Genomic DNA, 72089 nt, shown 5'->3' with positions numbered 1-72089 from the left:
CCCGATGTTTACCATGGTTACCAGCGTAAAAGTAAAAAAAAAAAAAAACGTACATACTCACATTCCGGTGTCCTTCAGGTCCCTTGCTGTCTGCTTCCCGCTCTGACTGAGTGCCGCCGTAAAGTGAAAGCAGATCACAGCGGTGACGTCACCGCTGTGCTCTGCTCCGGCCGGCAGTCAGTCAGAGCGGGAAGCAGACAGCAAGGGACCTGAAGGACACCGGAATGTGAGTATGTACGTTTTTTTTTTTTTTACTTTTACGCTGGTAACCACGGTAAACATTGGGTTACTAAGCGCGGCCCTGCGCTTAGTAACCCGATATTTACCCTGGTTACAAGCGAACGCATCGCTGGATCGCTGTCACACACACCGATCCAGCGATGACAGCGGGAGATCCAGCGACGAAAGAAAGTTCCAAACGATCTGCTAAGACGTACGATTCTCAGCAGGGTCCCTGATCGCTGCTGCGTGTCAGACACAGCGATATCGTATGGATATCGCTGGAACGTCACGGATCGTACCGTCGTAGCGACAAAAGTGTCACTGTGTGACAGTACCATAACAAAGCTGCATAGATATCAATGCTAGGCAGGCATGCAGTGTCTGTCTCAGACTTCAGTGCATATAGCAAGAGGGTCCATTCCAGTTCTGTCTGCTGCTGCTGCCTATTACAGATATTTGTAGACATAGCCCTAGGTATCAGTGGACAGGAATAATTTTTGGGGGATCTTAATCCTGATTATTTTCTTTAAAAGCAATCTAGAGAACACCATTTTTCTTCTCCATTTGCTTGCTGGCACTGCAGAATACAGCCAAAACCTTTCCATGATACAGCACTAAAAATTCAGCTATTTTAAACTGGGGTTTGTCCGTCCCATGGATCACATATCAATGCGCTCAAAATTGTGCCATTTCAGGCCTCTAATTAAATTTTTTGCAGGGTCTTAGCCAGGTTATTGACACCAGTTTGCTGAAAAAAAAATAGTTAACTACAGGCTAGATATTTTGAACTGGGGTTTGTCTGTCCCACTGATCACATATGGATGCGCTCAAAATTGTGGCACTGCAGGTCGTAGGGCATCTAGAAAATAGCGACTACAATATTGTACAGTTTCCCTTGTCTTTCGTCTGGGGACTTGTCAGGGAATCACAAAAACACTGAACTTTTGGATGGCAAAGTTTGACCAGCTTAGAGATGCCCTTACTCTGGTTGACTGGGACAATGTCCTCAAAAATAAGAATACAGATAATAAATGGGAAATGTTTAAGAACATCCTAAATAGGCACTGTTTATACCTTGTGGGAATAAAAGGACAAGAAATAGGAAAACCCAATGTGGCTAAACAAAGAAGTAAGAGGGGCAATTAACAGTAAAAAGAAAGCATTTAAACTACTAAAGCAGGATGGCACCGTTGAAGCTCTAAAAAACTATAGGGAGAAAAATACTTTATCTAAGGCTGGTTTCACACTTGTGTTTTGATCTGCAGCATTTTTAAAAAAAACGCATGTGGTGAAAAAACGCATGTAAACGCGGCAAAACGCCATGTTTTTAGACGCATGCGTTTTTGCATGCAGAAAAAAAATGCGGCGTTTTGCCACGTTTACATGCATTTTTTCATGCGTTTTAAACGCATGTTGAGAAGTGTGTGACAGCTGCCAATCATCAAAATCAACTAGAACCCACTATAAATAGAAAGAGCTAGGGTTAGGGTTAGGGTTATGGATAGGGTTAGGGTTAGGATCCCTAGGGTTAGGGTTAGGGGTAGCTAACCCTAACCCTAACCATGACAAGCCACCATCCACCATCAAGGTGATAAAGGGATTCAAACCCTAACCCTAACCCTAACCCTAACCCTGACAAGCCACCCCCCACCATCAAGGTGATAAAGGGATCCAAACCCTAACCCTACCCCTAACCCTAACCTATCCTAAGGGATCCATAGGAATTGGCTATTATGTTGACCTGGTGACCAGGACATTCTTCTAATAAAAAGCTTTATTCAATGTGGACACCCCAAGATATACGATATTGCTATAGAGTACTAAAAATATAAACTCGTAGAGTATGGACTGTCATATAGGATTAGGGTTAGGGGTAGGGTTAGGGTTAGGGTTAGGGGTAGGGCAAGGGTTTGGATCCCTTTATCACCTTGATGGTGGGGGGTGGCTTGTCAGGGTTAGGGTTAGGGGTAGGGTTAGGGTTAGGGGTAGGGTTAGGGTTAGGGTTTTCTTGTTTTTTCTTGTGTTTAGGGTTAGGGTTAGGGTTTTCTTGTTTTTTCTTGTGTTTTGTGTTTTTCTATAAAAACGCATGCGTTTTTAACGCAAGCAAACGCATGTGCTTAAAAACGCATGTGTTTATATAGACAGCAATGCATTTTTTTGCTGCGAATAAACGCATGCGTTTTTTGCGGCAAAAAAACGCTGCTAGAAATTACTACAGGTTGCATTTCTGCAAATGAACGCACGCGTCAAAAAACGCATGCGTTGCCGAAACCATGTCAAAACGCATGCTAAAAAAAGCATGCGTTTTTAATGTTAAGTATAGGAAAAAAAAACGCATGCGTTTTTTAGCGCTAAAACGCTTCGGATCAAAACACAAGTGTGAAACCAGCCTAAAAAACGAATTATAGCTGCCAAAAAGGAAACAGAGAAGCACATTGTTAAGGAAAGTAAAACTAATCCCAAACTGTTCTTCAACTATATTAATAGTAAAAAAAATCAAAAGTGAAAGTGTAGGCCCCTTAAAAAATTGTGAGGAAAGAATGGTTGAAGATGACGAGGAAAAAGCTAATATATTAAACCCCGTCTTCTCCACGGTATTCATGGTGAAAAATAAAATACAAGGTGAAATGCCAAAAGACAAAGAAAACCCTATATTAAGAGTCACCAATCTAACCCAAGAAGAGGTACGAAACCGGCTAAATAATATTAAAATAGATAAATCTCCGGGTCTGGATGACATACACCCACGAGTACTAAGAGAACTAAGTAATGTAATAGACAAACCATTATTTCTTATATTTAGGGACTCTAGCGACGGGGTTTGTTCCGCAGGACTGGCACATAGCAAATGTCGTACCAATATTCAAAAAGGGCTCTAAAAGTGAACCTGGAAATAATAGGCAAGTACCGTATTTTCCGGCGTATAAGACGACTTTTTAACCCCTAAAAATTGTCCCAAAAGTCGAGGGTCGTCTTATACGCCGGGTACGGCGTGTGCAGGGAGCGATCCTGGATGTTCCCAGGGTCTGAAGGAGAGGAAACTCTCCTTCAGGCCCTGGGATCCATATTCATGTAAAAAATAAAGAATAAAAATAAAAAATATGGATATACTCACCCCTCCGAGAAGCCTGGCTGTCACCGCTGCAAGCGTCTGCCTCCTTTCCTAAGAATTGCAGAGCGTGAAAGACCTTCGATGACGTCACGGTCAGGTGACTGGTCACATGAGCGGTCACGGACCAATCACAAGACCGTGATGTCATCGAAGGTCCTTCACGCTCTGCAATTCTTGGGAAAGGAGGCAGACGCTTGCAGCGGTGACAGCCAGGCTTCTCGGAGGGGTGAGTATATCCATATTTTTTATTTTTATTCTTTATTTTTTACATGAATATGGATCCCAGGGCCTGAAGGAGAGTCTCCTCTCCTTCAGACCCTGGGAACCACACACCGTATATGATGACTGGGCGTATAAGATGACCCCCGTCTTATACAGCAGGCGTATCCCAAATTCCATATTTTATATGGAAAAGTTGGGGGTCATCTTATACGCCCAGTCATCTTATACACCAGAAAATACGGTAAGTCTAACTTCTATTGATGATAAAATATTTGAAGGGTTTCTGAGGGATGTTGTTCTGGATTATCTCAATGAGAATAACTCCATATCAGCATGGGTTTATGAGGAATTGCTCCTGTCAAACCAATCTAATCAGTTTTTATGAAGAAGTAAGCTATAGATTAGACAAAGGTGAGTCATTGGATGTGGTATATCTAGATTTCTGAAAAGATTTTGATGCCGTTCCACACAAGAGATTGGTACACAAAATGAGAATGCTGATGCTAGTGGAAAATGTGTGTAAATAGGTAAGTAACTGGCTTAGTGATAGAAAGCAGAGGGTGGTTATAAATGGTATATTCTCTAACTGGGTCACTGTGACCAGTGGGGTACCACAGGGGTCGGTGTTGGGACCTATTCTCCAACATATTTCATAACAATCTGGTAGAAGGTTTACACAGTAAAATATTGATATTTGCAGATGATACAAACTATGTAAAGCAGTTAATACAAGAGAAGATAGTATTCTGCTACAGATGGATCTGGATAAGTTGGAAACTTGGGCCGTGAGGAGGCAGATGCGGTTTAACAATGATAAATGTAAGGTTATACACATGGGAAGAAGGAATCAATATCACCATTACACACTGAACGGGAAACCACTGGGTAAATCTGACATGGAGAAGAACTTGGGGATCCTTGTTAGGCCGGCGTCACACTAGCGTTTTAAACGGCCGAGTCCAATGCGATAAAAAATCGCATTGCACTCGGACCAATGTTAACATATGGGACAGCTCCCAGCAATACTCTGGGCTCACTCGCACCCATATAAGACTATGGGTGCGAGTGAGACAGCGCACACCACTCGGATATCATCTGAGTGATGTGCGTTATAAGTGGACCCCAGCAATGGAGGAGATGGAGAAATTCTTTTCTCCGCCTCCTCCGCAGCTGTGCTCCAATCCTCCCTGTGCGAGAGAATCGGAGCACAGACGCATGACACTCAGCTCCTGCTCTGCTGCGAGCAGGAGCCGAGTGTCATTAGCATATCGCATCCGATTCTCTTTCATCGGATGCAATACGCAAGTGTGATGCCGGCCTTAATGATAAACTTACCTGGGGAAGCCAGTGCCAGGCAGCGGCCGCCAAGGCAAACATAATCATGGGATGCATTAAAAGATGTCTGGATACACATTATGTGAGCCTTATACTGCCTCTGTAAAAATCCCTGGTTAGACGGCACATGGAGTACTGTGTACAGTTTTGGGCACTGATGCTCAGGAAGGATATAATGGAACTAGAGTGAGTACAAGGGAGTGCAATAAAATTAAGAAAGAGGATTGGCGAACCACAATACCCAGAGAGATTAGCAAAATTAGGTTTATTTAGTCTAGAAAAAAGACGACTGACGGGCTATCTAATAACCAAGTATAAGTATGTATATAAGGGGATAATATAAATATCTCTCCGAGGATCTGTTTATACCAAGGAAGGTGACGGTCAAAAGGGGCATTCTTTGCGTCTGGAGGAGAGAAGGTTTTTCCACCAACATAGAAGAGGATTCTTTATTGTTATGGCAGTGAGAATCTAGAATTCCTTGTCTGAGGAGGTGGTGATGGGGAACTCAGTCGAGGGGTTTAAGAGAGGCCTGGATGTCTTCCTGGAGCGTAACAATATTGTATCTTACATTTATTAGGTTCTTTAAAAGGACATAGATCTGGGGATTTATTCTGATGGAATATGGGCTGAACTGGATGGACAAATGTATTTTTTCGGCCTTGCTAACTATGTTACTACAGTATGTTACTATGTCTCCATTTAAATTTTGTTGCAGTGGCTTAACCAAGTTATTGACACAAGTTTGCTGGAAAAAAAATAGTTACCTACAGGCCAGATATTTTGAACTGGGGGTTTGTCTGTCCCACGGATCACATATCAGTGCGCTCAAAATTTGGCATTTCAGGCCTCCATTTAAATTTTTTGCAGTGTCTAAGCCAAGTTATTGACACCAGGAAACCACAGCACACCACTATTGAACCCAGAGCAGTGTCAAAACAACTGTTGGTTAGCAGATAATGTTTCCAGTCACTTTGCCACCACAACCACCACCCTGTCTTCCACACGGTCAAGTCTCAGTAGCCGTGAGTCTGGACCGCATATTTCTCACCCTGATCCTCCTTCCTCCCACCATGTCCAGTGCCCGGAGACAACTGATCCCACACTTGGACACTCCGAAGAGTTGTTCACTTTTCCATTTATAGATTTGGGTCTTTCGCCCAGTCCACTTGAAGCGGGGCAAGAGGAGATAGCATAAAGCGATGCCCAAATATTTGAGCAGCTACGGTCACATGAAGGCGACGGTGGGAAAGTGTTACAAAAGGAGGACGATGATGAGATACAATTGCCAGAAAGTCAAGAGGAGGACCAGGGTGCGAAAGTGGTAGACCAGGTGGTGGATGATATAGTAACTGACCCAAGCTGGCAGGAAGACATGCAGAGTAGAGGACCGCACCAAACAGGTTGAGGGAGGCGTAGCACCCCAACAGGCAGGAAGAAGCAGCGTGGTGGCCGCAGACAGAAGGCGGGCAACCGTTCCCATATCACCAACTGTTGTGAAATTGGATTTTGGGCTCCCCCGGTGGCCACTGGTGGAATTGAACTGGTGTGCATCATCCTCTCTGTTCACCTGTTTCCATCAGGATGTGGGAGTCGCTATTTAGCCTTGCTCCTCTGTCACTTCCATGCCGGTCAACATTGTAATCAGAAGCCTTTCTGTGCATGTTCCTGCTGCTAGACAACTCCCAGCTAAGTTGGACTTAGTCCTTGTTTGTTTTTGCATTTTGTTCCAGTTCACAGCTGTAGTTTCGTTTCTGTGTCTGGAAAGCTCTTGTGATCTGAAATTGCCACTCTGATGTTATGAGTTAATACTAGAGTCTTAAAGTAATTTCAGGATGGTATTTTGATAGGGTTTTCAGCTGACCATGAAAGTGCCCTTTCTGTCTTCCTGCTATCTAGTAAGCGGACCTCAATTTTGCTAAACCTATTTTCATACTACGTTTGTCATTTCATCTAAAATCACCGCCAATATTTGTGGGGGCCTCTGTCTGCCTTTCGGGGAAATTTCTCTAGAGGTGAGCCAGGACTATATTTTCCTCTGCCAGGATTAGTTAGTCCTCCGGCCGGCGCTGGGCGTCTAGGGATAAAACGCAGGCTACGCTACCCGGCTACTGTTAGTTGTGCGGCAGGTTTAGTTCATGGTCAGTTTAGTTTCCATCCTTCCAAGAGCTAGTTCGTATGTTTGCTGGGCTATGTTCTCTTGCCATTGAGAACCATAACAGTTTGACCGGCCTAAAGGGTTAAATTAATTGACAGAGAAAGGAGAGAAAAGAGAAGTCTGCTGAAGATTTTTTTTTTTTTTTCTCAGTTCTGAGTGTGCTTGTAATTGAATCTCTTGCAAGTCTGCCTATATTGCAGCCTTTCTCTCTCTCTCTCCTTCTAATCCTGGAATGGCTCTGTGTTCACCTGTTTAAAATGGATATTCAGAGTTTAGCTGCAGGTTTGAATAATCTCACCACGAAAGTTCAAAACTTACAAGATTTTGTTGTTCATGTTCCTATATCTGAACCTAGAATTCCTTTGCCTGAATTTTTCTCGGGGAATAGATCTTGCTTTCAAAATTTCAAAAATAATTGCAAGTTGTTTTTGTCCCTGAAATCTCGCTCTGCTGGAGATCCTGCTCAGCAGGTCAGGATTGTGATTTCTTTGCTCCGGGGCGACCCTCAGGATTGGGCTTTTGCATTGGCTCCAGGGGATCCTGCGCTGCTCAATGTGGATGCGTTTTTTCTGGCCTTGGGGTTGCTTTATGAGGAACCTCAGTTAGAACTTCAGGCGGAAAAGGCCTTGATGTCCCTATCTCAGGGGCAAGACGAAGCTGAAATATACTGCCAGAAATTCCGTAAATGGGCTGTGCTTACTCAGTGGAATGAGTGCGCCCTGGCGGCGAATTTCAGAGAGGGTCTCTCTGATGCCATTAAGGATGTTATGGTGGGGTTCCCTGTGCCTGCGGGTCTGAATGAGTCCATGACAATGGCTATCCAGATCGATAGGCGTCTGCGGGAGCGCAAACCTGTGCACCATTTGGCGGTGTCTACTGAGAAGACGCCAGAGAATATGCAATGTGATAGAATTCTGTCCAGAAGTGAACGGCAGAATTTTAGATGAAAAAATGGGTTGTGCTTCTATTGCGGTGATTCAACTCATGTTATATCAGCATGCTCTAAGCGTACTAAGAAGCTTGATAAGTCTGTTTCAATTGGCACTTTACAGTCTAAGTTTATTCTATCTGTGACCCTGATTTGTTCTTTATCATCTATTACCGCGGATGCCTATGTCGACTCTGGCGCCGCTTTGAGTCTTATGGATTGGTCCTTTGCCAAACGCTGTGGGTATGATTTGGAGCCTCTTGAAACTCCTATACCCCTGAAGGGGATTGACTCCACCCCATTGGCTAGCAATAAACCACAATACTGGACACAAGTAACTATGCGGATTAATCCGGATCACCAGGAGATTATTCGCTTTCTTGTGCTGTATAACCTACATGATGTGTTGGTGCTTGGATTGCCATGGCTGCAATCTCATAACCCAGTCCTTGACTGGAAAGCTATGTCTGTGTTAAGCTGGGGATGTAAGGGGACGCATGGGGACGTACCTGTGGTTTCCATTTCATCATCTATTCCCTCTGAGATTCCTGAATTCTTGACTGAATATCGTGACGTTTTTGAAGAACCTAAGCTTGGTTCATTACCTCCGCACCGGGAGTGCGATTGTGCCATAGATTTGATTCCGGGTAGTAAATACCCTAAGGGTCGTTTATTTAATCTGTCTGTGCCTGAACATGCTGCTATGCGAGAATATATAAAGGAGTCCTTGGAAAAGGGACATATTCGTCCTTCGTCATCTCCCTTAGGAGCCGGTTTTTTCTTTGTGGCTAAGAAAGATGGCTCTTTGAGGCCGTGCATTGATTATCGGCTTTTGAATAAAATCACGGTTAAATATCAATATCCGTTGCCACTGCTGACTGATTTGTTTGCTCGCATAAAGGGGGCCAAGTGGTTCTCTAAGATAGATCTTCGTGGGGCATATAATTTGGTGCGAATTAAGCAGGGGGATGAGTGGAAAACCGCATTTAATACGCCCGAGGGCCACTTTGAGTATTTGGTGATGCCTTTTGGTCTTTCAAATGCCCCTTCAGTCTTTCAGTCCTTTATGCATGACATTTTCCGTGATTATTTGGATAAATTTATGATTGTGTATCTGGATGATATTTTGATTTTTTCGGATGACTGGGACTCTCATGTCCAGCAGGTCAGGAGGGTTTTTCAGGTTTTGCGGTCTAATTCCTTGTGTGTGAAGGGTTCTAAGTGCGTTTTTGGGGTTCAAAAGATTTCCTTTTTGGGATATATTTTTTCCCCCTCTTCCATCGAGATGGATCCTGTCAAGGTTCAGGCTATTTGTGATTGGACGCAACCCTCTTCTCTTAAGAGTCTTCAGAAATTTTTGGGCTTTGCTAACTTTTATCGTCGATTTATTGCTGGTTTTTCTGATGTTGTTAAACCATTGACTGATTTGACTAAGAAGGGTGCTGATGTTGCTGATTGGTCCCCTGCTGCTGTGGAGGCCTTTCGGGAGCTTAAGCGCCGCTTTTCTTCCGCCCCTGTGTTGCGTCAGCCTGATGTTGCTCTTCCTTTTCAGGTTGAGGTCGACGCTTCTGAAATCGGAGCTGGGGCGGTTTTGTCGCAGAGAAGTTCCGATTGCTCCGTGATGAGACCTTGTGCTTTTTTCTCGCGTAAATTTTCGCCCGCCGAGCGGAATTATGATGTTGGGAATCGGGAGCTTTTGGCCATGAAGTGGGCTTTTGAGGAGTGGCGTCATTGGCTTGAGGGGGCTAGACATCAGGTGGTGGTATTGACTGACCACAAAAATCTAATTTATCTTGAGTCCGCCAGACGCCTGAATCCTAGACAGGCGCGCTGGTCGTTGTTTTTCTCTCGGTTTAATTTTGTGGTGTCCTACCTGCCGGGTTCTAAGAATGTTAAGGCGGATGCCCTTTCTAGGAGTTTTGAGCCTAACTCCCCTGGTAATTCTGAACCTACAGGTATCCTTAAGGATGGAGTGATATTGTCTGCCGTTTCTCCAGACCTGCGGCGGGCCTTGCAGGAGTTTCAGGCGGATAGACCTGATCGTTGCCCACCTGGTAGACTGTTTGTTCCTGATGATTGGACCAGTAAAGTCATTTCTGAGGTTCATTCTTCTGCGTTGGCAGGTCATCCTGGAATCTTTGGTACCAGGGATTTGGTGGCAAGGTCCTTCTGGTGGCCTTCCCTGTCTCGAGATGTGCGAGGCTTCGTGCAGTCTTGTGACGTTTGTGCTCGGGCCAAGCCTTGTTGTTCTCGGGCTAGTGGATTGTTGTTGCCCTTGCCTATCCCGAAGAGGCCCTGGATGCACATCTCGATGGATTTTATTTCGGATCTTCCTGTTTCTCAGAAGATGTCTGTCATCTGGGTGGTGTGTGATCGTTTCTCTAAGATGGTCCATTTGGTTCCCCTGCCTAAGTTGCCTTCTTCTTCCGAGTTGGTTCCTCTGTTTTTTCAAAATGTGGTCCGTTTGCATGGTATTCCGGAGAATATCGTTTCTGACAGAGGTACCCAATTCGTGTCTAGATTTTGGCGAGCATTCTGTGCTAGGATGGGCATAGATTTGTCTTTCTCGTCTGCTTTCCATCCTCAGACTAATGGCCAGACCGAGCGGACGAATCAGACCTTGGAGACATATTTGAGGTGTTTTGTGTCTGCAGATCAGGATGATTGGGTTGCTTTTTTGCCTTTAGCGGAGTTTGCCCTCAATAATCGGGCCAGTTCTGCCACCTTGGTGTCTCCCTTTTTCTGTAATTCGGGGTTTCATCCTCGATTTTCTTCTGGTCAGGTGGAATCTTCGGATTGTCCTGGAGTGGATGCTGTGGTGGAGAGGTTGCATCAGATTTGGGGGCAGGTAGTGGACAATTTGAAGTTGTCCCAGGAGAAGACTCAGCTTTTTGCCAACCGCCGGCGTCGGGTTGGTCCTCGGCTTTGTGTTGGGGACTTGGTGTGGTTGTCTTCTCGTTTTGTCCCTATGAGGGTTTCTTCTCCCAAGTTTAAGCCTCGGTTCATCGGCCCGTACAAGATATTGGAGATTCTTAACCCTGTGTCCTTCCGTTTGGACCTCCCTGCATCTTTTTCTATTCATAATGTTTTTCATCGGTCATTATTGCGCAGGTATGAGGTACCGGTTGTGCCTTCCGTTGAACCTCCTGCTCCGGTGTTGGTTGAGGGCGAGTTGGAGTACGTTGTGGAAAAAATCTTGGACTCCCGTGTTTCCAGACGGAAACTCCAGTATCTGGTCAAATGGAAGGGATACGGTCAGGAGGATAATTCTTGGGTGACTGCCTCTGATGTTCATGCCTCCGATTTGGTCCGTGCCTTTCATAGGGCTCATCCTGATCGCCCTGGTGGTTCTGGTGAGGGTTCGGTGCCCCCTCCTTGAGGGGGGGGTACTGTTGTGAAATTGGATTTTGGGCTCCCCCGGTGGCCACTGGTGGAATTGAACTGGTGTGCATCATCCTCTCTGTTCACCTGTTTCCATCAGGATGTGGGAGTCGCTATTTAGCCTTGCTCCTCTGTCACTTCCATGCCGGTCAACATTGTAATCAGAAGCCTTTCTGTGCATGTTCCTGCTGCTAGACAACTCCCAGCTAAGTTGGACTTAGTCCTTGTTTGTTTTTGCATTTTGTTCCAGTTCACAGCTGTAGTTTCGTTTCTGTGTCTGGAAAGCTCTTGTGATCTGAAATTGCCACTCTGATGTTATGAGTTAATACTAGAGTCTTAAAGTAATTTCAGGATGGTATTTTGATAGGGTTTTCAGCTGACCATGAAAGTGCCCTTTCTGTCTTCCTGCTATCTAGTAAGCGGACCTCAATTTTGCTAAACCTATTTTCATACTACGTTTGTCATTTCATCTAAAATCACCGCCAATATTTGTGGGGGCCTCTATCTGCCTTTCGGGGAAATTTCTCTAGAGGTGAGCCAGGACTATATTTTCCTCTGCCAGGATTAGTTAGTCCTCCGGCCGGCGCTGGGCGTCTAGGGATAAAACGCAGGCTACGCTACCCGGCTACTGTTAGTTGTGCGGCAGGTTTAGTTCATGGTCAGTTTAGTTTCCATCCTTCCAAGAGCTAGTTCGTATGTTTGCTGGGCTATGTTCTCTTGCCATTGAGAACCATAACAACCAACACGACGGAAGTCGCCAGTACAACTGTTAGGTCTTCACGAGTCTGTTTTTTTTTTAAAGACTGCGGATATCCCCAAAAAGGTTATTTGCACCACCTGCCAGGCCAGCATCAGCAGGGGTAGCAAAACTACCAGCCTGATCACCACCAGCATCATCAGGAACATGGCAGCAAAGCACCTGACTTTGTGGGCCGAACCCCAGGGTCCAGGAACAGTGTCTGCGGGTGACACAACTGCTTCTTTTGCTGTTGTGCATGCAAGCCAATCCCCTGTTAATGGTGCATGCGAAGATGCCTCCTGTCTTGCACCTGTCATTGCACACAGTCAAATAGCACATCAGCAAGCACGTCCATGTCCTTGTCCCAGAACAGTTGTCCATACCCCAGTCCTTGGAATGCAAGTGCAAATATGCAACCAATGCCCCACAGGCCACACTAGTATATTCACACATTTCATGACTGCTTGCAATCGAAATATTGCCTTTTAGGCTGGCGGAGTTGGAAGCTTTCCACAACCTGATGGTCAAGGCTGTCACTCGGTACTCGGTCCCCAGCCAACACTATTTCTATGGGTGTGCCATCCCCGCATTACACAAACATGTGTCCCATAACATTAGCTGTGCCCTCAATAATGCAGCTACTGGGAAAGTCCACCTAACCACGAACACATAGACAAGTGCTTGTTTGCATGGACGGTACATCTCGCTGATGGCACACTGGGTTAACATAGTGGAAGCCGGGGCACAGTTGGACCTTGGGATGGAACACGTCCTGCCGATGCTGAAGAATGTGGACCCTATGTTAATCAGGGTTTCCCCCACAATCTACAGCTCCTGCACCTATTCCTTCTCCTCCTCCTCTTCTGCCTCCATCTCCAAAATGACCACATCAGTCAGAAGTTGGAAGCACTGCAGCACTGCCTCAGCCATGCGGCAACAGGCTGGGCTGAAGATAATATGCTTAGGTGACAAACCTCAAAATTCTGAAGAGTTGTGGACAGCTCTGAAAGAGCAGGTAGATCAGTGGCTTACACCGCTAAACCTACAGCCAGGCATGGTCATGTGAAACAATGACTGGAACCTGGTGGCGCTCTGAGGCAAGCTCACACATGTACCATGCCTGGCCCATGAGCGTAGCCTCGTGTTTCAGCGTGTCATCAAAACCTACCCAGAGCTGCCAGATCTGTATGTCAAAGTAGACCGCCTGTGTGCCCATTTTAGAAAGTCAGCTACAGCTTCCGCAGCCCTTGCCATGCTTCAATTATGTTTGCAGCTTCCTGCTCACTGACTGGTGTGTGATGTCTCCACATCTTGGAACTCTACAAGTCAGATGTTGGAAAGGATTTGTGAGCAGAAGAGGGCATTTGTTGACTACCAGCATAAACAAGACCGTCTGTATTCATTTCAGACTCCACACATAAAACCTCAGGAGTTGATATGGATGTTAGACATATGTACCATCCTCCAAAACTTTGAGGATGCCACCAGGATGGTGAGCGGTGATGACGCCATAATTAGCGTAACCATCCCACTTCTCTGTGTTCTGAAACACTCTCTGCTCACAATCAAAGAGGAGGCATTGCAGGCAAAGCACAATGAGACTGAGCAACGAACCATCCAGGGTGATTACAGACAGCCCAGCCTCATCTCATCCCAATGTGGATTGGGTGTCAATGAGTGAGAGTAGGAGGAGGAAGAACAGGAACTATTCATGCGCTATAGCCGTTTCTACCTGCACAACTGTCATACTGTCTGTTCAGCATGGATAACCGGAGGACAGGAAGAAGGGGGAGGAGTGCTTGATCAGATGTCCTCTTGGTGAGGACATGGAAGTCTTGCCTGTTAGCAGTCTGGCACACATGGCTAAGTTTATGTTACGCTTCCTTTCCCGTGACTCTCGCGTTCTCCAAAGGTCTAATATAAGAGTAAAAAAACAATAATAAGTCCCAAAATTGAACTCATAAACACAATATAAACCAACAGCCCACAGCCAGCTCTACCTCCAACAACTTGAGTTAGTTACATGTCCAGGCATGTATGGCCAAATCAGCTTAGAGTTGGTACTTTGCAGAGTATACATCTCCAGTTTACACATGCAACAATGAGGAGAAGATTTGATGTAAGCCAAACTCTGGATTATATCAGATGATAATGAATCAGAGGACACACAGCAGCAAACTGATACAGATGAACAGGTTTCTGAGGAGGAAGATGATGTGGAGTATCAACCGGAAGAAACAGACAGTTCTGATCAGTCTGATGAGGAGGTCACTGGTGCTGAAGCTACTCCCGCTGAAAGATTCAAATTCAAAAGTGGCAAGATCAGTTGGAGCTCAGTACCTCCAGATGTACATGGCAGGGCAGATGCTGCAAATGTCATAAAAATGACCCCTGGGATCACAAGGTTTGCTGTGACAAGAGTAAGTGACATCAAGGCATGTTTTGATCTGTTTATGCCATTGTCAATAAAATAAGTCATTATTGCTATGACAAACCTTGAAGGAAAAAAAGTCCACGGCAACATGTGGAATGACCTTCATGATGATGTCCTGGATGCCTACATTGGTGTTCTTCTCCTTGCTGGAGTGTACAAATCCTGCAATGAGGCCACTGATAGTCTCTGGGACGCATCGACAGGCAGGAATATTTTCCGGGCAACAATGTCACTTCAAAAGGTTCAAATGATATCAAGAGTCAGGTTTGACAACAGAGACACCAGAACAAAATCTGACAAACTTGCTCCCATCAGGGATGTTTGGGAGAAATGGGTGCAGCTCCTTCCACTGATGTTCAACCCAGGGCCAGAGGAGACAGTAGACGAACATTTTCTCCCTTTCCGCGGAAAATGCCCCTTCCGGCAATACATGCCAAGTAAGCCAGGCAAATATGGCATAAAAATCTGGGCAGCTTGTGATGCAAAAACTAGCTATGCATGGAATCTACAGATTTACACAGGCAAGTCTGCAAGCGGCATCCCTGAAAAAAAACAAGGAAAACGTGTAGTCCTCGATATGACTACTGGACTGCAGGGTCACAACTAGTGTTGAGTATTCCGATACCGCAAGTATCGGGTATCGGCCGATACTTGCGGGTATCGGAATTCCGATACCGAGATCCGATACTTTTGTGGTATCGGGTATCGGTATCGAAACAACATTAATGTGTAAAAGAAAGAATTAAAATAAAAAATATTGCTATACTCACCTCTCCGACGCAGCCTGCACCTTACCGAGGGAACCGGCAGCGTTCTTTGCTTAAAATGCGCGCTTTTCCTTCCTTCCGTGACGTCACGGCTTCTGATTGGTCGCGCGCCGCCCATGTGGCCGCGACGCGACCAATCACAGCAAGCCGTGACGTAATTTTAGGTCCTTCAGTATTTTAAAATTACGTTCCGGCGTTGTGATTGGTCGCGTCGCGGTCACATGGGCGACGCGACCAATCACAAGCCGTGACGTCACGGGAGGCTGGACACGCGCGCATTTTAAAATGCGCGCGTCTCCTGCCTCCCGTGACGTCACGGCTTGTGATTGGTCGCGTCGCCCATGTGACCGCGACGCGACCAATCACAACGCCGGAACGAAATTTTAAAATACTGAAGGACCTAAAATTACGTCACGGCTTGCTGTGATTGGTCGCGTCGCGGCCACATGGGCGGCGCGCGACCAATCACAAGCCGTGACATCACGTAAGGAAGTTAAAGCGCGAATTTTAAGCAAACAACGCTGCCGGTTCCCTCGGTAAGGTGCAGGCTGCGTCGGAGAGGTGAGTATAGGAATATTTTTTATTTTAATTCTTTATTTTACACATTAATATGGTTCCCAGGGCCTGAAGGAGAGTTTCCTCTCCTTCAGACCCTGGGAACCATCAGGAATACCGTCCGATACATGAGTCCCATTGACTTGTATTGGTATCGGGTATCGGTATCAGATTAGATCCGATACTTTGCCGGTATCGGCCGATACTTTCCGATACCGATACTTTCAAGTATCGGACGGTATCGCTCAACACTAGTCACAACATTACTTGTTACAATTTTTTTTACCAGCTATGACATTGGACAAGAACTTCTCAGGAGGAAAATCACCATTCTGGGCACAGTGAAAAAAAACAAACCTGAGCTGCCCGCTGAATTGTTGCAGATGAAGGACAGGGCTCCACTTTCCTCAAAGTTTGGTTTTACAGGCACCACCACTGCTGTTTCATACTGCCCCAAAAAACGACGGAATGCGGTACTGATGTCCACACTTCACAAAGATGCAGCTGTGTCATCAGGAAGTGACAAAAAGCCCAGAATCATCCTGGACTATAACAAAAACAAAGGAGGAGTGGACAACCTGGACAAGCTGACTGCCACCTACACTTGCCAGCGAATGACTAGGAGATGGCCAATGGTTGTATTTTACAACATCCTTGATGTGTCAGCATGCAATTCATTTGTGTTGTGGACCCACATTCACCAAGGATGGAATTCAAAGAAAAAAAACAAGCGGAGGATGTTTCTTGAGGAACTAGGAAGATCCCTTGTCAAGGCGCACATTGACCAAAGGGAACGAGTGCCCCGAGACCCAGCCGCTGCAGCCTTGGTCCGACAACTCCAGAGCTCAGCAAGTGCTTCGTCCACACCCACAGCAACACAAAGAGCATCATCACCAGCATCCTCCTCAACCAGGCCTGCCTCAACATCAACAACAACAGCCACAACCCCAGTGAGACCACCTGATTCTAAAAGAAAGAGGTGTCACGTCTGCCCTAGCAATAAGGACAGAAAGACAAACACATCGTGCTTCACCTGCAAAAAATACCTCTGCAAAGAACACACAAAAAGTGTCACTTTTTGCCACACATGCATCTAAATACTAATGCATCTAAAAACTAGTACTTGATTTCTGTTGATTTGATTTGCTTGATTGATTGTTGTTTGTTTGTTTGACCTAGAAAAGCTACCTTTTATTATTATTGCTATTAATGTTAATAGAATTTTCATCTTTTATTTGTATTAAAGTTCTATAAAAAAAAAAAATCAGTTTTTTGCCTTTTTCATAAAGTAGTTAGATATGGGTCAAAATTGACCCGTAACACCATAGATGTTACTAGAGTTAATAATATAAAATATATATATATGTATATTTTTTTACATTTAAGAAATGTGTTCTAAAACCCTTCAGTAATATCAGGTAATATAACAAACTTTTTAAAGTTTATATTATTCTCTTGAGGTTCATTTGACAATATTTTTATATTGAAAATGAAGGGTATGCTCTCAAATGAAAGGCCCAGGGGGCCACAACAAAAATATTGAAATCAATCCTTCCATGGATGAGAAACCCTAGCAAGGTAACTAAGAGGTAAGAAACAAATTGGATCATAAATAACTGTTTTTAGAGTATGCTAGGGGTGATTTAAGACACGGGTCAAAACCGACCCGTTAACATAAGAAAGAGTAACAGAAAGCTAACACTAGAGGAAGGATATATATATATATATATATATATATATATATATATATATATATATATATATATATATATAGATATATATATAGATATATATATATATATATATATATATATATATATGTATATATATATATATAAATATATATATATATATATATATATATATATATATATATATATATATATATATATGTATATATATATATATATATATATATATATATATATATATATATATATATATATATATATATATATATATATATATATATATATATATATATATATATATACATCCACACACACATTGTACCTTTTGGACTATAATACACACCCCAAATTTAGAGGAGAAAAATAGAACTTTCAATGTTAAAATAGGGGTCAAAATTTAGGTTACTAGTGAAATGGTGGTGATGGAGCAGGGACACAAAAGGCAGGAGCAATGTTGCTGCTGCAGGAAGCTGGCAGCAGTAATAGTGGGGCAATGCGGCATGTTGTCTTGGAGTAGGGGCTGTCCCGGTGGTGCTAGACTGAAGCCATTGCTCTCCTGGCAGTGGGCTTCAGGAAAATATCAGTGCTGTGAGCTAGGAGCAAAGTTCCTGCTTCGCACATTGATCCTGCGGTGGGTAACAGAAAAATGTTGCCAGAGGCAGCGCATGTGCAGATTGGAATCTCGGCTCATCATTGAGCCCAGATCTTAATCTGTGCATGCACCTACATCATTGTAATTTTCATGAAGCCCACCGTTGGGAGATGAGTGGCTCCTTCCTTGCACTGCCACCACATTCCGGAAACCAACTGTTGGGACATCATTGGCTTCTGCTCGCACTGCTGGGACACCCCCTTCTCCCAGCCTAGGGCTCACAGCATTGCAGCAGCGACACTGCCTCCTGTGACCCTGTTCCATCGTTGACACTGCCCCTCTCCTCGGTATGCTACATTTGGACTGTAAGACGCACCCCTATTTTCCTATCAAGTCTGGAGGAAAAAAGGTATGTCTTATAGTCCAAAAAACATGGTAAAAATGCATATATACATACAGGTGCTTCTCACAAAATTAGAATATCATCAAAAAATTAATTTATTTCAGTTCTTCAATACAATAAGTGAAACTCATATATTATATAGAGTCGCTTGTTGTGAATTCTGCTCTTGGGTTCCCTCCGGTGGTTGTTGGAAGTAATGCAGTTGTCCCTGGGTTGCAATCCTGGGCAGGTGTTCCTGCTGATTGCAGCTCTGACTGGGATATTTACAGTTAGGCCCATATATATTTGGACAGAGACAACATTTTTCTCATTTTGGTTATAGACATTACCACAATGAAGTTTAAACAAAACAATTCAGATGCAGTTGAAGTTCAGACTTTCAGCTTTCATTTAAGGGTATCCACATTAAAATTGGATGAAGGGTTTAGAAGTTTCAGCTTCTTAACATGTGCCACCCTGTTTTTAAAGGGACCAAAAGTAATTGGACAGATTCAATAATTTTAAATAAAATGTTCATGTTTAGTACTTGGTTGAAAACCCTTTGTTGGCATTGACTGCCTGAAGTCTTGAACTCATGGACATCACCAGATGCTGTGTTTCCTCCTTTTTGATGCTCTGCCAGGCCTTCACTGCGGTGGTTTTCAGTTGCTGTTTGTTTGTGGGCCTTTCTGTCTGAAGTTTAGTCTTTAAGTGAAATGCAAGCTCAATTGGGTTGAGATCAGGTGACTGACTTGGCCATTCAGGAATATTCCACTTCTTTGCTTTAATAAACTCCTGGGTTGCTTTGGCTTTATGTTTTGGGTCATTGTCCATCTGTAGTATGAAACGACGACCAATCAGTTTGGCTGCATTTGGCTGGATCTGAGCACACATTATGGCTCTGAATACCTCAGAATTCATTCGGCTGCTTCTGTCCTGTGTCACATCATCAATAAACACTAGTGACCCAGTGCCATTGGCAGCCATGCATGCCCAAGCCATCACACTGCCTCCGCCGTGTTTTACAGATGATGTGGTATGCTTTGGATCATGAGCTGTACCACGCCTTCGCCATACTTTTCTCTTTCCATCATTCTGGTAGAGGTTGATCTTGGTTTCATCTGTCCAAAGAATGTTCTTCTAGAACTGTGCTGGCTTTTTTAGATGTTTTTTAGCAAAGTCCAGTCTAGCCTTTTTATTCTTGATGCTTATGAGTGGCTTGCACCGTGCAGTGAACCCTCTGTATTTACTTTCATGCAGTCTTCTCTTTATGGTAGATTTGGATATTGATACGCCGACCTCCTGGAGAGTGTTGGTCACTTGGTTGGCTGTTGTGAAGGGGTTTCTCTTCACCATGGAGATTATTCTGCGATCATCCACCACTGTTGTCTTCCGTGGGTGCCCAGGTCTTTTTGCATTGATGAGTTCACCAGTGCTTTCTTTCTTTCTCAGGATGTACCAAACTGTATATTTTGCCACTCCTAATATTGTAGCAATTTCTCGGATGGGTTTTTTCTGTTTTCGCAGCTTAAGGATGGCTTGTTTCACCTGCATGGAGAGCTCCTTTGACCGCATGTTTACTTCACAGCAAAACCTTCCAAATGCAAGCACCACACTTCAAATCAACCCCAGACCTTTTTTCTGCTTAATTGAGAATGACATAACGAAGGGATTGCCCACACCTGTCCATGAAATAGCCTTGGAGTCAATTGTCCAATTACTTTTGGTCCCTTTAAAAACAGGGTGGCACATGTTAAGGAGCTGAAACTCCTAAACCCTTCATCCAATTTTAATGTGGATACCCTCAAATGAAAGCTGAAAGTCTGAACTTCAACTGCATCTGAATTGTTTTGTTTAAAATTCATTGTGGTAATGTCTATAACCAAAATAAGAAAAATGTTGTCTCTGTCCAAATATATATGGACCTAACTGTAGGTTTGCAGGATTCATTTGCCCTTGCCAGTTGTCCATTGTTCTTGGAGGTTTTTGCATCTCTGTCTGGTTCCTCCTGCCCTGCTGCCAAATCAGCAAAGATAAGTGTCTGGTTTTGTTTCTACAGTACACATGCTGTGTGCTTTACAATTCAGTACTATTCTATGTTTTTTCTTGTCCAGCTTAGACTGTGTTTGGATATTTCAGTCAAGTTGGATTCTCAGGAGATGCAGATATACATTCCATGTCTTTAGTTAGATGGTGGAATTTTTGTATTATCTGCTGTGGATATTTGTAGGGTTTTAATACTGACCGCTTAGTATTCTGTCCTATCCTTTTCTATTTAGCTAGCGTGGCCTCTTTTGCTAAATCCTGTTTTCTGCCTGCGTGTGTCTTTCCTCTAATACTTACAGTCAATATTTGTGGGGGGCTGCCTATCCTTTGGGGTTCTGCTCTGAGGCAAGATAGAATTCCCATTTCCATCTATTGAGGTATTTAGTCCTCCGGCTGTGTCGAGGTGTCTAGGATGTGTTAGGTACACCCCACGGCTACTTCTAGTTGCGGTGACAGTTTAGGGTTTGCGGTCAGTACAGGTTCCACCTACTCCTGAGAAAGTCTCATGCGGCTCCAAGGTCACCGGATCATAACAGTCGCTACAAACAGGGTGATCTATTTGAAGTGTTTTTCTGCTAATGTTGATGATTATGGCTTACAGCTAATGAAAACACAAAAGTCATTATATCAGCAAATTGGAATAATTAACAAATAACACCTGCAAAGGATTCCTAAGCATTTAAAAAGGTCCCTTAGTCAGTTTCATTAGGCTCTATAATCATGGGGAAGACTGACGACTTGACACATGTCCAGAAGGCAGTCATTGACACACTCCACAAGGAGGGAAAGTCACAAAAGAGTGTGCAGAGCAGTCATCAAAGCAAAAGGTGGCTACTTTGAAGAACCTAGAATATAAAAGATAATTTCAGTTGCTTCACACTTTTTTGTTAAGTATATAATTCCACATGTGTTAATTCATAGTTTTGATGCCTTCAGTGTGAATGTACAATTTTCATAGTCATGAAAATACAGAAAAATATTTAAATGAGAATGTGTGTCCACACTTTTGGTCTGCACTATATATATGTGTATATATATATACAGTGGGGCAAAAAAGTATTTAGTCAGTCAGCAATAGTGCAAGTTCCACCACTTAAAAAGATGAGAGGCGTCTGTAATTTACATCATAGGTAGACCTCAACTATGGGAGACAAACTGAGAAAAAAAAATCCAGAAAATCACATTGTCTGTTTCTTTTATCATTTTATTTGCATATTATGGTGGAAAATAAGTATTTGGTCAGAAACAAACAATCAAGATTTCTGGCTCTCACAGACCTGTAACTTCTTCTTTAAGAGTCTCCTCTTTCCTCCACTCATTACCTGTAGTAATGGCACCTGTTTAAACTTGTTATCAGTATAAAAAGACACCTGTGCACACCCTCAAACAGTCTAACTCCAAACTCCACTATGGTGAAGACCAAAGAGCTGTCAAAGGACACCAGAAACAAAATTGTAGCCCTGCACCAGGCTGGGAAGACTGAATCTGCAATAGCCAACCAGCTTGGAGTGAAGAAATCAACAGTGGGAGCAAGAATTAGAAAATGGAAGACATTCAAGACCACTGATAATCTCCCTCGATCTGGGGCTCCACGCAAAATCCCACCCCCTGTTTGGTAGAAACACAACTTGTGTTTGGAGGAAAAAGAATACTGAGTTGCATCCATCAGACACACTACCTACTATAAAGCATAGTGGTGGAAACATCATGCTTTGGGGCTGTTTCTCTGCAAAGGGGCCAGGACGACTGATCCGGGTACATGAAAGAATGAATGGGGCCATGTATCGTGAGATTTTGAGTGCAAACCTCCTTCCATCAGCAAGGGCATTGAAGATGAAACGTGGCTGGGTCTTTCAACATGACAATGATCTAAAGCACACCGCCAGGGCAACGAAGGAGTGGCTTCGTAAGAAGCATTTCAAGGTCCTGGAGTGGCCTAGCCAGTCTCCAGATCTCAACCCTATAGAAAACCTTTGGAGGGAGTTGAAAGTCCGTGTTGCCAAGCGAAAAGCCAAAAACATCACTGCTCTAGAGGAGATCTGCATGGAGGAATGGGCCAACATACCAACAACAGTGTGTGGCAACCTTGTGAAGACTTACAGAAAACGTTTAACCTCTGTCATTGCCAACAAAGGATATTTTACAAAGTATTGAGATGAAATTTTGTTTCTGACCAAATACTTATTTTCCACCATAATATGCAAATAAAATGATAAAAAAACAGACAATGTGATTTTCTGGATTTTTTTTTCACAGTTTGTCTCCCATAGTTGAGGTCTACCTATGATGTAAATTACAGACGCCTCTCATCTTTTTAAGTGGTGGAACTTGCACTATTGCTGACTGACTAAATACTTTTTTGCCCCACTGTATATATATATATATATATATATATATATATATATATATATATATATATATATGTATATTATATAAAGCTGAATGTCTGTATGTGTGTATGTGTGTATGTGTGTATGTCTGGGATTGGCATCTGAACCGTCGCAGCTACAGCCACAAAATTTTGCACAGTCACACGTCTGGACCCCAAGAGCGTCATAGGCTATGTTGTGAGGTGAAATTTTAACCCCGCGCTTTCCAATTCACCAAACAATTTTGCCCCTTTCTACATAATGGGGAAAAAGTGAAAGGAAAAGTGTTGGAGGCGTCGCAGCTACAGGCACAAAATTTTGCACAGTCAAACGTCTGGACCCCAAGAGCGTCAAAGCTATGTTGTGAGGTGAAATTTTAACCCCGCGCTTTCCAATTCACCAAACAATTTTGCCCCTACCTACATAATGGGGAAAAAGTGAAAGGAAAAGTGTTGGAGGCGTCGCAGCTACAGGCACAAAATTTTGCACAGTCACACGTCTGGACCCCGAGAGCGTCAAAGCTATGTTGTGAGGTGAAATTTTAACCCCGCGCTTTCCAATTCACCAAACAATTTTGCCCCTATCTACATAATGGGGAAAAAGTGAAAGGAAAAGTGTTGGAGGCGTCGCAGCTACAGGCACAAAATTTTGCACAGTCACACGTCTGGACCCCTAGAGCGTCAAAGCTATGTTGTGAGGTTAAATTTTAACCCCGCGCTTTCCAATTCACCAAACAATTTTGCCCCTATCTACATAATGGGGAAAAAATGAAAGGAAAAGTTTTGGAGGCAAATTAACAGCTGCCAGATGTGAACAAGGGGGACTTAAAGAATGAGAGCGATGGCGTCAAAGAGTATATACCGTACAGTTGCTAAGGTGGGGCCCCGACATGGGATAATCACCACACCACCACGGGGATAGGAACACACACACAAAATGCGCCACACACTACCACGTGCTCGAACACATATACCACCCTCAGCACACATTTCACCACACATACACCAACCTTGCCACATAAAAGTCGAAACACAAAAGTCGCTGCTCAAAACTCGCCACGCGCAAAACTCTCCACATGCAAAACTCGCCACACATGCAAAACTCACCTCATGGAAAACTCGCCACACGCGAAACTTGCACACGTGGAAAAATTGCCACATGCACAAAAGTTGCAACACATGCAAAAGTTGCCTCACACAAAACTTGCACATACTTAAAAGGCACCACACATAAAACTCGCCACGCGCAAAACTCTCCACATGCAAAACTCGCCACACATGCAAAACTCACCTCATGGAAAACTCGCCACACGCGAAACTTGCACACGTGGAAAAATTGCCACATGCACAAAAGTTGCAACACATGCAAAAGTTGCCTCACACAAAACTTGCACATACTTAAAAGGCACCACACATAAAACTCGCCACGCGCAAAACTCGCCATGCGCAAACCTTGCTGCACACAGCTTGCTACACTAACCTGTCACATGCAACTCGACACACAAAAAGTTGCTACACGCATGTCGCCACACAAAACTCATCTCACAAAAGTCGCTACATGCATGTCGCCACACGCAACTCAACACACACAACTTGACACACGAAACTCGCCCTAAAACACACACAAGTCTGGTATTATCCTTCAAAAATAAAAATCTGATTAATAAGCAGACAAACTACAAGAGCAACAAATGTACCATATAGGAATCCGGCAGCTGTCAGTCACATGACCAGTCTATTATGTGTATGTGTGAGCTAATATATACTGCCAGGGGGTGGGCTTACTGTTGGCTGGGGATTTATCAGGCTGCCAATTTAGCTTACAAATACTGAGGTAAAAATACTGACCAAATAACGTGTGAACGAGGTCTAATACAGGAGGAGATGACATACAGATATATACTATATACAGGAGGAGATGACACACAGGTATATACTATTTACAGTGGAGATGACACACAGGTATATACTATATACAGGAGGAGATGACACACAGATATATACTATATACAGGAGAGATGACACACAGGTATATACTATATAGAGGAGGAGATGACATACAGGTACATACTACATACAGGAGGAGATGACATACAGGTATATACTATATACAGGAGGAGATGACACACAGGTATATACTATATACAGGAGCAGATTACCTACAGGTATATAGTATATACAGGAGGAGATGACATACAGGTATATGCTATGTATAGGAGGAGATGACATACAGGTATATACTATATACAGGAGGAGATGACACACAGATATAATAATAATAATAATAATAATAATAATTTTATTTATATAGCGCCAACATATTCCGCAGCGCTTTACAACTTATAGAGGGGACTTATACAGACAATAGACATTACAGCATAACAGAAATCACAGTTCAAAACAGATACCAGTAGGAATGAGGGCCCTGCTCGCAAGCTTACAATCTATGAGGAAAAGGGGAGACACGAGAGGTGGATGGTAACAATTGCTTTAGTTATTTGGACCAGCCATAGTGTAAGGCTCGGGTGTTCATGTAAAGCTGCATGAACCAGTTAACTACCTAAATATGTAACAGTACAGACACAGAGGCTATTAACTGCATAAAGTGTATGAGAACATGATGGAGGAACGTGATTATGTTGTTGTTTTTTTATTAATAGATATATACTATATATAGGTGAGATGACACACAGTTATATACTATATACAGGAGGAGATTACATACAGGTATATACTATATATAGGAGGAGATGACATACAGGTACAGTGGGGCAAAAAAGTATTTAGTCAGTCAGCAATAGTGCAAGTTCCACCACTTAAAAAGATGAGAGGCGTCTGTAATTTACATCACAGGTAGACCTCAACTATGGGAGACAAACTGAGAAAAAAAAATCCAGAAAATCACATTGTCTGTTTTTTTATCATTTTATTTGCATATTATGGTGGAAAATAAGTATTTGGTCAGAAACAAAATTTCATCTCAATACTTTGTAATATATCCTTTGTTGGCAATGACAGAGGTCAAAAGTTTTCTGTAAGTCTTCACAAGGTTGCCACACACTGTTGTTGGTATGTTGGCCCATTTCTCCATGCAGATCTCCTCTAGAGCAGTGATTTCTATAGGGTTGAGATCAGGAGACTGGCTAGGCCACTCCAGGACCTTGAAATGCTTCTTACGAAGCCACTCCTTCGTTGCCCTGGCGGTGTGCTTTGGATCATTGTCATGTTGAAAGACCCAGCCACGTTTCATCTTCAATGCCCTTGCTGATGGAAGGAGGTTTGCACTCAAAATCTCACGATACATGGCCCCATTCATTCTTTCATGTACTTGGATCAGTCGTCCTGGCCCCTTTGCAGAGAAACAGCCCCAAAGCATGATGTTTCCACCACCATGCTTTACAGTAGGTATGGTGTTTGATGGATGCAACTCAGTATTCTTTTTCCTCCAAACACGACAAGTTGTGTTTCTACCAAACAGTTCCAGTTTGGTTTCATCAGACCATAGGACATTCTCCCAAAACTCCTCTGGATCATCCAAATGCTCTCTAGCAAACTTCAGACGGGCCCGGACATGTACTGGCTTAAGCAGTGGGACACGTCTGGCGCTGCAGGATCTGAGTCCATGGTGGCGTAGTGTGTTACTTATGGTAGGCCTTGTTACATTGGTCCCAGCTCTCTGCAGTTCATTCACTAGGTCTCCCCGCGTGGTTCTGGGATTTTTGCTCACCGTTCTTGTGATCATTCTGACCCCACGGGGTGGGATTTTGCGTGGAGCCCCAGATCGAGGGAGATTATCAGTGGTCTTGAATGTCTTCCATTTTCTAATTATTGCTCCCACTGTTGATTTCTTCACTCCAAGCTGGTTGGCTATTGCAGATTCAGTCTTACCAGCCTGGTGCAGGGCTACAATTTTGTTTCTGGTGTCCTTTGACAGCTCTTTGGTCTTCACCATAGTGGAGTTTGGAGTCAGACTGTTTGAGGGTGTGCACAGGTGTCTTTTTATACTGATAACAAGTTTAAACAGGTGCCATTACTACAGGTAATGAGTGGAGGAAAGAGGAGACTCTTAAAGAAGAAGTTACAGGTCTGTGAGAGCCAGAAATCTTGATTGTTTGTTTCTGACCAAATACTTATTTTCTACCATAATATGCAAATAAAATGATAAAAAAACAGACAATGTGATTTTCTGGATTTTTTTTTCTCAGTTTGTCTCCCTATGATGTAAATTACAGACGCCTCTCATCTTTTTAAGTGGTGGAACTTGCACTATTGCTGACTGACTAAATACTTTTTTGCCCCACTGTATATACTATATACAGGGGAGATGACACACAGCAGGTATATACTATATACAGGGGAGATGACATACAGGTATATACTATATACAGGAGATGACATACAGGTGTATACTATATATAAGGGAGATGACAAACATGTATATACTGAGGTGAAAATGAGAGGTGTGAGTTGAAAATGAAAAGGTGTGAGTGCAAAATGAGAGGAGTGAGGGAAAATAGTGGAGTGATTGGAAAATGACAGATGTGAGGTCGAAATGACAAGTGTTAGGGGGGAATGAGAGGAGTGAGGGGGAAAATAAGAGGAGTGAGGGGGAAAATGAGAGGTGTGAGGGAGAAAATGAGAGATGTGAGGGGGAAAATGAAAGATGTGATGGGGAAAATGAGAGGCGTGATGGGAAAATAAGAGAAGTGAGGTGCTATAACTAACCACAGATATTTACTATGCCCAGGCAACGCCAGGCTCTTCAGCTAGTATATATATATATATATATATATATATATATATATATATATATATATCATTTTGAATATGGACTATAGATCATTCATACATGTAAATGTAATATACTCACACATTCTGTAGCTGGGTAGCGCTGTGGTCCGGGGTTTAAAACCCACTAAGGCCAACATCTGCATTTAATTTTTATCTTTTCCCCATATCTATGTATATTTCCTTTTGGTCTCTAGTTTTCTTTACTACTCAGACATAATGATAGGGAATTTAGATCTTAAGCCCCAATGGGCTTTAATGACACTATAATGAATGAGCGTTAATTTATGGACCCCTGTAGCACTTGCTATATACAGTTTTTTTTTAGTTATCCCATGAATTTAATTTAATTGCTGCTGACACGATAGCAATAAAAATTAATATTTATTTACGAATGGTATTTATATTCAATGAGTAAAGTGCAATATCATTATTATTTGATTGGAGTTTAAATATCTGAGGGATGAACATTAATCTTAATTGTATATCATATATCATAACAGTTTTTGCATGTGTGTGAGGAAGTATGTTTTAGGGGCACAACTATTACCATTATTACTGGGTTAAGCACAAGAGGGATGTTATTATTATCAAAATGCCATTTTTATTTGCAGGGGCATAAATTTATATAAGGTGTAATGGTGGGAATTCTTACTGTGTTCGAAGACTATTATAAGCTGTATAAGGAGTACTACTACCGTTTGTTGGAACTAAGATCGCTTTTACTGTGACTTGTCAAAATTACTAAAAGGGCACAATTAGTGTTTGTACTATGATAAATCATTATGTGGGGGTACAAAAAGGAGCACTTTTCACTTTGTGGTGTATTATTACCAATTGTGGCCAAACTAACTTACTGGGTACAACATGTGTGTAACTATTATTTTTGTGTGACCTCCATGGACTCTTAGGCAGCGCCTGAAAGTTCTTACTTGTGAAGGTTTGTGCTTTCTGTTTTTTCATCACAATTATTTTGCTAATTTTATGAATGAATAATGCAAAGTTTGTGACTATTTTGTAGAAATAAGTAGGGTTTTCTTACAAACAAGAAGGTTTTAATGGTAGTTGTGAAATTTGCGTATTTTTTGTTTTATTACGTTAATGGTTAAATGTTTAATTTTTGCATCTGATTTTGTGTACCCTCTATTAATACATCCCCATGAAGGTCATTAATTACTTATAGAGCCCAGAAATTGAGATAATTAGATATTGTAGGGAGGTTTTCTAACCTGTGCCTCTCAGGCAGACTGTGCCTGAACTTTAAAGAAAAAAAACCCTTTGCAATAACCTGAAATTTTTTAAAGAAGAATAACCTTGGGTTCTGAAAATGTCCAGGGAGATGCTGCAGTGACTTGAGCAGTTTCTGTCCAATTGGCTGAAACACCAAGCTGATTACTCCAGTTGGACAGCACACACACCATGCTGACAGACAGGACAGCACTACACGTCCGAGCCAAACTAACCTCAATAGCTGGATAGAATCTGAAGTCTACCCTATGGCTAGCACAACCCACAGAATGAAAATGGCGGCCCCTGTTGACAGAAGCAGATGTTGCAAGAGCAAGGCCCGTAGGTGAGATGTGACAGTTGACATGGACTCTTCAAAACCTGAGAAGTTCTGTGGTACTGGGCACCAAGATGTCAGCACGAGTCTTGTAAGTTACAAAATGGAGCCTTTATGGATTAAACTTGTTTTTCCAGCATATCTTCTAAATTCTCAGAGAGAGATCCGAAGAAGCTAGTGGACATGCCATGATCCTTTATTATTTTTTTAAACAATTTCAGCATTATAGCAGTATAGCAGGATGCATTTTCCATCTGAATGAGGCCACTGAAATTGGCAAATGACAAAGTGCAAAAGGTTATAATTGATCTTTAGCAAAGGTTAAGAAGGTGGTACATGCCAAGTGTTAGGGTATGTGCACACGTCCGGATTTCTTGCAGAAATTTCCTGAAGAAAACCGGAAATTTTCTGCAAGAAATCCGCATTTTTTTTTTCGTTTTTCCCGTTTTTTTCGCGTTTTTTTTAGCATTCTGCAAGCGTAATTAGCTTGCAGAATGCTAAAGTTTTCCAAGCGATCTGCAGCATCGCTTGGAAAACTGACTGACAAGTTGGTCACACTTGTCAAACATACTGTTTGACAAGTGTGACCAACTTGTTACTATAGATGCTGCTTATGAAGCATCTATAGTAAAAGATAGAATGTTTAAAAATAATTAAAAAAATAAAAAAATGGTTATACTCACCCAGACGATCTCCTCAGCGGCGTCCGTTCCTATAGATGCCGGTGTGGTTCAGGACCTGTGATGACGTCGCGGCTTGTGATTGGTCGCGTGAGTCACATGAGCGGTCACGTGACCAATCACAAGACAGTGACGTCATCACAGGTCCTGAACCACACCATCTATAGGAACCGAAGAGAGAGCATGCACCGGAGAGGCGGGAACACTTCGGGGGCCATCAAAGGGTGAGTATAGGACTATTTTTTATTTTAATTCTTGTTTTTGACCAATTATATGGTGCCCAGTCCGTGGAGGAGAGTCTCCTCTCCTCCACCCTGGGTACCAACCGCACATAATCTGCTTACTTCCCGCATGGTGTGCTCAGCCCCTTGCGTGAAGTAAGCAGATCAATGCACTCCTAGGTGTGCGGAATCCCCGCAATTCCGCATTTTTTATGAACATGTTGCTTTTTTTTCCGCGATGCGATTTTTTCACGGAAGAAATCGCACCATTTGCACAAAAAATGCGGAATACCCTGTAAATAATAGGAGGCATATGTAAGCGTTTTTTTCGCATTTTTATCACGTTTTTATAGCGAAAAAACGCGAAAAAAACGCGAAAAATCCTGAATGTGTGCACATGGCCTTAAATGAATGCCAGGACCCATGATTTCTCATGAAAGAATTGCTCACTCAAATTAGCCAACAGCCAAATCTATTTGCTAGAAAACAATGACATTAAATTATTTTGCATTAAAACTTGGAGACTACCGTATTTTTCGCTTTGTAAGACTCTCCGGATTATAAGACGCACCCCAAATTTTGAGGAGAAAAATAGGAAAAAAACTTTTTTGTAATAAATTGGTGGGGCTTCTTATAATCCATGCATCTTATTGCTTACCAGGGGTTGTGGCTGCGGTGGATCAGGGTCCCCGGGTCATTGCTGGAGGCAGGAGTGGAGCATGAGGGGGTCTGCAGGGGGGGCTCCTGTGCTTCAGGGGGGCTCCTGTGCTGCAGGCTGGGATGGTGGGGTCTGCAGGGGGGCTCCTGTGCTGCAGGGGGGCTCCTGTGCTGCAGGGGGGCTCCGGCACTGCGGGGGTGTCTCCAGTGCTGCGGGGGGCTCTGCCGACATTTTGTGAAAGGCCAGAGCCCCCAGCAGTTCGTCCATGCTTTCATGTGGGGTGGACTTCGGGAAAATGGCTGCCGGGAGGCGGCGCATGCCCACAGTCTAGTACTTTTATGTGCAGAACCTTTACCCTGCCTTGTGTTCCATGTCTGGCCTACACATTGCCTCTGCCCCAACTTATCCTTTGCTGACTTGAGGTCTCAGGAAATGCACAGCTATAATTTCTTGGGCACCTTAATCTCTGCCCGCTGCAGGTGAGCTCTTCTTTCTCTGCTTCACTTTTCAGGGTTTTAAAGATGCTCCGATTGTGTCTGGGATCCAAACTGCTACTTCTACAATTCAGTTAATTTCATGCTACCTGTTTCTACTTTTAACACAAAATCATATTGTGGCCTGATAGCTCCATTCTATTCAACACTCAGTTTCCACCTGAACTCTAACAACACCCAGAGGTCTTTTTATAGACTATACCAGACTATTTCAAGACTTTTTTTTCCATATACAAAGAATGCTCAGTAATGCCTACAGTACCAAAAATAAACAGTAGATGGTGCCAAGACCTCACTCTTTAGTATAGCAATGGAAACTGACCCACTGTAACACTTCCCAGCGCAGCTGTCCAGTCTCCTCAACTTTCATATAAAAGGGCTTAAAAACAGCATTTAATAAATCTTAAATCACAATGGTTTGCATCAGTATAATAGACAATGCATCAGAGTTATGCAGCAACAGTATATCATGCAACAGCATAAAAATAAAACATCAACAAATCTCTTCCTGGGGTACCAGCTATCATACACTCGCTAATGTCTTTTTGGAAATAACCAGCACAGTTCCAGCTTTAACTCTTTCTGGTCTATACCGCTGTAAGTTTTGTTTGGCCTACTGTGATTTGAAAACACTGAACTTCAATGAAACACGTGATTTAGGGACAATGTCTTTCCTCACACTATTTGTACGGCTTCCTTGGGCTGGTGGCAACAGCCTGCAATGTAGCATGGTGCAGGAGAGCCTACTAGAAAGTCATTTACTAAAGTTGAATTTGAATAGAAGACATAACATATAAATGGCATCAGACTGGATGGTATTCATATTTGAATTTGACAGTTTTCTTGTAGATAGTTATACATGGCAGTATTTCCCATGTCATGTTCAATATGATTGCACAATCATATAAATCCATTTAATCAGAATCCATCTTTATCAGTTCCTGCACACTGGTTGCAGCAGCTCTCTTGTTCCCAAGAGGCAATACATATAATTCCTTCTATAAATCCTTCCACACTAGGCTGGCATCTCACAATCCACCACTGCTACCAGGCAATGTTGTCCTGTCCACAGCAGACTCAGGACTATGGATAGCGCTAAAACACTATTATTACCAACCACGCTCACATTTGTGCCACTCCCAGCTCCACATTAAGCTGTGCTCGCTTCCAGAATAAAGCTTCGGCCACTTTTCTGGATTCCTGTTCTGATAGATTTTGATTGGCTGATGCTTTCTGTGCTGTAACTGCAGGCACTCTGGTGTGCTAGACCTCTATGGTCCCTTATATTTGAAGCTCTGCCCTGAGCTTCCCAATAATTTCTAAGCATTTCTTTACCCAAACTCCTGCAAATACCAATAATTTTCTTAGTACACTTATAATCAATGCAGCAAATAAGAAATGCATCAACACAACACAATACAATTATTACAGGATAGTCAGGGATTGCTGATCATTGTTCCAATTTCTTACAATGCCTAGCAGGAACAGTTCACCATTTGAGAGACATATCCTTAGTTTCAGAGCTGAGCAACACAAACTTTCCCCTCTATAACAATTGAGCTAAGAGATGATAGGCCTCACCAGCTTCACCGGAACCTTTATTCCATTGGACCATCTTATTCCTTCCCTTCATGATACTTCACATGTATTGCCTGCCTCTGCACAGTGGCCTTCATCTTGACAAGCCCCTCTTCCCAACACTGTTACTTAGGGAACCCTCACACCGGTATATATTCACTCATGCAAGAGAACTGGGCTGATTATGCTAATGTCAATTGGCCAAAGCTCAGAGTTTGAGCCAAGTGTCATATAAGTGTGATCCGATTCTCACTCGCATGAGATAATCACAGCACAGGTGCAGAGAAGATGGACAACTTAATTTCTCCATCTTCTCCATTGTCTCTGTGAGCATACATTAGACTGCACTCGGATGACAAAGTTTCATACACACCATAGACTTATATGGATGTGCAGGATTTGAATATCATAGCCACTCTAAGCATTCTGTTATTTCTTTCTCAAGGTGGATTGGCATGAGAAAATAATCACATATCTGCTGCCTCAAAGAACATAGGATAACACTCAGACGTGTTACACAACAGTATGAGCGTACCATTATCCTTCACCTCAGTATTAGATTTTCTTACTTCAGAGTCTGGCACTGTGAAGAACATCATCTTGGGGGCGGCAATGAACTTCTTGGTGTACAACCACGCCTACAACAGGACTATCAGTCCTCTATCATTAGACTGCACCGTGGAGCTTTTTGTTATAGGCGATATCATAGCTCATTTTTGGTGGAACAGTCTCACAAGGTCCAATGTCTGGGCCTTTGCAAGGAAGTCACTTATTGCTTCTGGCTTTCGGCTAGTTTCATATCTGTGATCTCCATCATTTCCACAGCCACCATTTCTCCTGTTGCTTCATAATCAGCGATAATATCTTGAGCCAGATCGAGCACAGTGCTCAGAAGATCATTTTGCTACTGTGTCCTCACTGCTTCCCTCGGCAATGGCGGTAATCTTTTTCTCACAGCACCTTGAGTCCACCATATTAAAAAGTATGAAGGAGCAGAGCTCTGGGCTGTCACAAAATGTTCCCTGCAACACTGAGCACCTCATCATACCAGCCTGGGGCCTGCAGCCATGGCCCAACTCCTGCCGCCACCAAACACTCCGTCCTACCAGCCTGGAGCTCACAGCATCTCTTGCCACTGCCAGCAGTTACCTTGCCACCTGGAAACCAGCTCCACCACCTCTGCCCTCAAGTAAACTACCGCAAAAGCGGAAGGTAACATTTACCATTTTATTAAAAAAATACATTATTTCCCTATTTTCCTCCTCAAAATTTGGTCTGCGTCTTATAAACCGGTGTGTCTTATAATCTGCAAAATACGGCGTGTATGTACAGGTGCTTCCCACAAAATTAGGATATCATGAAAAAGTTAATTTATTTCAGTTCTTCAATATTGAAAGTGAAACTCATATATTGAGTCATTACAAACAGAGTGATCGATTTCAAATGTTTATTTCTGTTAATGTTGATGATTATGGATTACAGCCAATGAAAACCCAAAAGTCATTATCTCAATAAATTACAATACTTTAGAACACCAGCTTGATAAATGATTTTAAAATCCAAAATGTTGGCCTACTGAAATATATGTTCAGTAAATGCACTCAATTCTTGGTCGAGGCTCTTTTTGCATCAATTACTGCATCAATGCAGTGTGGCATGGAGGTGATCAGCCTGGGGCACTGCTGAGGTGTTATGGAAGCCCAGGTTGCTTTGATAGTAGCCTTCAGCTCATCTGCATTGTTAGGTCTGATGTCTCTCATCTTGAGTTTGATGGCCAATAAAGCACAGTGATATTGTTTTTAAACCAGGTATTCATACTTTTAGCAGTGTGGACAGGTGCTAAGTCCTCCTAGAGGATGAAATTTCCATCTCCAAAAGCTTGTCGGCAGAGAGAAGCATGAAATGCTCTAAAATGTCCTGGTAGACGGCTGAGCTGACTTTGTTTTAGTCAAAACACAATGGACCTACACCAGTAGATGACATGGCTCCCCAAATCATCACACTGATTGTGGAAACTTCACACTAGACCTCAAGCAGCTTGGATTGTGTACCTCTCCACTCTGCTTCCAGACTCTGGGACCTTGATTTGCAATTGAAATGCAAAATGTACTTTAATCTGAAAACACCACAAACTACTGAGGAACAGTCCAGTTCTTTTTCTCCTTGACCCAGGTAAGACCCTTCTGGCTTTGTCTATTGGTCATGAGTGGCTTGACACAAGGACTGCGACACTTGTTGCCCATGTCCTGGATACGTCTGCGTGATGGCTCTTGAAGCAATGACTCCAACAGTAGTCCACTCTTTGTGAATTTCCCCCAAATTTCTGAATGGCCTTCTCTTAACAATCCTTTCAATGCTGCGGTTATCCCGGTTACTTGTGCACCTTTTTCTACCACACTTTTTTCCTTCCACTCAACCTTCTATTAATATGCTTGGATACAGCACTTTGTGAACAGCCAGCTTTTTTTAGCAATGACCTTTTGTGGCTTACCCTTCTTGTGGAGTGTGTCAATGACTGCCTTCTGGTCATCTGTCAAGTCAGCAGTCTTCCCCATGATTTTGGAGCCTACTGAAACAGACTAAGGGACCTCAGGGACAAATGCTTAAGAAGACTTTGCAGATGTTTTTGTTAATTATTCTAATGTACTGAGATAACAACTTTTGGGTTTTCATTGGCTGTAAGCCATAATCATCAACATTAACAGAAATAAACAGCTGAAATAGATCACCCTGTTGTAATGACTCTATATAATATATGAGTTTCACTTTTTATATTGAAAAACTGAAATAAATTAACTTTTTGATGATATTCTAATTTTGAGAGAAGCACAAAATTGTATATAATTATTTTCACATAAATGTATGTTATTGGGATTTTATGTGAGATACTAATAAGTGTTTTCATATTTATATTTTAAAAATATTTAGAAAATTATGTATAATTTCTTGCACACTTCACAAATACTTGCCAATTTTTGTTGGTATATCACTTAAAATCCCAATAAAATACATTTAAGTTTGTTAGAGTAACCTGAAAAACTGTGGAAAAGTTCCCAGGGTATGAATAATTTTACAAGGCACTGAGAACATACAAACTCCTTGCTGATGTTGTCCTTGGTGGGATTGGAATCCAGGACCCCAGCGCTGCAAAGCTACAGTGCTAACCACTGAGTCACCGTGCTGCCCAGTTCAAATTAAAACACCCAGTGAATGGTCCTTTTTAAATCAAGGCCACTACCTAGGACACCAGAGAACAATTTGACCTGGATTCAATTTTCTACTTTCATCAGGTACTTTACATTTATCATATCATTCTTTACAAGACTGCATATGGTTGGGTGGCAAGTACGGGCTAATACTAATATGTGTCGGTATTGTATATGGTTATTCTCAACTTTTATCCTTTTTTAAAGCAATTTTAATGCAAAATTTGCTAATTTATCAATCCACATAGATGTCCCTCAATGGTGATTATACACTAATATTTAAACAGGGCTTTACAGAACTTGTTTTAAACACTCTGCCCAGAAGAGGGCTCTGTTGCACCAAGTTTCCTAATTTCACCGGTTCTAGAACAACACAGATAAGAAAAGATTTTTCTATTTATTCAGAAGGCACCCTGCACTTTAAAATGTTAATTAAATTGAAATTGACACATTGAAAACAAAAGTGTTTTTTATTACCTGTCTGCATATGTGTATATTATGTATTGTAGAGCCAATATACGGTATAACATGTCAAAATAGAAACATTTGAAGAAATGTATCTCAAAGATGTTAATCTTATTTATTATGTGGCATTGTTTGTGTTTTCATGAGAGGGTGGGAAAGGGAATAATGCTAATTACCATTGTTTTTCCCCACAAAGGAACATAAAGAAAAGGCTGTCAGTACTAGTTCTGTCAAAAGCAGCATGGAGACGAATCAGTTGTCCTTATTTAATTGCTGTTGCGAGCAAAAAAAGAACATGAAACTTTGCCATAGCTCTATTATTAGATATTGTTTTCAATGAGCACTGCACATTTTGAAGAGAAGTTAAAGGTGTATTTCGGTATATCCTGACAATTAGCTGAAAGATAAAAAGAGGGTATCATTATTTGTGGTAAGACAGTTAATTAGCATGTTTGGTGTTGGCTGCTTCTGTTTTAATAATACCCACCTATTTGTCAGCTCATTATAGAATAATAATAAAAATAGAATAATAGCGACACAGGTATAAATAGTCACTTACCAGTTATTAGCTATTGCTTATCTAAATGGTTTTACTAGATGTTCCTGTGCAATTTGTATCATTGTGATTCATTGATAATGTCTACTGCTTTCATTCTCATGCAGATAGTCTGGTGGCATTTTGTCAATGCAAATTTCTTTTGTTTTCATCAGTTTGGAAAAGTAGAGTAAAATAAAAAATGACAAAAATGTAATTCTTTTCATACAAAAAAATTCATAGTCCCCAAAGGAAACCTCAAGGTGTCTAGCCTTTCTTTGTCTAACTCGGCAGCTACAGTCTATCCTTTATCTCCTCTTCTCTAATAAGACGTGGAAGTGAATTAGTATAGGTGTAGGTACACATTTCCAAAGCAGGTCATGCTCACTAGCATCAAGGTATTTCTCTATCTGTTTTGTAGTGTGTATTGGGGTGCCTGTTATGACCTGGTGGTTAGGAGCACCCGAAGTGACCTGATGGTTAAAACAGAAAACCTGGGACAAGCTCTGAGGAAGTGGTAACTCTACTGACCACAATCCCTAATCCTATCACACACACTAGAAATAGCCGTGGAGCGTACCTAACTCTCCCTAGACGCCTCTACACAGCCTAAGAGCCAACTACCCCTAAAGATAGAAATAGCAGCCTACCTTGCCTCAGAGAAATTCCCCAAAGTAAAGGTAGCCCCCCACAAATATTAACTGTGAGTTAAGAGGGAAGTGACAAACACAGGAATGAAACAGATTTTAGCAAAGGAGGACGAATCTTCTCTAGAAAGACAGAGGATAGGAAAGGGAACTATGCGGTCAGTATAAAAACTACAAAAACCACGCAGAGTGTGCTAAAAGACCTCCACACCGACTCACGGTGTGGAGGTGCAGCTCTGCACCCCCAGAGCTTCCAGCTAGCAAGGAAATATCATAATAGCAGGCTGGACTGAAACATAGCATGTACTGAAAAATATATTCAAAAACCAATGAACAGCAAATGACTAGCAAGGACTTAGCTTCTGCTGGAGTAGTCAGGTCATCTGAGAATTCCAAGAGAGATCTGAACCAGTACTGAGACATTGACAGCTGGCATGGACTAACGACCTGGGCAGAGTTAAATAGGGAAGCCAGCAGCAGCAATAAACGAGGGCAGCTGAGAAAGCCAACCTCAAAGATCAGCAGTTCCACTCAAAGCCACCAGAGGGTGTCCAAGGACAGAACTCACCAAAGTACCATTCACGACCACAGGAGGGAGCCCGAGAACGGAATTCACAACAGGTGCCCTTCTCTTGAGGTATGCAGCTCAGACTACAGGTCCAACCCCAAAATTAATTTAGGTTTCAAACCAAATGTTCTTTATCTGCTGTGTTGCTGACTACTTATGATTGGGCAACTCATACAGGGAAAAGAAGTAAATGTCCCTTGTGAAAACTCTGATAAGAGCCACTTGGACATTACAATTACTTCAATAGCTGACAAATACTTTGGTAACATCTCTGAAGAAAAGCAAAAAAAAACCTATTACTTTTGCGTGTCCTGATCAACATGAAAAATTGGTTAAAGGTCCTCTTTAAATGTATTTATACCGAAAGCCTTGAATTAACGTAACCTCCAGACTAGGCCCAAGAAGAAAGAAAGAAATCAGACCAGGCACAAAACTAATAAATAATTTAGCAGATTTAAATATTTTTACTCACTATGATGTAAAATCACTTTATATTGTTTAATATGGTTTACACATGAGAGACAAAAACATCTGTCTCATTAATTATATATTTTGGTGGACATTTTTTCTAGTTGAGCACCACCTAAGGTGTATTAGAACCTATTGATTGATTGAAAGTGTGGTGTGATCTCAGCAAATACAGGCAGTGACCCCAAAAAATCCACACCCTTGAGGAGACCCCAAAATAATCCAGACTTTAGACCCCAAAGTTAATTGAGAGCTCAGACCAGACCTAAAAATAAATTAAGGCCCCAGGCCAGAATATCTAAATTATTTCAGACTCCAAAATTAAATCACACCCTAGATAATTTGGTGGAAGATGTGATACTTGTTTTAAGGCTCAAATATTTACTAGGGATGAGCGAATGCTAAAATAATCGGATGCTCACTACTCAAACTGAGTAATTTCCAATGCTTGGATGCTCATTTCATGTATAAAGGGAGTCAATAAGAAATCAGAGCATTCCGGGAGACCCTACGTGGAGGTCTGAGGGGCAGTTAAAATTATGAAATGGATAGAAAAAAGTGCTGAATTGAAAGACAGCATGGGAAAGAACCCTGGAAGCATCCCTGACTCCCAGATCACTGCTGAAAATAAGTGTCACACTTATTCCAATCTAAGAACTGAAAATAAAACTATCAAAATAGATGAGAAATTTGAGTTTACAGAAAAAAAAATGTTAAGGAACATTTCATTCCTGTATAATTATTTGAATCTAAGGCAAAACGTAAAAAAGATTAAAAAGAAAAATATTAAGCAAACAAAAATTGAATTTTTTTAAATAAATTTTTATTACTTTTTTATTAAAAAATTGGAAATTTCTGTGTAGTTTATGAAGGAAGCAAGAACTGACAGAAATTAGATGGAGTAGCAACTCATACACATCCTATGTTAGGCATAAAGTCTACTCCTACACTCATAAAGGCTTTCCACAAAGTGCAAAACCAGGGAAAAAATATAAGTAGGGTCATCCATAGACCCTTAAAGGCAACAACTGGCTGGCCTCGTTCAAATACTGAAGATTGAAAACACTTTATGTGCCACTGTCATCTGGTGGTGTGGAAAAGTTAGGGTTAGGCACGGGCGAACTCGAACAGTAAATTTCAGGGTATGTACCGAACACCTACTGTCGAACATCGTGTGTTTCCCACTCTGTTATCTGCACATTACCACCAGTCAGAGAGCTGCGTGAACCAGCAGTTGTGACCTGCGGTAAAATGTTGACTGTCGGTCACAGAGGCGTTGGTTGATGAGAGAATACTACTTCCTCCCACACATTTCGCTTTGAGCTCAACCGATGAAAAAGTCTCATGGTGCAGTGCTGAGCTCAGTGAGTTAAACACAGCTCACCATGAGAAATTTCTTATAGTGAACTGTGGTAAACTCACTAACCTCAGCGCTGCACAGTGAGACTTTTTCTCACTGAAGTCAGAGGTCACTGCAGTTCATTGGTCCGGCTCACAGCAAAGTGAGGTGGGAACACAGCCTCAGTGACCCGTGGTAACCTCTATGATGTCACCGTTTGTCACTGATGCTACGCTTGCAGCAGCTAATACGCAGCCTGAATAGTCTCATCTTGGCACCGTCAAGGTTAAAAATCACTTATCGCAGAAATGTATTATGTTGTGCGGCAGTATGTCGGACAGGTGAAGGATACAGTATGTTGTTTTTAATTTACTTATTTTTACAGGAGACCAGAGCTTCAATGAAATGGGCTTTAGGTGATTATCATTGTTTATTATTTTCTGGGGGGGTGTTTAGAGGTGATGAGAGCTTCAATTGAATTGGGAGGTGTACTTCTCTAACCTGTTGAGAGCAGCACAAGGTACTGCAGTGCACATGTGCCGAGGCTTTGACCTTTCCCAGCGACTGCGCACTGCAGTACATTGCTCTGCCCTCAACAGGTCAGAGAAGTATGCCTGCGCAGGAGCACGTTGCCAAGGAGGATGTGTAGATGACATAGGAATGTGTCATCCACATGAAGCAAGCAGGAGGACAGTGATCGTAAGAAGATGGGAGGCACCGGACCAAGACCTGTGACACCCCTCGGACCGGACCGCCCCACATGTGAGTATAATAAGCTATCTTTAAGCTCTGACAGGTCGGGATGGAGGCAGAAATACAGCATTATAGAATGCTGTATATCAGCCCTGAAAGGTGGTGGCATTACTTCTTATCGGCCAAAACTGGTGACAGGTGCCCTTTAAGTGCTAAGTAAATGCCAATTTTTCTTTTCATCTACTCAACTGATTACCTACATGGCAGCCAGGTGAGCTGATTGAAATTGTTTCCATTAGATTATAATAGTTTGTCACATCCATCATTCTATTGATTTTAATGTTAGACAAAGCAAATATGCAAAAAGGAGCAAAGGAGAAATTATTTGGATAGACAGAGAAATGTTGCATGCGATTGATAAATGTTGTAACACAATGAAAGCTCAACAAAATTCATTTTGATGTAAAAAATCTGACAGAAGAAAATGCTTTGTGCCTCATATGAAACTAAGGGCATAAAGAAGTGAAAGAATCACTCTGAAAACCACTTGGGTGAAACTCAGAACTGGTGTTTGTGTGACATTGGCCTTTATGTACACTTCCCTCTTGGGCCGCACATTGATGACATAGAAATCCAAATAAATTAGTATAGATAATGAAGAAGTCCACTTTACAAAAATAAATCCCCCTACACTGCATTACATGTGCCATGGTATGGCAGCCTATAATTTATTCCCTACACTCTAGGTCTGACACACATGTTGCCCCTGTCCTTGTTGTTTTCCATTTCAGGATCCCCATTAACCCACATCTACCTTCTGGACCGTTTGCTTGTTACTACTGGACTTGTTTCCATTGTTTTGTCCCCTGTTCTGGGACTCAGGAGCATGCTGATTGTATCTTCAGATCCAGTGCCACAATTCAGTTACAGGCTTGGTTTGTCTGACCTTCCATCACATATCCATGCAGCTTGCTCTCTTATCCCCTCACTTCTCTCCCTATCAAATACTAACACTTGCTATAGAAACTCTTTCTGCTCCCTAACTCCTCCCTAATGCAGGTCCTATCCTATTGCTAACTCTTCCCTGCCCTTTATTTCCAACAAAGATTCAAAAATCACATTATTCATTTATTTTACTCACTTATTTAGTACCATTAATTACACAGCTCTTCACAAAAAATCATCATTAGCACTGTCTAGTTTTGGGCTCACAATCAAGATTCTCTATCAAAATGTATTTGGATTGTGGGAGGAAACAAAAGTACACAGAAGCAACTCTCATGATCATGGGGAGAGCACGGCAAAAAAAAAAAAGTTGCTTTCTGTTTTGCTGCCAGCAATATGTATGGCACACTGAATCCTGCAGGCCGGTAACCTCCTGCAATCAACTATGGAACAGGGAGATAGAGAAAACTTTCAGCACTATGGGAAATGGTTGAGTTAAAAAATCATTTATTTAGGAGATTAATCCATTAAAAGTTATGAAAGCAATAAAACCATGAAAAACGTGGGTGGTTAGTAAAAGTGCATATGAACTTGCGCATTTTGGACTGACAAGTCCCTATTCATACATAAAACATTTGACATAAACTGATAAATAGTAGTATGACTCTCTGGAAATGGAAGAGCAAAGGGACCTCTCCACAGGTGTATCTATGGTCAAAAGTGATATATATATATATATATATATATATATATATATATATATATATATACAGTCATATGAAAAAGTTTGGGCACCCCTATTAATCTTAAGCTTAATGTTTTATAAAAATAGGTTTTTTTGCAACAGCTATTTCAGTTTCATATATCTAATAACTGTTGGACACAGTAATGTTTCCGCCTTGAAATGAGGTTTATTGTACTAACAGAAAATGTGCAATCTGCATTCAAACAAAATTTGACAGGTGCATAAGTATGGGCACCCTTATCATTTTCTTGTTTTACATACTCCTACCTACTTTTTACTGACTTACTAAAGCACTTTTTTTGGTTTTGTAACCTCATTGAGCTTTGAACTTCATAGCTAGGTGTATGCAATCATGAGAAAAGCTACTTAAAGTGGCCACTTGCAAGTTGTTCTCCTGTTTGAATATCCTCCGAAGAGTGGCATCATGGGCTCCTCAAAACAACTGTCAAATGATCTGAAAACAAAGATTATTCAACATAGTTGTTCAGGGGAAGGATGCAAAAAGCTGTCTCAGAGGTTTAACCTGTCAATTTCCACTGTGAGGAACATAGTAAGGAAATGGAAGAACACAGGTACAGTTCTTGTTAAGGCCAGAAGTGGTAGGCCAAGGAAAACATCAGAAAGGCAGAGAAGAAGAATGGTGAGATCAGTCAAGAACAATCCTCAGGCCACCTCCAGAGATCTGCAGCATCAACTTGCTGCAGATGGTGTCACTGTGCATTGGTCAACTATACAACGCATTTTGCACAAGGAGAAGCTGTATGGGAGAGTGATGCGAAAGAAGCCGTTTCTGCAAGCACGCCACAAACAGAGTCGCCTGAGGTATGCAAAAGCACATTTGGAAAAGCCAATTTCTTTTTGGAAGAAGGTCCTGTAGACTGATGAAACCAAGATTGAGTTGTTTGGTCATACAAAAAGGCGTTATGCATGGCAGCAAAAAAACACAGCATTCCAAGAAAAACACTTGCTACCCACAGTAAAATTTGGTGGAGGTTCCATCATGCTTTGGGGCTGTGTGGCCAATGCTGGCACCGGGAATCTTGGTAAAGTTGAGGGACGCATGGATTCCTCTCAGTATCAGCAGATTCTTGACAATAATGTTTATGAATCAGTGACAAAGTTGAAGTTACGCAGGGGATGGATCTTTCAGCAAGACAATGATCCAAAACACCGCTCCAAATCTACTCAGGCATTCATGCAGAGGAACAATTACACTGTTCTGGAATGGCCATCTCAGTCCCCAGACCTGAATATCATTGGACATCTGTGGGATCATTTGAAGAGGGCTGTCCATGCCCGGTGACCATCAAACTTAACTGGAATTGTTTTGTAAAGAGGAATGGTCAAAAATACCTTCATCCAGGATCCAGGAACTCATTAAAAGCTACAGGAAGCGACTAGAGGCTGTTATTTTTGCAAAAGGAGGATCTGCTAAATATTAATGTCACTTTTCTGGTGAGGTGCCCATACTTATGCACCTGTCAAATTTTGTTTGAATGCAGATTGCACATTTTCTGTTAGTACAATAAACCTCATTTCAAGGCAGAAACATTACTGTGTCCAACAGTTATTAGATATACGAAACTGAAATAGCTGTTGCAAAAAAAAGAATTTTTATAAAACATTAAGCTTAACATTAATAGGGGTGCCCAAACTTTTTCATATAAGTGTACGACAAACTAACAGGACTGAAGTATATCCACTTTGTAAGAATTGGAATCTCACTTTTTTTTTTGGAGACTGAACCAAAACTCAGGCCCAGTGTATAAAACAACACAATGTAAGTGGCAGAAAGTGGCTGGCTGATATATGACAAACTAACAGGACTGAAGTATATCCACTTTGTGATAATTGGAATCTCACTTTTTTTGGGGGAGACTGAACCAAAACTCAGGCCCAGTGTATATAACAACGCAATCTAAGTGGCAGAAAGTGGCTGGCTGACATACGACAAACTAACAGGACTGAAGTATATCCACTTTGTGAGAATTTGAATATCACTTTTTTTTGGAAGACTGAACCAAAAACTCAGGCCCAGTGTATAAAACAACACAATGTAAGTGGCAGAAAGTGGCTGGAAGATATATGAAAAAATACAAGGACTGAAGTACAATTTCAATCTCCCTACAATCATCTCAGGACAAGTATGGCAGCAATAAAAAGGACTGCTGCACACAAAAGTGTGGACAAATAAACAAGATAACTGTGCAGAAAGGAGCAACAGGAATTTTGCTTTTAAAAAAGCAGTTGGTTTGCACAGCAGCATGCAAACAGCAATGCAGCTATCAGGGAGCCTTATGAGGCAGCCTAATAAGCTACAGAGCTGATGCACAAAAATCTAGCCTCCACTTTCCCTGCAAATAAAAGGTGGTGTTGGACAGTGGAAATCGCTACAGCACAAGCAGTTTGGGGGTTAATCTTCCCTCCCTAACTATATCCCTTCTTCTGATGAAGCTGCAGCAACCTCTCCCTATGCTAAGATCGGCAGAAGTAAGATGGCGGTCAGCGTGCACGCCCCTTTATAGCCCCTGTGACGCCGCAGAAAGAAAGCCAATCACTGTCATGCCCTTCTCTAAGATGGTGGGGACCGAGACCTATGTCATCACGCTGCCCACACTCTGCATCCTCCTTCATTGGCTGAAAAATGGCGCTGAAAGCGTCATATGAAACACAACTTTTGCGTGCAGATCGGCGACCTCGTGGCCGATCCCACACTAGGATCGGGTCGGGTTTCATGAAACCCGACTTTGCCGACAGTCGGCGATTTTTGAATTTGTCCAATCCGTTTCGCTCAACCCTATATGACATCGATGTGTGTGGTATTTCTTGAGGAAGAGGTCATATACAGACTTCAAAACGCATTGAATAAAACCACCATTCCTTTTCATCAATACATCCGGATTTCCATTTGTTCGGCAGCGTGGACAATATCCACAAAAATCCTTTATATGGTTTCTGATACGGTCAATCCTTGACCCGTGGATCTGAGGCAGCTGACGTTTATTTACCATATCAAAGGGGCACCAGGTGAGCAGTTTTCTGAATAACAGATTCTGAAATTTAAGGATAAGACCCTATGTCCACTTCTTTTCTACTATAGTTTTTTGTTAGATGACATCTTGGTGTTCTCTCTCGATCTGCCTTCACACTGAAGGGATGTTTGCCAGGTCCTGCAGAGATTAAAGAATAACTGTATGCCAAATATCAAAAGTGAGTCTTCTAGCAGACCTCTATTCTGTTTCTTGGGTACATCATCTCTGAGACTGGCTAGAATATGGATGCCGAGACGATACCCGCCTCTTAAAGTGGACTCATCCAGACGTTCTGAAAGCGATCCAACGGTTTCTCGGATTCGCAAACTATTTCTACCAGTTTATTCCACATTTCTCCTCTCGGACTGCTCCTACTTCTGCCCTGACCCACAAGGGAGCCAATCCTAAGATATGGACTAGAGGCTGAGAACACCTTTGTGTCTTTAAAACAGGCCGCCTCCTCAGCTCCTATGCTGCTTCGTCCAGACAATAACAAACAGTTCTTTCTTCCAGTCTAATGATGACCTACGGCTTCTTTTCCAAGATCTTCTCTGCTCCAGAATGCAATTACTCTATTGCAGATTTGTTAATGATTAAACTGGCTCTGGAGGAGTGGTGCATCTTGCTAGCAGGATCTATGAATCAAGTGGTTATAAACGCGGACCATAAGAATCTAGCATATCTGCAATCCGCACAGTGACTTAACCCACAACAAGCCAGGTGGTCTCTATTCTTCTACCATTCCTACCTCCTGTCCATTGGGGGTCAGCTGCAATCCACCTGAGGACAGCCTTGGAGGAGCAGCTGGTTCCACCTCTCTTGTCAATCCTCGGATGTTCAGTTGACGTGCACCCAAGTTTGGACTTTGTGATCCACCTAGTCATGCCCCTCCTGGCTCTCCACTGATCATGGCACAGTGTTTCCACCATCCAGTCCATTAGATTTGATCATATGTTTTACTTATCAGTCAGGAAACATTTAATCATATGTTTTACCTATCAGTCAGGAAACGCAAAAGGTTCACATGCACTTTTACCCCACCTTTCCGAACGTCTCACTTTTTTCATGGTTTTATTGCTCTCATAACTTTTTAATGGCATTAGCTCTTAAATAAATGTGATTTTTTAACTCCATTATTTACCACGGTGTTGAAAGTTTTCCCTTTTCTTTTTTGGATACATGGGGGAAAATGCCAACTCCATGCAGATGCTGTCTTTGGTGGAATTTGAACCCTGGACCCCAGCGCTGCAAGGCTACAGTGCTAACCACTGAGCCACCACGCTGCTATCAATGTCATGTATTAAGCAGTGTAACATGCAGCACCTTACAACATGGGACTTAGTCACTTCAGCAAACTCTATTGAAGGTGCTGGTCAACTTCCACTTCAAAACAGTAGTAAAATGGAGGCCTCATACACCTCTCTGATTTCATGCAAAATATGGCCGTGTGCATGAGCCCTTTTCTGGAGAACTTGTAGATTCTGTTATGTCATAAAGATTCAAAAACTATTAAAAAAAAAACCCCACAAATGTTATACTTACATAAATATGTACTGGTATATGTTTACATATATACAGTGTGTTTCATGTAAATGTGTGTGTATTTTAGGTATCTTTTGCAGTTTCTTTTGCTGAGCCTTTTGCAGCCGATCTCTGGTATCGATGGTATTTAGTTTATCTAAGATCTTCTGTTTTAAATCAGCTGCAGTGCTCTCTAGTTGCAGGATTGGATCAGGATCTTCAGGGGGTTGCACATGTTGTTCCTCATTTTCAGGGGGTTGCACATGTTGTTCCAGATAGATATGCAGTGCAGTTGATCCATCTCAAATTGTGATAATAGATTTCTCTTTATGACTTTGAAACATTGGGTGACTAATTGTTTTCATTTAGTAGATATGCAGGTCTTGTATCCATCCAGAGTTTCCTCATACGCTTCATATATCCTCTCTCATTTGGTCTGCTGTTATAGTAGCATTTCATCAGATCCAGGTTCTCTTGCCTTGTGCATGTAGGGTATGTTCCAGTAGCCCATTTATCATCAGATTGTCCTGGTTCCTCGACATCTGACATGGACCTTGTTAATCCGGGCAATGTCCGAGCCAGCATGACTTTGTTCATGACACCCTCATGTTTATTGAGGTAGGCATTATATTGTTCGTATACTTGTCCAAGGACCACTACTTGTATATTATTTCCAACAGGGCAGAGCCAGGATTTGAACCCAAGTCTCCCATCTTGGAGGTTGTGTTATTTATTCTTATTTACCTAGGGACAGAACAGGCACTGAGTCTGTCTAGACACAAGCAGCTTTAGCTTTTAGTGTGTATCCTGGGAGCTCCAGTGTGATTTATCCATCCTTGTAGTTTGTAGCACATATAGTGTTAGAGAGGCCTTATCCATAGGCCACAAAATAGTCTTCTGTTAACATCATTCAGTAAGGGACATGACTTTAAAATTGTTTGCAGCATAACTTTTGTCATACAGGCCTCATCCACACTCAAACAATTCTTTTTTTCTGTCACTAAGACGATACAGCACGTCATATTTCAACTTTGAATTTACTGTTGTTGAAATTCAGCTGTTTGCAGAGGTGGTGCAGAGTTTAAAATCTAATTTTTTGTTGCTAATACTGTGCTCCTACCACACTATCTGAGCAAAATGAATGGGAAAAAGCAAGGCCGTGGTGGAAAGGGAATTAGGCTTGGTATTCAAGTTGTACGTTGGGTAGGTGGTAATGTTTATGAAAGCACTAGTGAAGCAACGTCTTGTCTTATGCAAAGACAACTGAAAAATTATGTTACTGGACAGGCTACACAACTACCCTTCTTTGGCAGATGCAGAGTGGTGCACCTTGTCAATGATGCCCAGAAAGAGCATGTACTTGAGTGGATGGCAAGTGCAGCTTCAAGTGACCTCTCCATCTCTTCCTCCACAACAAAATCACACCCAGTACAGTCCACAGAGGTGGCACTAAAATTCCCATTGCTTACCTCGGCATCCCAATTACCCAACCATTCAACTGACTGTACAGAACCACAGATGGGTTAGTCTGAAAAACTGTTCACACATTCTATGCAATGTTCATCACAAGTGTACTCAAAAGCTTTGCAGAGTCAAGAGGAGGAAATCTGCACCAATGCCCAAATAATTTTTAGCTTGGATCTGGGGCAGGATGAAGTACAGTCCGAACAGCATCCTGACCCTCGTCATCAGATGTTAACCCTGGGGGGAGGTGATCCTGATGAGAAAGATATCTGAGGCTCACTCAGACTGTACTTTGCTGTCAGGGAAAGTAGAGGAGGATGGTGACTCTAATGCCGAAGAATGTGATAACACAGAGGATGATGATGATGATGAGGCATTAGATCACAGTTGGCATGAACATAGAGGCATACAGCTGAGTAGGACATCTGATGACGAAAACGAGGTTACGTTGCGCCATACGTCGCAGACACGTAGTGATGCAGCCACGATGAGCGATGCATCCTGAGCCACAACTGTGCCGCTGACCAGCAGCATCCGTGGGTCTGCAGCTCGCAGGGGTGGCAAGGGTTGCTTAGCCTGGGACTTTTTTGACACTGCAAAGGATGAGCCAACTCACGCATTCTGCCAACTTTGCGAGGTAAGGTAAAAAGTGCAATAATTTGACTTCTACATGTATGAACCTTCACATGCGCAATCAACATGCTTTACTGTGGAAATCCCACTGCGCAATAATGCCGACCAGCGAACCTCAACAACCATCTGACATCCATCAATCGCATCTGCTACTTGTTCCTCCTCTTCTTTTACCATGCCAACTATTGAGACGCAGGTCTTTGACCGCAGAAGTCTGGTTCTTTACCCTCTCCAGTCACGCTGACAGAGGACGCCTTCAGCTGTAATGGAAGCAGGCATGCCTGCAGTTTTTGACCAATCTCAGAGAACGAGCACACCACAAGGTTCTCAATGCATAGTAACATCTCCGCCTGCACTTCTCTCTCGGTCTAGCAGTTTGTCTGGTTCACTGTTCCCCATCCTCTCTCAGCACAGCAGTCAGCCCACGGTTCCACAGTTGTGATCACCTAAAAGATTGTTTCCTCCTACGCATGACAAAACTAAGAGGTTGAACTCCACCGTCTGCATTTTGTTGGCCAAGGAAATGCTGCCTTTCTGCCTTGTAGATACAGATGGTTTACAAAAGCTGATGGCCATCGCAGTCCCCCAGTACCAATTACCTAGTCGTCATTACTTCTCTAAGAAAGCTGTGCCTTTGCTAAACCAGCATGTTGCAGACAATATCACCCATTCCTTGACAAAATCTCTGTCTGCCAGGGTGCATTTCACCACAGACACTTGGATGAGTAAGCATGGCCAAGGGCTTTACATCTCGTTGACTGGGCACTGGGTGACTGGTGGCTGTGGAGACAGGCGCTTCTCCACAAGTCTTAGAATCCCCAAGGCTTGCAGGACCAACCTCTACATTTAACACTTACTTCACTGCTTCTGCCTCCTCTATCTCCTCTAGGGCCTCCACCTGCGCCCTCACCTCTGTCTTAACGAGACATGTGTTCCAACAGTGCACAGCGAACCCCCACCACCTCCATACTGCGCAGCCAGGGCTCACCGCAATCAGGAAGTCTTAAAATGGATATGCCTTGGAGATTGCAGCCATACAGCTGAAGATTTGTGGACTGCTCTCCAGGCAGAGTTTGATCAATGGCTGTTTCCACTGAACCTGCATCCAGGGAAGGCCGTGTCCAATAATGGTGCAAACATGGTGGCGGCCCTACGGACAGGCAAGCTCACACTTGTGCCTTGCATGGCTCACGTCCTCAACCTGGTGGTACAGCACTTTCTCAGCCACTTTCCTGGCCTGGGTGAGCTGCTCCAGAAAGCACGTAAGTTGTGTGCTCATTTCTGCCATTCACACCCCTCTGCTCATCGACTTGCATTGATACAGATGTCTTTGTTCATGCCAGTTAATAGGTTGATATGTGATGTGCTGCAGGGTGGAATTCCACTCTGCAAATATTGCTATGACTGGCAGCAGCAACGAGCCCTGACAATTTATATCATGTGATACAGCCTGGGCCAACGCAGTATTGACGTGGCGTATATCGTGTTTACAAAGTGGGCACAGATTAAGGACCTCTGCACCCTTCTGCACAGTTTTCAAATGACTACTAAGATGGTTAGCGCTGAAGACACCATCATAAGCATCACTATTCCGGTCATCTATATGCTGAAACAAACAGGACGTTGATATCACCAACCATTCTCATTTTATTTAGGTGTATCCATATAAATGGCCCACCCTGTACTTTTTCTACTGTGATGAAATTGATGCCACCTTGGTGGTGTCTGCCAATCATTTTTGGAAACGTGAACATTTCCGGTTCCTTCATGCATGTTGCCTGTAGAAGTAGGCCTCCTAGACCGTCAGGCCTCCACTTCCCTGGACTAAATTACCCATATTACTATCCTTAAGTTTTTCTGACCATGGTAGTCTACAAAACTGATATTTGTGCCATCTGAGTGTGGCTCAGCATGAAAGCAGGTAGAGGTGTTGCATGTGGTATCAGGGCTCCTAGCAAAGCGGGCCTACACCGATTCCTCACCCACCTCATCTTACTGTGATGTTTAATTGAAAGCTTTAAATGCTGTCCCAGAACCTGATACCTCATGCCTGGCTGATTGCTGCAGTGCCACGCTATAATTTATGCTGTAGGTGAATTGAGGCCACTTTCCTGGTGTCTGTCCCTCATTTGATGTGTTTTGGCAGCATTTGGGGCCATTAAAAGGTGTTGTGCATGCGTTTGTTTTTTCCTCCCATTGACTTGAATGGCATTCCGTAATGTTCGGCGAATATTCAACGAATTAATTGGCGAATATTGCAAATTCGGCAAACGTAATCTGAACCGAACCTTGAAATATTCACTCATCTCTAATCCTTGGTTACAATTTCAAGATACCTGAAGATGCCTCGTTCATCTGTACAAACAACTGTACGCAAGTACAAACAAGATGGGAATGTCCAGCCATTATACTGCTCAGGAAGGAGAAGGGTTCTGTGTCCTGGAGATGAACATGTTTTTGTCAGACATGTGCATATCAACGCAAGGACAAAATCAAAAGACCTTGTGAAGATGATGGTGGAAGTTGGTACAGTTGTCAATATCTACAGTGAAACAAGTACTGTATCAACATGAGCTGAAAGGACACTATGCAAGAAAGAAGCCATTACTCCAATGAAACATAAAAAAGCCAGCATGTTCATGCGTGCATTTGCAAACATCAAATACCTTAATTTTTGGAGACATGTCCTGCGGTCTGATGAAACTAAAATTGAAATTTTGGGGCATAAAGTCTATAGTTCCATTTGAAGAGAAAAGGGAGAATCTTGGAAGGCTAAGAACACAATCCCAAATGTGAAATAATGGGTGGCAGCATCATGTTGTGGGGTTGTTTTGCTGCAGGAGGGCTGGTGCGCTACACAAAGTAGATGGCACCTTGAGAAAAGAAGATTGTGGCAATACTGAAGCAACATCTCAAGACATCAGCCAGGAAGTTAAAGCTTGGGCAGAAATGGGTCTTCAAAATGGACAAAGTCAATGTTTTGAAGTGGCCATCACAAAGCCCTGATCTCAATACTATTTACAGTATATACTCGAGTATAAGCTGACCCGAGTATAAGCTGAGACCCCTAATTTTGCCACAAAAAAAAAACTTAATGACTCGAGTATAAGCCTAGGGTGGAAAATGCAGCAGCTACCGGTATATGCCAAAAATACAAATAGATACCAATAAAAGTAAAATTAATTGAGACATCAGTAGGTTAAGTGTTTTTGAATATCCATATTGAATCAGGAGCCCCATAAGATGCTCCATAAAGTTTGATGGGCCCCATAAGATGCTCCATATTAAAATATGCCCATATAATGCTGCACAAATGCGGATTATGGCTCCATAAGATGCTACATACAGACATTTGCCCCATATAATGCTGCACAAATGCAGATTATGGCCACATAAGATGCTCCAAACAGATATTTGCCCCATATAATGCTGCACAAATGTTGATTATGGCCCCATAAGATGCTCCATAAAGATATTTGCCCCATATAAAGCTGCACAAACATTGATTATGCCCCATAAGATGCTCCATGTAGACATTTGCCCCATATAAATCTGCACAAACATTGATTATGCCCCATAAGATGCTCCATGTAGACATTTGCCCCATATGGTGTTGTTGCGATAAAAAAAAAATCACATACTCACCTCTCCTCACTCAGGCCCCTGACACTTGCTATATTCACCTGCTCCCCGTTCCACCACTGTCGGCGCCGCTGTGTCTTCCCCGTCCTCTGCACTGACTGTTCAGGCAGAGGGCGACGCACACACTAATCGCGTCATCGCTCCCTCTGACCTGAGCATCAGTGCAGAGGACAGGGAAGACACAGAGGCAGCCGCCGGTGGTGGAACGGGGAGCAGGTGAATATCGTGCACTGTGTTATGCTCACCTGCTCCTGGCCTGGTCCCTGGTTTCCAGCACCGGCAGCTTCTTCCTGTATTGAGCGGTCACATGGTACCGCTCATTACAGTAATGAATATGTGGCTCCACCCCTATGGGAGTGGAGTGGGGTCAATATTCATTACTGTAATGAGCAGTACCATTTGACCGCTTACTACAGGAAGAAGCTGCCAGCGCTGGGGAACCAGAGACTGCGCCAGGAGCAGGTGAGTATGATTACACAGCTGCTGCTCCACCTCCCCTGCGGACCCCTGGGTATGACTCGATTATAAGCCGAGACTGGCAATTTCAGCCTAAATAAATGGGCTGAAATTCTTGGCTTCTACTCGAGTATATACGGTAAGTTTTATCAATAAAGCTAAAAAGGTAGGTGTGAGCAAGGTGACCTACAAACCTCAATCAGTTACACTCGTTTTGTCAGGAGGAATGGGCCCAAATTCCGACCAACTATTGTGAGAAGCTTGTGAAAGGATATCGCAAACGTTTGACCCAAGCCATTCAATTTAAGGGCAATGATACCAAATACTAAGGAAATGTATGTAAATAGTGATGATCAAATAGTGAAATATTCGGATATGTGAAGTTCGTTCCAAATAATGTCTAATATTCGGATATTCATACCGATTAACGGATATAATGCAAGTCAATGAGAAAGCTGAATATTTTTCTGTTGGACCCAACAAACAGCTCTGAGGGCCTGAGAAAAAGGCTGAAATATATGGGAAAATGCTAAAACTGAATGGGAACAGCATGGAGAAGATTCTTGCATGCATTTCTGACTTGTATATGGTTTCTGGGAATAATGTCAGACTATTGCGCCGGTTTTATGGATTTATGAGAAGACCTACCAACTCAATTCTAAATTGTTTTTTTTTTTTATAGGGAAAAATGTTAAGAAACATTTTTTCATCCATAATTACTTGTATATAAGGCAAAATAAAAAAAAATAAAAATTTAATAAAAAGAAAATTATACTTCTCATTTATCATATGTTCTCACGCAGCGTTTTGGCTTTAGTTTTTCCCTTTACATTTGGGAGGTCCCTCTCTCATTCATAATTGTTAGCTTGATAGTGGAATACATATTCCTCAGCACTTTACAATGCCAGTGCCACACATAGTGTGGGAAGACTAAGTGCAACATGATGGGAAGAGGGGGAAGGAAGCCCAAACGCTAAGGAAAGGGGGAATGGAGACCCATAGGCAGAGCTAATAGCACCCTGCCTTCCTTACCTATCGTACCTATATTGGTTCCACACCAATCACCGAGCAGGAACCAAAGCCCTCTATATACACAAATGCAGAGACCTTATGCAGCCAGATGCAGAGAGACTGTCTGTAGCATCTCACACACCTGTGACAGATAGCTAAAACATGCCCATTTGAATTTTGGGCTTTGCCCACCACCACATCCATCGCCATGTCATTATGCGACCCTAGCTTCACATTTTCACAGGGCCAGCAGGTTTTATGAGCTCCACAGTTCATTGTGGCCACAGGATCCCAATGGAGCCACTGTCATAGCAAATGAAGCTGCTGTAAGGCACAAATAATACTGGAGTTGGGGAGAGCTATATGATCAATGTCAGTAAATTGGATTCTACCAGACACCAAAAGTATTTGAATTAAATTCTGAATACAGTTTATGCAAGCAAGGGCCAGTATTGTGGTCAGTCTCTCTGGCTTGAAACGGATGTCAGGAACATGTACAAGCCTCATTTTACTTTGAAGCAGCCTGCTCAAGGGAAAGAGATCGGGGCAATTTGCATAAGACTGTACACTTCTTCTGGAAACTACTCAACCAGGTAGAATATCTCCTTTGCATGTTTTTGAGCAACAAAAAAAAATTACAAGATATGTGCCAGAGAGTGACGAGGTCTGTGCAAAGCAGTCATCAAAGCAAAAGGTGGCTACTTTGAAGAACCTATAATATAAGACATATTTTCAGTTGTTTCACACTTTTTTTGTTAAGTATATAATTCCACATGTGTTAATTCATAGTTTTGATGCCTTCAGTGTGAATTTACAATTTTCATAGTCATGAAAATACAGAAAAATCTTTAAATGAGAAGGTGTGTCCAAACTCTTGGTCTGTACTGTATGTATATAAAAAGAAAAACTGAAATATCACAAAGTCATAAGTATTCATACTCTTTGCTCAGTATTGAGCAGAAGCACCCTTTTGAGCTAGTACAGCCATTAGTCTTCTTGGGTATGATGCAACAAGTTTTTCACACCTGGATTTGGAGATCCTCTGCCATTCTTTTGCAGATCCTCTTCAGTTCCATCAGGTTGGCTGGTGAACGTTGGTGGACAGCTGTTTTCAGGTCTCTCCAGAGATACTCAATTGGGTTTAGGTCAGGGCTCTGGCTGGGCCAGTTAAGAATGGTCACAGAGTTGTTCTGAAGCCACTCCTTTGTTATTTTAGCTGTGTGCTTAGGGTCATTGTCTTGTTGGAAGGAGAACCTTCGGTCAAGTCTGAGTTCCAGAGTACTCTGGAACAGGATTTCATCCAGGATATCTCTGTACTTGGCTGCATTAATGTTTCCTTCAATGGCAACCAGTAGTCCCATCCCTGCAGCTTAAAAACACCCCCATAGTATGGCGCTGCCACCACCATGTTCTACTGTTAGGATTGTATTGGGCAAGTGATGAGCAGTGCCTAGTTTTCTCCACTCATACCACTTAGAATTATCACCAAAAATGTCTATCTTCATGTCATCAGACCAGAGAATCTTATTTCTCATAGTCTAGGAGTCCTTCTTTTTTTTTAGCCAGCTCTAGGTAGGCTTTCATATGTCTTGCAGTGAGGAGAGGCTTCCATCTGGCCACTCTGCCATAAGGCCCAACAGGTGGAGGGCTGCAGTGATAGTTGACTGTATGGAACTTTCTCCCATCTCCCTACTGTATTTCTGGAGCTCAGCCACATTGATCTTGGGGTTCTTCTTTACCTCTCTCACCTAGGCTCTTCTCCCATGATTGCTCAGTTTGGCTGGATGGCCAGGTCTGGGAAGACTTCTGGTGTTCCCAAACTTCTTCAATTTAAGGATTATGGAGGCCACTCTGCTCTAAGGAACCTTGAGTACTGCAGGAATTCTTTTGTAACCTTGGACAGATATGTGCCTTTCCATAATTCTGTCTCTGAGCTCCTTGACCAGTTTCTTTGACCTCATGATTCATGACTCATTTGGTCTGACATGCACTGTGAGCTGTGAGGTCTTATATTGACAGGTGTGTGCCTTTCCAAATCAAGTCCTATCAGTTTAATTAAGCACAGCTGGACTCCAATGAAGGAGTAGAACCATCTCAAGGAGGAACACAAGGTAATGGACATCATGTGACTTAAACATGAGTGTCTGAGCAAAGGGTCTGGATACTAGTTATGACAATGTGATATTTCAGTCTTTCTTTTTTAATAAATATAAAAAATGTCTACATTTCTGTTTTTTTTTTCAGTCAAGAAGGGGTGCAGAGAATACATTAATGAGAAAAAAATGAACTTTTTTGAATTTACTAAATGGCTGCAATGAAAAAAAGAGTGAAAAATTTAAAGGGGTCTCAATACTTTCCAAACCCACTGTATTTTTAGTTTTGCATTTTCATTTTTTGCTCCTCTTCTTCCCAGAGCCATAACTTTTTTTTATTTTTTTTGTGTGAAAATGGCCATATGAGGGCTTGATTTTTGCAGGACGAGTTGTACTTTTAAACGACACCATTGGTTTTAACATATCGTGTACTGGAAATCGGGAAAAAATTCCAAGTGTGGTGAAATTGCAAAAAAGTGCAATCCCACAGTTGTTTTTTGCTTTAATTTTTTGCTATGTTCACTAAATATTAAAACTGACCTGCCTTTATGATTCTCCAGGTCATTACGAATTCATAGACACCAATCATGTCTAGGTTCTTTTTTATCTAAGTAGTTAAAAAAATAAATCCAAACTTTGAAAAAAAATATTGCGCCATTTTACGATACCCATAGTGTTTCCATTTTTTATGATTTCGGGTTGGTTAAGGGCTTATTTTTTGACATCTTTAATTATGCCGTTTTGGTGCTGATACGATCTTTTGATCGCCCATTATTGCATTTTATTGCAATGTCACATCAAACCAAAAAAATGTAATTTTGGCGTTGACTTTTTTCTCGCTACGCCATTTAACGATCAGGTTAAACCTTTTTTCTATTGATTGGATTTTTCTGAATGCACACGATACCAAATATGCATATGTTTGATTTTGTTGTTGTTTTATTTTGAATTGGGCAAAATGGAGGTGATTTGAACTGTTATTTTTTTTTATATTTTTAAAAACATTTTTTTTACTTTTTGCATGCTTCAATAGTCTCCATAGGAGACTAGAAGCTGCACTTATCCGATCATCTCTGTTACATACAGGTGATGATCAGATTGCCTGTATGTAGCAGAATTACTCACTTGCTATGAGCACTGACCACCAGGCGGCGCTCATAGCAATCCGGTAGTGACAACCATAAAGGTCTTCAGGAGACCTCTGGTTGTCATGCCAACCCATCGGTGACTCGCAATCACGTGAAGGGGTCACCAATGGGCGCATTTCCGGCTCAGTTTCCTAGGCGCATGTTAAATGTTGCTGTCAGAGTTTGACAGCGGCATTTAATGGGTTATTAGTAGTGATGAGCGATACCTTCCGATATCGGAAAGTATCGGTATCGGAAAGTATCGGCCGATACCGTCAAAGTATCGGATCTAATCCGATACCGATACCCGATCCCAATGCAAGTCAATGGGACGAAAATATCGGAATTAAAATAAACCGTTTCTTTCCTTGTAGGTTAATTCTACATGAAGGAAAACAACTAAGAATAATGTAGGATGTATTGGGGGAGGTGGCGGAGACATTAAAGGCACAGAGGTTTAGCCCAAACAAATAGAATAGCAGGTTTTTTTGGGTTTTTTTATGACGTTCGGCGTTAGAAAGATTTTGACTATTTTTTTTTTTAATTTTGTCAGATATTGATGTTTCACTACTTCCACGTCCTTCACCTTCTTTTTTACTTCTCCCACACTTTCTTCTTCATTATCCTCATCATCAGCTTCTTTGACATCAACTATCTTCACCTTATTCATCTTCTTCTTCTTCTACCTATAATTTTTTTTTTTTACATTGTTCATATTCTTTTTATTTAACAATTATCTTTTTCATATTCAACTTCTTCATCATATTCTTATTTGTGACAGGCATTCCCGTAGTTGTTATCTATAAAAGTTTGAAGATTACACCTTCCGTTCTGCCTGTCACAAAAGAGGTACATTTGTCCGCGTTCAGTTTGGCCTGCAGCATCAGGCTTTATCCAGGGGCACCACGAGGAGGAACGGACTCACCCCCATACACTGCTTAGTCTTCTTCTGCTTATAATTTAGATAATATCTTTTGCTCTTATATTTAGTCTTATGCTTAATGTTCTTCTGCTCTTTGTTCTGCAGCCTCTTGTTCTTCTGCTTCTCGGTCTTCCAGGTTGTCGTCGTTGTCTCCAGGGTCGTCGTCTCCGGGGTCGTCGTCATCGGGGTCGTCGTCATCGGGGTCGTCGTCATCGGGGTCGTCTTCAGGGTCATCGTCTCCAGGGTCGTCATCTCGGTGGTTGTCGTCTCTGGTGTCGTCATCATCTTAGGGGTGGTCTTCCGGGTCATCGTCTTTAGGGTCTTGAACTTGGAAATGTAGCAGAAGGTACAAGAAGGCTGAGAAAATGCCGAGAAACAGCTGATGGAACTGGAACTCGGATGGCTACCCGAAGGTCCAAGAGCCAATGGAACTACCGTGGACCAGCTGACGTTACTGGAACCCGGTTACTAAGCAGGAGGTACCCGTGCCTGAAAGCACTACCAAGGACCACCTGACGTTGGTGGAACTCGGATACCCAGAGGGAGGCACCTAAGCCAAAGGCTCTGCCCGGAACCAGCTGACGGTACTGGAACCAGGATGGGGAGCAGAAGGTACAAGAGCAAAAGACACTGCCGAGAACCAGCTGACGGTACTGGAACCTGGATGGGTAGCCGAAGGTCCAAGAGCCAATGGAACTACCGAGGACCAGCTGACGTTAATGGAACCCGGTTACTAAGCAGGAGGTGCCCGTGCCTGAAAGCACTACCAAGGACCACCTGATGTTGGTGGAACTCGGATACCCAGAGGGAGGCACCTAAGCCAAAGGCTCTGCCCGGAACCAGCTGACGGTACTGGAACCAGGATGGGGAGCAGAAGGTACAAGAGCAAAAGACACTGCCGAGAACCAGCTGACGGTACTGGAACCCGGATGGGTAGCCGAAGGTCCAAGAGCCAATGGAACTACCGAGGACCAGCTGACATTACTGGAACCCGGTTACTAAGCAGGAGGTACCCGTGCCTGAAAGCACTACCAAGGACCACCTGACGTTGGTGGAACTCGGATACCCAGAGGGAGGCACCTAAGCCAAAGGGTCTGCCCGGAACCAGCTGACGGTACTGGAACCAGGATGGGGACCTATTCAAGCTTGTCTTCCTAGAGCCCCAACTGGCGGTGTTAGAGCCCAGGGTCAGCAGAAGGAGGAGCAGGGGGAGGGGAGTGTAGGCCGAAGCCTGCAGTGGCGGCAGCTTTGGGTCTGTTGTGTCTGCGTGGCGGTCGCAGGACACGTTGCCGGCTACACAGCAGGGGAACAGCTGGCGTTGCTGAACCCCACTGACACATTGGCGAGGTGTTTGGCTCTGTGCAGCCAGCACTTCCGGACAGCAACTAGCGGTGTTGGAGCCCGGACTCTGCAGGTGGAGCAGAGTGTAGGCCGAAGCCTAATTGAACCGATTTCAAAGGTAACCTTTAACCCCCCCTCAGGGGTTACAAACTAGAAGAGCCACAGCTTATGCAGCAGTAGTGCCGCACAAGTCAAAGGTTGCTCTTTTAATTTTTCTCCTTGCACACGCTGAATGAAACACGTATAACATTTAGCCCTTTATACAGTCAAACTGTTTTGGAGGCGTGAGTTCCCTTCGTAATGAGACGCAGCACAGCTGACAAAAATGCCACCTTGGTGCTTTGCGTGGCCTCCTGAGCTTCGTTATTTGTTGCACAGGAGTCTGCGCTGTCGTGTTATCCCTTGGCCTTGCGCTGTTAGCGCTGCCCGTCCTCTGACAACATTTGATGTCGGCCGGTGCGGTTCGCGATGACCATGAATCCCAGCCCCGCAGTGTCTTAACATTGTTAAAACACTGCGGGGCTGGGATTCATGGCCTGGCGCAGTACATATGTTCGCCTCTCGCTTGGGTTCTTACACCTGCTTCAGACTATGCGGCGTCAGCTGATCCCTTATCGCATGCCACGGCCATGAAGCCGCACAGTCCGAAGAAGGCGGAAGGAGATGAGGGATAGGCGAAGAAATGCACCGTTCATGCCCGTCACTCACACCCTCGCAGTACAAATAAATAAGACACCGAGGGGCGTTGTGTGGGGCAAGGCGGCCGCAGAGGCGCAGGCAGCCAAACAATGATGCCAGAAGACGGGCAGCGCTACCAAGGAGCTTGTTGCGTGTCAATACAAAGGAAAATCACACCTGAGGTACGTTTTAATGGTCTCAGAGGACTCATTTTAGACGTGTTCAGTTCCCCATGGGCAAGGAGAATAAGTTTCCGAGCCACCTTGCACACATGCAGCATTACTGCTGTACAAGGTGGCTGTAAAACATAGAAACACCTGGGGGAGGGGGGACAGGTTCCCTTCAATTTCAGTTCTTGTGTCTGCGTGGCTGTCGCAGGACACGTTGCCGGCTACACAGCAGGGGAACAGCTGGCGGTGCTGGACCCCACTGACACATTGGCTGGTGTTTTTCTCTGTGCAGCTAGCACATCTGGGCCCCAACTGGCGGTGTTAGAGCTCAGGGTCAGCAGGAGGAGCAGGAGGAGGAGCAGGGGGAGGGGAGTGTAGGCCGAAGCCTGCACTGGCGGCAGCTTTGGGTCTGTTGTGTCTGCGTGGCGGTCGCAGGACACGTTGCCGGCTACACAGCAGGGGAACAGCTGGCGTTGCTGAACCCCACTGACACTTTGGCGAGGTGTTTGGCTCTGTGCAGCCACCTCTTCCGGACAGCAACTAGCGGTGTTGGAGCCCGGGCTCTGCAGGTGGAGCAGAGTGTAGGCCGAAGCCTAATTGAACCGATTTTAAAAGTAACCTTTAACCCCCCCTCAAGGGTTACAAACTAGAAGAGCCACAGCTTATGCAGCAGTAGTGCTGCACAAGTCAAAGGTTGCTCTTTTAATTTTTCTCCTTGCACACGCTGAATGAAACACGTATAACATTTAGCCCTTTATACAGTCAAACTGTGTTGGAGGCGTGAGTTCCTTTCGTAATGAGACGCAGCACAGCTGACAAAAATGCCACCTTGGTGCTTTGCGCGGCCTCCTGAGCTTCGTTATTTGTTGCACAGGAGTCTGCGCTGTCGTGTTATCCCTTGGCCTTGCGCTGTTAGCGCTGCCCGTCCTCTGACAACATTTGATGTCGGCCGGTGCGGTTCGCGATGACCATGAATCCCAGCCCCGCAGTGTCTTAACATTGTTAAAACACTGCGGGGCTGGGATTCATGGCCTGGCGCAGTACATATGTTCGCCTCTCGCTTGGGTTCTTACACCTGCTTCAGACTATGCGGCGTCAGCTGATCCCTTATCGCATGCCACGGCCATGAAGCCGCACAGTCCGAAGAAGGCGGAAGGAGATGAGGGATAGGCGAAGAAATGCACCGTTCATGCCCGTCACTCACACCCTCGCAGTACAAATAAATAAGACACCGAGGGGCGTTGTGTGGGGCAAGGCGGCCGCAGAGGCGCAGGCAGCCAAACAATGATGCCAGAAGACGGGCAGCGCTACCAAGGGGGTTGCAGCGTGTCATTACAAAGGAAAGTCACACCTCCGGGATGGTTAAATGGTCACAGAGGACACATTTTAGACGTGTTCAGTTCCCCATGGGCGAGGAGAATAAGTTTCTGAGCCCCCTTGCACACATGCAGCATTACTGCTGTACAAGGTGGCTGTAAAACATAGAAACACCTGGGGGAGGGGGGACAGGTTCCCTTCAATTTCAGTTCTTGTGTCTGCGTGGCTGTCGCAGGACACGTTGCCGGCTACACAGCAGGGGAACAGCTGGCGGTGCTGGACCCCACTGACACATTGGCTGGTGTTTTTCTCTGTGCAGCTAGCACATCTGGGCCCCAACTGGCGGTGTGAGAGCCCAGGGTCAGCAGGAGGAGGAGCAGGGGGAGCGGAGTGTAGGCCGAAGCCTGCACTGGCGGCAGCTTTGGGTCTGTTGTGTCTGCGTTGCGGTCGCAGGACACGTTGCCGGCTACACAGCAGGGGAACAGCTGGCATTGCTGAACCACTGACACTTTGGCTGGTGTTTTTCTCTGTGCAGCTAGCAGTACCAGGCACCAACTGGTGGTGTTAGAGCCCAGGCTCTGCAGGGGGAGCAGAGTGTAGGCCGAAGCCTAATTGAACCAATTTTAAAGGTAACCTTTAACCCCCCCTCAGGTGTTACAAACTAGAAGAACCACGCCTTATGCAGCAGTAGTGCTGCACAAGTCAAAGGTTGCTCTTTTAATTTTTCTCCTTGCACACGCTGAAAGGAACACGTATAACATTTAGGCCCTTACACAGTCAAACTGATTTTGAGGCGTGAGTTCCCTTCGTAAAGAGGCGCAGTACAGCTGGCAAAAATGCCACCTTGGTGCTTGGCGCGGCCTCCTGAGCATCGTTATTTGTTGCACAGGAGTCTGCGCTGTCGTGTTATCCCTTGGCCTTGCGCTGTTAGCGCTGCCCGTCCTCTGACAACATTTGATGTCGGCCGGTGCGGTTCGCGATGACCATGAATCCCAGCCCCGCAGTGTCTTAACATTGTTAAAACACTGCGGGGCTGGGATTCATGGCCTGGTGCAGTACATATGTTCGCCTCTCGCTTGGGTTCTTACACCCGCTTCAGACTATGCGGCGTAAGCTGATCCCTTATCGCATGCCATGGCCATGAAGCCGCACAGTCCGAAGAAGGCGGAAGGAGATGAGGGACAGGCGAAGAAATGGACCGTTCATGCCCATCAATCACACCCTCGCAGTACAAATAAATAAGACACCGAGGGGCGTTGTGTGGGGCAAGGCGGCCGCAGAGGCGCAGGCAGCCAAACAATGATGCCAGAAGACGGGCAGCGCTACCAAGGAGCTTGTTGCGTGTCAATACAAAGGAAAATCACACCTGAGGTACGTTTTAATGGTCGCAGAGGACTCATTTTAGACGTGTTCAGTTCAACATGGGCAAGGAGAATAAGTTTCTGAGCCACCTTGCACACATGCAGCATTACTGTCGTACAAGGTGGCTGCACAACGTAGAAACACCTGGGGGAGGGGGGACAGGTTTCATTCAATTTCAGTTCTTGTGTCTGCGTGGCTGTTGCAGGACACGTTGCTGGCTGCACAGCAGAGGAACAGCTGGCGGTGCTGGACCCCACTGACACATTGGCTGGTGTTTTTCTCTTTGCAGCTAGCACATCTGGGCCCCAACTGGCGGTGTTAGAGCTCAGGGTCAGCAGGAGGAGGAGAGGGAGCAGAGTGTAGGCCGAAGCCTGCACTGGAGCAAGTTGAAAGGGAACCTTTAACCCCCCCCCCCCCAGGCATTTGTAGCTGAAAGAGCCATCGTGTACATCACTAATGGTGGAAAAGGTAAACTTAGCTCTTTTAATTATGGTCCTTGCACATGCTGAACCTAACACTTATGAAAAGTGTCCCCTCCTACCGTGATACCGTCCGGTAGGTGGAACTTTCCTTTGTGATGTGACGCAGCACAGCCGTCATTCTTACCCCCTTGGCGCCGTGGGCCGCCTCCTCAGCGTTGTTTGAATCAGTCCCGGAGCCTGCGCTGTTAGGTTAGCCCTTGGCCATGCACACATTTTGCGCTGCCCGTCTTCTGACATCATTTGGTGTCAGGCTGGCTGAGCCTGTGTGGCCGCGCTGGACGAGATCCTGCCTCGTAGTGTCTTCTGATTTAATGCCACTGGGGGCCTGAGATCCGTGGCCATGCGCAGTGCATATCCTCACCTCTCACTCCCCTCCCTACGGCTTCTTCAGACTGTGCGGTGTCACGGCCGTGGCATGCTATTAGGGATCAGCTGACACCGCACAGTCTGAAGAAGCCGTAGGGAGATGAGTGAGAGGTGGAGGTTCAGATATGCACTGCGCATGTCCATGGATCTCAGGCCCCCAGTGGGATTAAATCAGAAGACACTACGAGGCGGGATCTCGTCCAGCGCGGCCGCACAGGCTCAGCCAGCCTGACACCAAATGATGTCAGAAGACGGGCAGCGCAAAATGTGTGCATGGCCAAGGGCTAACCTAACAGCGCAGGCTCCGGGACTGATTCAAACAACGCTGAGGAGGCGGCGCACGGCGCCAAGGGGGTAAGAATGACGGCTGTGCTGCGTCACATCACAAAGGAAAGTTCCACCTACCGGACGGTATCACGGTAGGAGGGGACACTTTTCATAAGTGGTAGGTTCAGCATGTGCAAGGAGCGCCACGAAAAGAGGCACTTTTTCCCTTTGCATCATTACTGCTGCACAAGGTGGCTCCTTCAGTAACAAACGCCTGGGGGGGGGACAGGTTCCCTTAAATTTAACTTGTTGTGCCTGCGTGGCGGTCGCAGTACACGTTGCCGTATACACAGCAGGGGAACAGCTGGCGGTGCTGAACCCCAATAACACATTGGCGAGGTGTTTGGCTCTGTGCGTACAGCACTTCTGGACAGCAACTAGCGGTGTTGGAGCCCAGGGACAGGAGGAGGAGGTGGAGGAGATAGGAGGGATTGCCACACACACAGCAGGGGAACAGCTGATGTTACTGAACCCCAATAACAGAGGAGGGACTGTCGGGACTGTGCGTACAGCACTACCGGGCAACAACTAGCGGTGTTGGAGCCCAGGGACAGGAGGGGGAGGTGGAGGAGATAGGAGGGATTGCCACACACACAGCAGGGGAACAGCTGACGTTACTGAACCCCAATAACAGAGGAGGGACTGTCGGGACTGTGCATACAGCACTACGGGGCAACAACTAGCGGTGTTGGAGCCCAGGGACAGGAGGGGGAGGTGGAGGAGATAGGAGGGATTGCCACACACACAGCAGGGGAACAGCTGACATTACTGAACCCCAATAACAGAGGAGGGACTGTCGGGACTGTGCGTACAGCACTACGGTGGCAACAACTAGCGGTGTTGGAGCCCAGGGACAGGAGGGGGAGGTGGAGGAGATAGGAGGGATTGCCACACACACAGCAGGGGAACAGCTGACGTTACTGAACCCCAATAACAGAGGAGGGACTGTCGGGACTGTGCGTACAGCACTACCGGGCAACAACTAGCGGTGTTGGAGCCCAGGGACAGGAGGGGGAGGTGGAGGAGATAGGAGGGATTGCCACACACACAGCAGGGGAACAGCTGACGTTACTGAACCCCAATAACAGAGGAGGGACTGTCGGGACTGTGCGTACAGCACTACCAGGCAACAACTAGCGGTGTTGGAGCCCAGGGACAGGAGGGGGAGGTGGAGGAGATAGGAGGGATTGCCACACACACAGCAGGGGAACAGCTGACGTTACTGAACCCCAATAACAGAGGAGGGACTGTCGGGACTGTGCGTACAGCACTACCAGGCAACAACTAGCGGTGTTGGAGCCCAGGGACAGGAGGGGGAGGTGGAGGAGATAGGAGGGATTGCCACACACACAGCAGGGGAACAGCTGATGTTACTGAACCCCAATAACAGAGGAGGGACTGACGGGACTGTGCGTACAGCACTACCGGGCAACAACTAGCGGTGTTTGAGCCCAGGGACAGGAGGAGGAGGAGGAGGAGGTTGAGGAGATAGGAGGGATTGCCACACACACAGCAGGGGAACAGCTGACGTTACTGTACCCCAATAACAGAGGAGCGACTGTTGACTGTGCGTACAGCACTACCAGGCAACAACTAGCGGTGTTGGAGCCCAGGGACAGCAGGAGAAGCAGAGGAACACAATGTAGGCCGAAGCCTGATTGGAGAAAGGGAACCTTTAAACCCCCCCCAAGGCGTTTGTAGCTGAAAGAGCCAGCTTGTGCAGCACAAAAGATGCAAAAGGAAAAGGTGGCTCTTTTCATTATGCTCCTTGCACACGCAGAACTTAACACACTTATAAAATGTGTCCACTGATACCGTAAAACCGTCCCGGAGGTGGGACTTTCCTTCGTAATATGACGCAGCACAGCTGTCATTCCTACCCCCTTGGCGCCGTGCCCCGGCTCCTCAGCGTTGTTTAAATCTGTCCCGGAGCCTGCGCTGTTATGTTATCCCTTGGCCAGGCACACTTAGCGCTGCCCATCTTCTGACATCATTTGGTGTCAGGCTGGCTGCGCCTGTGCGGCCGCGCTGGCCGAGAGCCCGCCTCGCAGTGTCGTCTAATGTAATCCCACCGCGGGCCTGGGATCCGTGGCCATGCGCAGTGCATATCCTCGTCTCTCACTCCCCTCCCTACGGCTTCTTCAGACTGTGCGGCGTCATGGCCGTGGCTCGCTATTAGGGATCAGCTGATGGCGCACAGTCTGAAGAAGGCGTAGGCAGATGAGTGAGAGGCGGAGGTTCAGTGTACAGTGTGGCTGTACACTGGGCTAGGAGTGTGTGGATGACTGGGAAAGTGGTGCTGCGGGTGGAATTACAGCGGGTCTCTGGACAACAGGGCCAGAGGTTCTTCCACGGCGATCCTGGGAGGAAGCCGAACCAGCTGCGTGTGAGCTGGAGGAAGAGGCAACACGAGCTGAAGAGGTGGTAGCTGCCGCTGTTGTTTGGCCTAGCTCTTCAGTGTGTTTTTCTAACTCCGCCGCGTGCCTGTTGCGCACATGTTTCCACATGTTGGAGGTATTGAGGTTGCTGACATTTCGACCTCTTTTTACTTTGTGATGACACACCTTGCATTTGACATAGCAAATGTCATCTGCAACTGTGTCAAAAAAGGACCAGGCACTGCAAGTCTTGGGAGCGCCCTTTTTGGCTTTTGGAAGAGACATGCTCCTAACGGGTGCCAAAGCGGAGGCTGCAGGATCCGCAGTCTTCCCCCTCCCTCTCCCTCTTTGGGCCGTACGGGGAATCTCTTCCTCAGAGCTGCTCCCACCACCTTCCTGTCCCTCATGCCAAGATGGGACAAGGACCTCATCATCTGCACTACCCTCTGCCCCCAACTGCTCCTCCTGGGTAGTCTCAGCAGCAGAGCACGTACCAGTAAGTGGCACCTGAGTGTCATCATCAGCGGATGCGGCCTGCGATGTGGTGACCGGAGGCACTGGCCCACCCGCCTCTTCAGAGGAAGAGAGAAAAAGATGTTGGGCATCACTGCACCCTGCCTCTTCTTCCATTTCTCCAATGCTGTTTGGCTGGCCCCCTGTTTCCAAGCCAAGAGATTCAGAGAACAGAAGTAGAGACGGCTCCTGTCCTGGGCTCTCTGTCTGCCTGGGCAATTTGGCAGGTGGTGAAGAGACAGATGGCTGCTCTCCAGTGCTCTGTGTCTGAGAGGATGTGGCACTAATTGATGCATTAGCTGCCATCCATCCGACAACGGCTTCAATTTGGTCTTCACGCAGCAGCGGTCTACGGCGCTCTGTGACAAAGCTACGCATGAATGACTGTTCCCTGGTGAAAGTGGGTGCTGATGAGTCACCGGTGCCCGCAGCAGGCACAGAATCCCCACGTCCCCTCCCTGCTCCGCGCCCACGCCCACGCCCACGTGCCTTACTCACTGCCTTCTTCATCTTGGTTGACTGATAAAGATAAGCAGAAAAGTACTAACGGCTTTGTGTGCTTATTCCTGAACAACTCCTAACAGGTATAAGAAACACTAATTTTCTAAAGTGTGGACTAGACTTTTATATGAGCTAATGTGGCCTACACAAATGTAAAGTGGTGTCACTGGTGTGTTTGGTGAACTTTATTATTTATTTATTTTTTGGGGGCTGAACTGACAACAGAGAGAGCTGCAGTCACACGGAGACCGTGCAGACAGCCGTAAACGGCGCTGCAAGGCCCAAAAACCCTCCTCTACGTTATCCTATGTAGTGTTTTTCTACAAATTAGCTGGAGACAGGTGGAAAGACACTAATAGGATTTTTTTAAAAAAATTAGCAGCAGACTACACTACTTAAAAGAAAAGGAAAATTGATTTTACAGTATGACGCAGTGAAGAACCCTGGGCTGGAGACAACCAGGCTATGGCTGCTCACAGACTACAGGGCGAGCTGCAGTCACACGGAGACCGTGCAGACAGCCGTAAACGGCGCTGCAAGGCCCAAAGACCCTCCTCTACGTTATCCTATGTAGTGTTTTTCCACAAATTAGCTGGAGACGGGTGGAAAGACACTAATAGGATTTTTTTTATAAAATTAGCAGCAGACTACACTACTTAAAAGAAAAGGAAAATTGATTTTACGGTATGACGCAGTGAAGAACCCTGGGCTGGAGACAACCAGGCTATGGCTGCTCACAGACTACAGGGCGAGCTGCAGTCACACGGAGACCGTGCAGACAGCCGTAAACGGCGCTGCAAGGCCCAAAAACCCTCCTCTGTAGTGTTTTTCCACAAATTAGCTGGAGACGGGTGGAAAGACACTAATAGGATTTTATTGAAAAAATTAGCAGCAGACTACACTACTTGAAAAAAAAAAAAAAAAAAAAAGAACAGTATGAGGCAATGAACCACCCTCCCTGAACTGAATACAACCAGCTATGGATGGCCTATGTGGCTGCACTCAGACTAGAGAGTGGGCTGCACTCACACACACAGACCTTGCAGATCGCTGTGAAAACAGCGCTGCAAGGCAAAAGCAAGGTGAATAGTAGGTGAACACAGCGGTTGCTAAATTAGCCTTGGAAAAGCACAAAGAAGCAAATCGCTATCTCTAAACTGGCCCTCAGTCAGCAAACAGCGTCCTGTCACTAACTGAATTCACAGCAGAGTGATCGCAAAATGGCGCCAGCGACTTTTAAACTGCAGCATGACATCATTTCAGCAGCCAATCACAGCCTTGCCAGTAGTTTCATGCCCTCCATGCTGAACAGGATGTGCCCACACTTGGAATCAGTCTCATTGGCTGATTTCGTGCAGTTTGAATCTGGGAACTTCCGATTCCGGTATCCGATACGCGGCAAGTAAATTCCGATACCGCAAGTATCGGCCGATACCCGATACTTGCGGTATCGGAATGCTCAACACTAGTTATTAGCCTTGGGTGGATTGTGATTTCACCCTCTGCTGTTCCGGGCACATGTCAACTGTTGAAAACAGCTGACCTGTGCCGGGAAAGATGTGGGCTCACTGCCTGAGCCCACATGAAAGGGTGGGAGTCCGACATCGGAGCACTATTACGCCCGATGTCAGAAAGGGGTTAAAATGTACAGAAACTGGCCAATACCCTATCACAATTGTTTTCTTTTTTTTTTTTACCAAAATTTAGAAAATTTAAGGGAAGCGACGGTTTAATAGAGACACAAGTCTCATTTAGGAGCCTGGAAAATACAGAAATGGTCTTTGGCCAGCAACAGACAATGTAAAGTGCGTAACAATTTGGGAAAAGATATATATGCTGACAAGGTAAAACCGCACTGCGCTGGAACCATAAAGTGGATGTGGTTGCAGATTGTTTTTACTGTATGTGCAACTGCAGGTTGTGGGCAAGAGGCATCAGCACCTGCTTCCTGGATAGCAGATTCGAAAGGATGTAACACAGGGGAAGGGACAGTGGTTTCACCCTCAGACACAGATTTTGTACCCAGGAGTTCTGCCTACCTACTGGGGTGCTGCATATGTCAGCAGTATATGGCTTATGCTAACAGAGGTATTATGTCCAATTTCCCTTTATAAAAGTATGTATGGGTAAGATTTTCAAACTAGCAGCATATATACATAGAGCATAACGCTGAAACCTGAAGTGTGTGGAGCATATTAATGCATTGATGGGCACTGTTACAGAGCTTAGGCAAAGGACCTGATATGCCACAGCATGCTAATTGTGCTGTTCCACAATTTCCAAATGCATACACAAAAATCAACATCAGGCTCCCAGAAACATGCTGAAAGAGACTGTGAGAAGGGAAACACAATAAAAAATGTTGTTAGAGTATATAGAGATTAAGAGTAGAAATGTGACCATTGCACAATGTACAAAGGTTTCTAAAAATTACCCAAGGGGTCTGTATCATACATGCTGAAAGAGACCGTGAGAAGGGCAACACAAACAATTTTGTAGTTATTGCTAAAGATAAGCGAGTATACTCGTTGCTCGGGTTTTCCCGAGCACACTCGGGTGGTCTCCATGTATTTGTTAGTGTTCGGAGATTTAGTTTCATTGCCGCAGCTGAATGATTTACAGCTGCTAGCCAGCTTGAATACATGTGGTGATTCCCTAGCAACCAGGCAACCCCCACATGTACTCAGGCTGGATAGATAGTAGCTGTAAACCATTAAGCTGTGGCGATGAAAACTAAATCTCTGAACACTAACAAATACTCAGAGACCACCCGAGCGTGCTCGGGAAAACCCGAGCAGTGAGTATACTCGCTCATCGTTAATAGGGAGCACAAGTTTCACCACTGCACAATGTACAAAGGTTTACAAATTTAAAAACATTACCCACGAGGCTATACATATATGTATATGTAATTAGAGTCCAGATGGATTTGGACCTTGAATACGGTCCATCCATCTGGACTTAATGAAAATATTAGTTTTGCTCCATTTTTACGATAGCCTTTCCCTGCAATTATTATCGATTGGTCCATCTATCGGTGCCACTGACCCTGTGGCTGTTGTAAGTGTTACTCTGCGCTTTGTTTTTAACATTTGTGTTTTTTTATATATATTTTTTATTTTAGTTCCTGCGTGTCTCCTGTATGTCTTGATTAGACTGAATATCCGGTGTAAAGATATTGATGGACAAGTGACGGGGATTACCACAAGAAAGACATTACGAAAATCAATGGATATATTTTTTATTGTCACATAGTCCTATTATCTTTGTATGTATTGTGTCATTGGTGATTCAGTCCTATAGTTATATTGTTTTATACCTTGTTTTGTTGTTTTGACTGTTTATGTGCTTTCACATTGGCTCCCAGTTAAGGTGTCATATCTGTTGGTATGGTGCAATGGTTACACAGTGGGCGTCTAATAGTTTTGCACGAGGTACTTACTCCTATTGCCATGCAATGAGATAAGTTGCGCTCCTGTGCCTGTACACGCCTGTCTCTTGGGCTCTGCGCCTCTGGACAGCTTTTGGCGTCTTTTGTGGTAGGCGGTGTCCTTTCAGGACCTGCCATCACGTGACGCCGACGCCGGCCAGCGTCGCGGTTGCCGGGGAGACGCGCGCGTCACTTCCGGTCGGGTCCGCAACTTCCGGTTTTTCGGCCATGATGGCTGGCCGGCGTTTTGACAGCGTGGGTACATAAGGTGGGACACGGTATGGGATAGTAGGCCCCCTTGGAAGAAGGAAGGTCCGAAACGCACGTCGGGGCGGACGGACCGGGTCATCGGGATTTGTGGTGCCGGGTGTCGCCGTATAACAGGTAAATTGTGGCTCTGTTAGGTGTGTGATGGTCACCTGCTAATCAGCAATATGCTGAGGGGATCTATTATGATTCTGAGCATAGGCACAGCTGGGCAGCAATAATGTGTTACCTCTCACTCTTGATATAGGGGTTTACATGGTGTTAATATTCCCTGCCCGTTTGTGAGGTGATATTGTTCTAGCCTCAATCCTCACTTCCCGGTGTCTCGGTGTGTCCTGACATTTTCATCATCCCACAATGCATTTTTTATTCTTTGCATATTTCTCTCATATGGTTTCTGTATATTGATTTGTTGTTTGACCTTATGTGTGGTCATGTTAAATTAATAAATTATGAATTTTTCTATTTTCATTTTTTGACCCTGTAATCATTTTGTTGTGTGGAGTTTGATATAATCTTTGATGATAGGG

Source organism: Ranitomeya variabilis, chromosome 6 (genome assembly GCF_051348905.1).
Source record: "Ranitomeya variabilis isolate aRanVar5 chromosome 6, aRanVar5.hap1, whole genome shotgun sequence".
In the NCBI taxonomy this organism is placed as follows: domain Eukaryota; kingdom Metazoa; phylum Chordata; class Amphibia; order Anura; family Dendrobatidae; genus Ranitomeya; species Ranitomeya variabilis.
Note: the sequence above shows the minus strand (reverse complement) of the source record.